Raw genomic sequence first — 72,089 nt, 5'->3', positions numbered from 1 at the left:
ACTCATTAAAATATGACATGCTAAAGAGTTGATGTTGGACAAGGAAGACAACGTAATGAGTTATGTTTTCTTATTTCTGAGATGAAGTATGCTGTCATGGATCATCCAACATGTTGAGCTTGCCTTTCCCCCTCATGCTACACTACAGGAATCAGCTACTTTGCCGTCCGCCAAGGCGGACGGCAAAGGCATGAACGGCGGACGGCAAAGGCCTTTGCCGTCAGCCGCGGACGGCAAAAGGCTCCGGCAAAGTAGGCTTCGGTAAACAGCTACTTTGCCGTCTGCTACTGACGGCAAAGTCTTTGCCGTCTGCGGCGGACGGCAAAGAGAGCGGACGGCAATAATTGCGCTGTCAGTCCGTTAAGTGGCTAACGGCAGGCCTTTGCCGTCCGCCGCTGACGACAAAATTGCTAGGGTCTTTGCCGTCTGCTTTATGATGTCATCTACACGTCACTACATGGCAGGTTCTTTGCCGTCTGCCACTGATGGCAAAGTCTTTGCCGTCTGCCACTGTAGGCAAACTGACCAAATGGGTCAGCTCCCAGGAAGCACAGCTGGATGCCACGTGTCTTCTTTGCCGTCCGCGGCAGACGGCAAAGAGCCCGTTGTCATGGGTGGCAGACGGCAAAGAGCCTGCTTATTGGCTCTTTTATCTGTTTTTTATTAAATCCAACAATTTTCATCACAAATATATATGACATATATAGATATATTTCAAAAGGCCATTACAGAGCAAACATATAAGATATCCAACACATAACTTCATCGTTCAACATAGAGGCATCCAACCATATATATTACAATAGTTTCATCCAACGATACATGCATAGTTCAATGATACAAAAGAAACAGAGAAAGGGATAAGGAGCACTCCATCTATGCAAGCTTTCGTCAAGTGAATGAAATCTGCAAAATGAAAAATAAGAAAGTTAGAACAAGAAGAGTAGAACAAGAAGAAGAGTAGAACAAGCAGAAGACTAGAACAAGAAGAGTAGAACAAGAAGAAGAGTAGAACAAGAAGAGTATGTCATTTATGAGCTAACTTACGTGAAATGGATCATATATGAGCTAACTAAGTTGAAATGGGTCGTTTAAGAGCTAGCTAAGGTGAAATGGATCATTTATGAGGTAACTTAGTTGAAATGGGTCATTTATGAGCTAACTAAGGTCAAATGGATCGTTTTTGAGGTAACTAAGGTGAAATGGATCGATTTTTAGCTAACTTAGGTGAAATGGATCATTTATGAGCTAACTTAGTTGAAATGGATCGTTTTTGAGCTAACTTAGGTGAAATGGATCATTTATGAGCTAATTTAGTTGAAATGGATCTTTTTGAGCTAACTTAGGTGAAATGGATCATTTAAGAGCTAATTTAGGTGAAATGGATCGTTTTTTAGCTAACTTAGGTGAAATGGATCATTTATGAGCTAACTTAGTTGACATGGATCGTTTTTGAGCTAACTTAGGTGAAATGGATCATTTATGAGCTAATTTAGTTGAAATGGATCTTTTTGAGCTAACTTAGGTGAAATGGATCATTTAAGAGCTAATTTAGGTGAAATGGATCGTTTTTTAGCTAACTTGGTGAAATGGATCGTTTATGAGCTAAGTTAGTTGAAATGGGTCGTTTATGAGATAACCTAGGTAAGATTGGTCATTTTGGAGTTAACCTAGGTGAAATGGGTCATTTTAAAGCTAACGTAGGTAAAATGGATCATTTAGGAGCTAATCTAGGTAAAATGGGTCATTTTTGAGCTAACTTGGATGAACTGGATCATTTATAAGCTAACCTAGGTAAAATGGGTCATTTTAGAGCTAACTTAGGTAAAATGGATCGTCTATGAGCTAACTAAGCTAATTATGCAATTTTTGACATAAGTAAGCTAAGTACAGATCGTTTTAGAGCTAACTTAGGTAAAATGGATGGTTTTGGAGGTCAGTAAGCTTATTAAGTCATTTTGGAGGTGAAGAAGCTAAGTTTAGGTCATTATGGTAAGCATTGGAGGAAATAAAGCTAGGTCTAGGTCTTTATGCATGTGTTAAGCAAAACACTAGATAAACTTACCAAGATGTAGGAGGTGTAGGAGCAGGGTGGCTCGTGTCGGTAGCTGGAGAAGGATCGTGCGATGCTTGTTTGGAGTTACGCTGCACCAAAGATCATTTCCAATGTCTTGTTAGCATGATGACACTCAAATGTTAAGACTAGCAAGTAATGTCCATTCAAATAAAACTCACCGTGGTCCTAGGAGCAATCACTGGCATCGGCGGAGCGGTCTGACCTGTCTTCTCGCACACAGACTGCACATTTGGTTTTGACGACTCAGTCATACTAGTTAGTAATGAGACAAACACTACATGAATGTTTTGGCTAATCTGTAGAAGAAACTTACCACAAGGAGCTCGTACATGGCCCTTGCCTGCATGTCATTCCGTGCCCTCTCCTCCTCCAGCATCTTTGTCGTCCTCTCCTCCAACTCCCGCTGCCTCTCCGCCGCCTCCGCCAAAAGTTTCTCCGTTCTATCTCTCTCACTCTGTATAGCAGCCTGCAACACCACTCACATGACCATTTGTAATCATCGATGGAAGCGCACACAATGTAATGGAGAAAGATAAATGAGTACGTATCACTAACCTTGATGGCGCGTTGCACTGGCCGTTCACGAGGCCTTATCTCAGGAGCGGAGCTCGACTGGCGCGCCTTGATCTCCGGGAGAGTGCTAGGACAACGGATAAGTCCATCTCCAATGGCTATGGAGCCATGGGACCTCCCGCCACCAGATATCATCAACAGCTCTGGATCAATGGGACCCTGGCTCGGGTTAAAGTCCTCCCCTTTCCTCGCCTTCCCCTCATCTCTATATCTCACGAGCTTGTTGTGGGAGGAGATGTTGGTGAAGTTGTTTGCATCATCGAGGTCAGACTGAGAGAAAGCCTTGACTTTCTTGAAAGAGGCAGTGTGGGCCATGGCATACAGGTCGTACACCTCTGGCACCTTATCCGCCTTATTGTAGCGTGCCTGAAAGAGAGAAACAATGAAAATTAGTAATTAAAGGGCTCAATCTAGCATGATGAATGAATTGCATGAATCATGAAGCAAACCACATACCCAGTTGCGCCCGAACTGATATAAGTTGGAGCTGCCTTGATGGTGTGGCACACCTTCCATTTGGGCACGTTTGTCCTTGGCCTCGTTGTGGAGGGCTAGCCATCGTTGTGAGCACCACTCATCGACCAACACCTCCCAACAATCCATCCGATCCGCACACCATCTCGGAGGCGCCTAAGTTAGCAAATAGAAACTTGAGCGCTACGGCTAAGAATTACTAAATGAAGGAACTTAAGTAGAGAAGGCCTTAAGAATTACCTTCATGTACTGCTCCTTACTCAGGAACTTATCGCGGCACGCCGGCTTGGTCTTCTTGATACCACGCAAGGCGTAGTAGTCTCGAACAGCCTGCACCCGAGCCTCGTGCCGTAAGTTCTGGAGTAGGCGCTTGCAGACGTTCTCGATAACATGTGCCGCGTCCTCCTCGTATCCCTCCTCACACCTGTAGAATGTCTGCAATCAAATGAGACAATATTGATTAGTACAATTAATAACTAGCTAGTTGAAGATTTTTAAATGTGTAAAGGAGAAATTACCCAGAACTTTTTGATCACCATGTCTGCCCTCGTGTTGCACACGACACCGTCGATAATCTCATCCGGCGGGGCCGGGGCAGCCACGTAGTGCTCCCAGCTCAATCCAAGCTCTGGAAGCCGACCCTCACCAGGCAACGTGACAAACCCCGGGAAGTTTTGCCGGCAAAGAACTCCAAGGACGGAGTTGGGCCCGCGGACACTATGATGGTGGTCCCAACCCCTGCAACATGACAAGGCCAACGCATTAGTTATTTGAAAAAACGTGAATGCACAAGGTACAAAAATATTAAATGCACTTACGTACCTCTCCCCATCAGGGAAAATCAACCACCTCTGCTCGCGGGTCACCGGCACGGACGGGAGCCGTGTAGCACCACGCTGGTAGACGGTGCCCCCCTTCCTCCTCAAGATCAGTCGGCTCCCCGCCATCATTAGCATGGCCACTCGGCTCCTCGGGCTGATCCGGCCAGGTACCCCATCCGGGCGTGTGCTCCTCCGGGGTCACGTGGGCCGAACTCTCGTGGGCCGAAGGCCAGTCGACCCGAGGCTCGTGGGCCCAAGACCCGTGGACCGGAGGCTCGTGGACCGGAGTCCGTGTAGCCTCCTCCTCGGACGAGTCCACCCTAGCAGTCACGTGCTCAGGTGAAATGGCTGGGGGTGGCGGCGAGGAAGGCGCCGTAGCAGTCACCCTACCTCCTCTCCCACGACCACGTGCCCCACCTCCTCTCTTCCTACCTCGTCCCCTGCTGGGCACCGCGGTCGACGAAGAAGGGCCCGGCGGTGTGGCCATACTGTCCAGCAACGCTCGGCGAAGAGGTGCGTCTGGAATGGAAGACCTCAGACCACGCTCCCGACCAGCGCCCACCATCTTTCAACACCTGCCATGAAAAACAGTAAACGAAATTAGTACAACATAAAAAAAGACCGACATGAATAATAATATGTGTATCACTTAAGTGTATCATCATCAAGTACAACATAAAAAAATGTAATACCTGACACTACTAATAATCTCGATCAGTATCATCAATAAATGCATAATCATCATCATCACTATAATCAATGACGGGCTCATAGGGTTCATTGGCATCAACATGTGCAAGGCCACCTTGACGTAATCGGTCAAGCATTGACAGGTCATCCGCAGCAGTAACCTCTTCTTGTTCCGGCTCTTCTTGTTCCTCCTCTGGGGTGATGTCGGATTCATTGTCGATGTCTACTTCAATGTTTTGGGGTGAAGTATAGCGGTTCTTGAAACGCTTTTTGGAAAGACGTGTCTCTTGGAACAATTCTCCTTCATATGTGTCTGGGTTAATGTGAGGTTCATAATCCTCTTCCTTTGGGGGAGAAAGTCTAGCACGTGGCGGCACTTCATAAACGACATCCCAACCTTTCAGATTTGGATTAGTTTGGCAGGCCCACGGTAGATAGAATACTTGGTTTAGTTTGGCAGGAGGTCTTTGAAGTAAGGCAGATCCCATAAGCATGTTTTGTGAGTCCACGCATGCTTAGTATTATACCCCTTGAAGTACCCTGGACGTTGTGGATCTGGCTCGAGAGCGTTTAACTGATCCAGGGTCTGTTGGCCTGTCAATGCAGTTGGTGCAGAGTTTTTGACAACTCTACCCCTGATGAAGTTCTTCTTGTCTTTCCTGAACTTATGGCGAGGATCCAGGAACTGTCTATGCATGTCGAAGCAAGAAAACTTGCGACCGGCCTGAAGCCAACGAAACTCAAGAGCTCCCTTGCATGTGGGGCACGGGAACCTTCCATGCACACACCAGCCAACGAATAGCGCATACGCCGGCAAGTTATGTGTCGAGTACATGTACCAGACACGCATTATGAAGTTCCGTTTGCTAAAGGCGTCGTATGTCTTGAACCCATTATCCCAGGCTTCTTGCAATTCGTCCTTAAGCGGCTGCATGTACACATTCATATTTTTGCCCGGATAGTTGGGTCCTGGAATTATCAACGTTAGGAAAATGTTCTTTGTTTGCATAATCTGTCCGGGGGGGAGATTGAGTGGAAAGACAAATACGGGCCAACAACTGTATTGGGCTGCCGTCATACCAAACACACTGAACCCATCCGTGCTGATGCCGACTCGAGGATGCCTCGGATCTGCCGCTTTGTCAGCATGTAATTCATCAAACTTTTTCCACGCAACACCATCCGATGTGTGTACCATCATCAGATTCCCATCTGCATCTAGTTCGGTTCTTTTGCCTGTTTTGTGCCATGTCATCTGTCTGGCCGTCTCTTCGACCATGAAAAGACGTTGAAGTCTTGGTACGATTGGCATATACCGAAGAACACTAACGGGGATTTTGGTCTGTGTCTTCTCACCCATACCGTTGTCTACCACAATATGCCTGGAAGACTTGCAAATGGGACAATAGTTCAAGTCCGCATAGTCAAACCTAAATAAGGCACATCCTTTCTCACAGGCATGTATCTTCTCATAGGGCATCTTCAGTGCACGGAGGATTTTGTCCGACTGGTACAGGTTTGCAGGCATTACATGGCCTTTGGGTAGAAAGCGTCCAAATACTGTCATAATTGCGTCATAGCATTCTCTGCCCAAGTTGAACTGAGCCTTCAGAGCCATTACTTGTGAGATGGCATCCAACTGACAAAGCTCAGTGTGCTCGTGGAGCGGACGTTTCGAAGACTCCAACATTTCATTGAAGGCCTTTGCAGATTCCTCCATCTCCTCGTCCGAATCCCGAGCATCATCATAGCCTTGCACCATGTTTTCCATCCCGGTACCATGCTCGTCGGTGCGACGACGATCCACCTCAGCTCGGTCACGTTGGGCAGACTCACCATGAAATGTCCACACCGTATAATCGGGCGTAAAACCACTCTTCTGCAGGTGTTTGCCCATTTCAGCCTCTGTCTTCTTTTCCCAATTGCCGCACCGGAAACAGGGGCACCAGGTTTTCTTTTGGCCATTTGCAAATGCGGCTTGCACAAACCCCTTAGTTTTTGTGAACCATTCAGCGCTCCATTTGTTCTGACCAGTGTGACCGGTATACATCCAAGCACGGTCACTCATCTTGACTTTCAGAGCTACTGGACACACAACAATTATATATGTAATTCACCATGTATATATTCATCAGTTGATCTACTTTGTCAATTTTATTACGTCCATGCAACCTACACTCTAATAGGTAATGATAGGTCCTAATCCCACCCGTGTCTGTGTAGATTGGGTTTATTTTCCCATGCTATGCTCCGGATCCGACGCAAAATTTCGGCAGCACCTCCCCGCTGTTCTCCTGATACACGTCTCTGCAATAAACAGAGAGGATGTGTACCCGGAGAACAACAGGGGAGGCACTGACGAAATATATGCGTCGGATCCGGAGCAAAGCATATGGAAAAACGAACCCAATCTACACATACTCGGGCTGTCCATGGATAGCGTTGGACAATTCGAAAGAATCAAGGTTATAAATATGCAAATGCATGCATATTTATAACTATGACGCTTTCGAACGGGAGACACATATTGGTTACGCATACTGATGATTCAAGACACATATATAGCTAGCTATCAAGTTTCATCGGAATAGATCAAATAATTAATGGGGGAGGAGGACTTGTCATTTGTGCTCACCCACGAACGAAGGGGCAGAGCTCGTCAAACGCACGGCGAGGTCATCAAACACCAAACCTCGCAGCGATGAAACAACTGCACATTTAAAACTACACGATCAACACAATTATATATGATGTTTTTCATAACAAAATCGAAAAATATATGACCTAACTAATAATTCATAAATATATGACCCGTCGGCCTCTGGAAGGCCAAAGAACACCTTTTCGGGAGGCGTCGGTGGTCGGGGTGTCCTGTCGGTGTCGGGGTGCCGTGTCGGGGTCGGGGTGCTGTTTCGGGGTCGGGGGGTCGGGGTGTCGTGTCGATGTCGGGGTAGTGCCGTGTCGGTGTCGGGGTGTTGTTTCGGGGTCGGGGTGTGGTGTCGGGTCAGGCTCGGGGTCGGGGTGTCGGGTCAGGCTCGGGGGGTCGGGGTGTCGGGGTCGGGGTCGGGGTGTCGGGTCAGGCTTGGGGGGTCGGGGTGTCGGGGTCGGGGTCGGGGTGTCGGGGTCGGGGTCGGGGTCGGGGTGTCGGGGTCGGGGTCTCGGGGTCGGGGTCGGGGTCGGGGTCTCGGGGTCGGGGTGTCGTGTCGGGGTGCCGGGTCGGGGTCTGGGTACCGTGTCGGGTCGGGGTCGGGGTCGGGGTCTCGGGGTCGGGGTGTCGTGTCGGGGTGCCGGGTCGAGGTCTGGGTACCGTGTCGGGTCGGGGTCGGGGTGTCGGGGTCGGGGTCGGGGTGTCGGGTCAGGCTTGGGGGGTCGGGGTGTCGGGGTCGGGGTCGGGGTGTCGGGGTCGGGGTCGGGGTCGGGGTCGGGGTCGGAGTCGGGGTGTCGGGGTCGGGGTCTCGGGGTCGGGGTGTCGTGTCAGGGTGCCGAGTCGGGGTCAGGGTACCGTGTCGGGTCGGGTTTTTTTCCTTTTCTTCTTCTTCCTCTTTTTCCTTTTCTTCCTTTTTTTCCTTCTTCTTCTTCTTCTTCCTCCTTTCCTTTTTCCTCTTCTTCTTCTCCTCCTCTCCTCTTTTTTCTTCTTCTTCCTCCTTTCCTTTTTCCTCTTCTTCTTCTCCTCCTCTCCTCTTTTTTCTTCTTCTTCTTCCTCTTCTTCTTTTTTCTTCTCCTCCTCCTCCTCTTCTTCTTCTTCTTCTCCTGATCTCTTCTTTTTCTCTTTTTCTTCTTTCCTAAAACTAAACTAAACCTAAAACTAAAACTAAAAAAACAGAAAAAGAAAAAAAACTAAATCTAAACCTAAAACTAAACTAAAACTAAACCTATAAACCTAAAAACTAATCCTAAAACTAAAACTAAATCTAAATTAAACATAAACCTAAACCTAAAACTAAAAAAACAGAAAAAAGAAAAAAAAGGAAGAAGCTCACCTGCGGGGTGGAGGAGGGGGGCGGTGCGGCCTGGGGCGGCGGAGGAGGGGGCGGGGCGGCCTGGGGCGGCGGCGCCGGGCCCGGCCGGGGCGGCGGGGCGCGGAGGTGCCGGCGCCCAGACGGCAGGCCGGCGGGGGCGGCGGGGGCGACGGGGCGGGGGGCGGCGGGGGCGACGGGGCAGGGGGCGGCGGGGCGGCGGCGGGGGGCGCTGGGGCGCTGGGGCGGCGGCAGGGCGTGGTGCGACGGGGTGGCGAGAGGTGGGAGAGAAAGAGAGAGAGAGGGGTGTGGGGCGCGGCCCCATTAACGTTACGTGGGGCCTCCCTCTTTGCCGTCCGCGGCACTTTGCCGTCCGCCTTCTTTCTCTTTGCCGTCCGCTAGCGGATGGCAAAGAGGGGGCCCGTTAGGGTTTTTTTTTGCAGTTCGTCAGTGGGGCCCCTCCCTCTTTGCCGTCCGCTAGCGGACGGCAAAGAACTGGCTGATGGCAAACTTGGTCTTTGCCATCAGCCAGTTCTTTGCCGTCTGCTTTTTGGAACCTGATGGCAAAGAGCTTCTTTGCCGTCCGCTAGCAGACGGCAAAGAACTGGCAGATGGCAAACTAGCTGATTCCAGTAGTGCTAGCCAAATTCTCAGCACCAAGTAGAGATACTACTTGTGCTTCTAAATACCCTTAAACCAGTTTTGCCATGAGAGTCCACCATATCTACCTATGGACTGAGTAAGATCCTTCAAGTAAGTTATCATCGGTGCAAAGCAATAAAAATTGCTCTAAATATGTATGATTAGTGTGGAGAAATAAGCTTTATATGATCTTGTGATGTGGAAGTAATAAAAGCGACGAACTGCATAATAAAGGTTCATATCATAAGGGGCAATATAAAGTGACGTTCTTTCGCATTAAGATTTTGTGCATCCAACCATAAAAGCGTATGGCAACCTCTGCTTCCCTCTACGAAGGGCCTATCTTTTATTATTATCTTCTACCTTATGCAAGAGTCATGGTGATCTTCACCTTTCCTTTTTACATTTTATCCTTTGGCAAGCACGGTGTGTTGGAAAGATCCTGATTGATATATCTAATTGGATGTAGGGGGGCATGAGTTATTATTGTTGACATTACCCTCGAGGTAAAAGGTTGTAGGGAGAAACTATGAGCCCCTATTTTTCTCTGTGTCCGATTAAAACTCCGTAACCACAAGTATTGCGTGAGTGTTAGCAATTATGAAAGACTAGATGATAGTTGAGTATGTAGACTTGCTTTTTAGCTCTGACATAGACTCTTTCTGATGTTATGATAAATTGCAATTGACTGAGGTTATAGTTTGTTGGTTCTCAATAAGGTTTCTGATTCGTACTTTTGCAATGTGAATAGATTATCACTTGAACATAAGTAATCATATGACAATATCTATATATGTTGCTGTTATGAGAATAATCATGATGCCTTCATGTTCGTATTTTATTTTTATCGACGCCTCTACCTCTAAACATGGGGACATATTTATTGTTATCGGCTTTCGCTTGAGGACAAGCGAGGTCTAAGCTTGGGGGAGTTGATACGTCCATTTTGCATCATGTTTTTATATCGATTTGCATTATGGGCTGTTATTTCACATTATGTCACAATACTTATGGCTATTCTCTCTTATTTTACAAGGTTTACATAAGGAGGAAGAATGCCGGCAGCTGAAATTCTGGGCTGGAGAAGGAGCAAATATTAGAGGCCTATTCTGCACAACTCCAAAAGTCCTGAAACTCCACGAAACACCTTATAATAAATAATGAAAAATCCTCGCCAAAGATGAAGACCAGGGGGCCCACATCCTGCTCATGAGGGTGGTCCCCCCTGGTGGCTCTCCGATGACCATCTTCTGCTATATGAAGTCTTTCGTCGAGAAAAAAATAAGAGGCAACCTTTCGGGACGAAACTCCGCCGCCACGAGGCGGAACCTTGGCGGATCCAATCTAGAGCTCTGGCAGAGCTATTCTGCCGGGAACTTCCCTCCCAGAGGGGGAAATCATCGCCATCGTCATCACCAACGCTCCTCTCATTAGGAGAGGGCAATCTCCATCAACATCTTCATCAGCACCATCTCATCTCAAAACCCTAGTTCATCTCTTGTATCCAATTCTTGTCTCCAAGTCCGGGATTGGTGCTAGTAGGTTGCTAGTAGTGTTAATTACTCCTTATAGTTGATGCTAGTTGGTTTAATTGGTGGAAGATCATATGTTCAGATCCTATATGCATATTAATACCCCTCTGATTATGAACATGTTTATGCTTTGTGAGTAGTTACTTTAGTTCCTGAGGACAAGGGAGAAGTATTGCTATTAGTAGTCATGTGAATTTGATATTTGTTCGATATTTTGATGAGATGTATGTTGTCTAGCCTCTAGTGGTGTTATGTGAACGTCGACTACATAACACTTCACCATTATTTAGGCCTAAAGGAAGGCATTGGGAAGTAATAAGTAGATGATGGGTTGCTAGAGTGACAGAAGCTTAAACCCTACTTTATGCGTTGCTTCGTAAGTGGCTGATTTGGATCCATATGTTTCATGCTATGGTTAGGTTTACCTTAATACTTTTGTTGTAGTTACGGATGCTTGCAATAGAGGTTAATCATAAGTGGGATGCTTGTTCAAGTAAGAACAGCAACCAAGCACCGGTCCACCCACATATCAAATTATCAAAGTACCGAACGCGAATCATATGAATGTGATGAAAACTAGCTTGACGATATTCCCATGTGTCTTCGGAAGCGCTTTTCCTTATATAAGAGTTTGTCCAGGCTTGTCCTTTGCTACCAAAAGGATTGGGCCACCTTGCTGCACTTTATTTACTTTTGTTACTTGTTGCTCGTTACAAATTATCCTATCACAAAACTATTTGTTACCACTTATTTCAGTACTTGCAGAGAATACCTTACTGGAAACCGCTTATCATTTCCTTCTGCTTCTCGTTGAGTTCTACACTCTTACTTATCGAAAGGACTATGATAGATCCCCTATACTTGTGGGTCATCAAGACTCTTTTCTGGCGCCGTTGCCGGAGAGTGAAGCGCTTTTGGTAGATGGAATTTGGTAAGGAAAAATTTATATAGTGTGCTGAAATTTATTGTCACTTGTTACTATGGAAAGTAATTCTCTGAGGGGCTTGTTCGAGGTATCTTCACTTCGACCAGTAGAGCAAAGAGTTGCTCCTTAACCTACTGAACCTACTGAAAATGAATATGAAATTGAAAATGCTTGCTTTGAAGTTCCTTCGGGTATAATGAAAAAACTGCTAGCTAATTCTTTTTTTTTGGAGATGGAACAAAATATCCTGATGAACATCTAATATATGTGGATGAAGTTTATGGATTATTTAAGCTTGCATGTGTACCTGAAGATGTTGTTAAGAAGAAGGTCAAATATCGCTCTCTGCAACAACTGAATATTTTAAAGTCAGCTCCACGACCGACCACCCTCTGTATCCATCACGATAACCTGCAAAATGTAATAATAATCAGACCCAACTCAACAAGATGGCTTTCAACAATGTCTTGGGGTAAGCAAATTAATGGATGCACAACAAAGAATCGGCAAATGTGTATATCTTGAAAAAGAGTAATCCAACAGAAAACCTACCCAAAGAAGGGGATGGTGCTCCACGACCATATTAGCTAATTCAGGACGGACCTTTTGTCCAGCTTCAACTAGAATGCTAATAAGATCCTTGGCAAATCTGGCGTCAGCAGCAGTGAAAAGGGTGTAAGCTGTTCCTGTTGCTCCAGCTCTGCCAGTTTGAAAGAACCCAATCTCTTTCAGTTTGGCTCTTGTCACCATGGATAGACAGAGCAGACCACGCGTACATTCGACACCGTGATCTGATATCCATAAATATTAAATTCAGCTCCCATCCATTATATCCTCCATTAGATTGGCCAGCCTTAATTATATCACAATAATCAAGTATTAAGGCGCTGATTTTGCATTTTGAGTACATATTACGTAATGGAAGATGTAGGTACCTGTTATACTTCTTATTCTCAGATAATATCTCTACATACTGACAAATAGCATGATTAGCTTTCAGATTTTCAGAACCAATTATAACCTGCACATGCCGAATTAAAATTTACAGAAATGCAACACACATAGTAGTATAGTAGTAGTATGTAAGAATCCGCTAGCACAACGAATTGTGGGTACTATGTCCACCTTGAATGGGTTAAAAAGGGAAGTCCTTACTAGCAGCTCAACTTCTTGACATCATTTTTTAAGACTTACCGAGTTTCAGTGAAGCCAATACTAATATTGACGGGTAATTGAAAATAACTATGTGGTGGATAAATGATTAGAGAACCTCATCATAATAACTAAATTTATAGCAAAAATGACAAGATGCAAGTCAAAAAGGCACACATCAGATGGAGAAGATCAGAGTATCGATCTGCACGTACATCTAAGTGAGTAACTTATTCAGGCGAAATTGCAGCAACTGTGACCAACCAAACAGATAAGATAGCAATCCCTTTGCCCTTTTACGAGTTCAGGAAAAAAAGGGAAAATGGTGGATGCAACACAAGGAAGTTTTTGTTACCTTGCATTCATTAGCCTTTGATGATTGGAATGGTTCCTTTCAACTTGCGGCACTGCCTCATTAGCTCCTGGCTGTCGCCACCATCTTGGTATCTAACACTCGCAGGGTATGTTAGGCAGTGATCTCAAAGCAGGGCAGAACATCACTGGGCAGTGATTCCAGAGCAGCAGTCAGAGATCAGTAATAAAAATTCAGAGAACATGGGGGGCCCGTCATTGTGCAGTGATTTCAGGGCATGATAACAAATGATATCTAAAGGTTGCAGTGAACTTCGGAGAAATACATGCAGGAAAAAAAAATTCAGATTGGAGGCATCAGCTGCTCTAGCCCTTGTTTCTCTTTTCTTGCTATCTGTCTGTATATGTGTTTGGGGTGTTATAAGAAACCCAGTACTTTACCTTGTTGGCGGTGTTTCTTCTAATAAAATCAGGGGAAACTCTTCTGTCAGTAAAAAGAAAAACAAAAAAAACATGCAGCATGGTCAGGTCAAATACTACATCACTTCATTTTAAGTCGACCAAGTTTGCTTCTACTATCAAAGCATATAAATAAACTTGGAAAAATAGGGATGATATACAGCTTCCATCCTCAGAGACATTTTCGGGAGAGTAGGGCGGAACAGCCTCACTAGCTCATTTCAAGTTGGAGTGGTTCATTTCAAGTTGCGGCACTGCCTCACTAGCTAGCTCCTCACTGTTGCCAAACTAGACATCTAACACTGGCAGTGATTTCAAGCAAGAACAGTCCTAGACAGCTAAATTTTTCAAAGAACCTTGGGCAGTATAGAATATAATCAATACAAACTACTCCCTCCGTTCCTAAATATAAGTCTTTTTAGAGATTCCAAATATGGACTACATATCATATGGAGCAAAATGAGTGAATTTACACACACTAAAATATGTCTATATACTACATGTGTATGTAATTCGTGTTGAAATCTCTACAAAGACAAAACAAGCAAAACAAACCTTATGGCACTGCTTTGATATAGATGTGGTCATGGAAACTAGCAGAGAAACATTAATTCATTTTATGGATCCAGCTGACAGCAGTTTGATCTTTGTAAATCAAAAGACGAGAAATTTTAAGAAGCAGTCACATGAAGAATCAGTAAGGGCAAAACTGACTATGGAAACAATCTAAGTGGTCTAACAAAATCACATTGCCAAACAACAACACATAACAATGTATAAAACCCAGCAGGCACAGAGAAACTCATAGACAAACAAATATCAGACAACTCTGGAATAGCATACTTGAGTCAAGATTGATGATGATAATAATTCTAATAGTTGATACATGCCATTGCCATTTGGCTCAAGGATTAGGCGCCTCTGAACTTGATAATACCAATATCACACACACACACACAGATAGGTGGATTGCTAACATAGATGTCCTCTACTAGTTTTAGACAGATAGATAGATGGCACTGGTTGGTAAACCTCCTTCATCCCAGTCGTTAAATTACAATCTCACGCGGAAACAAGCTCATCAACCACGGCGCCAGCCTCCTCCTCCTGCCTGGGGTGGACCGAGTAGTCCCTCCACTTCAACCAGGGATTGTCAGCCTTGAACTTCTCGGCATGGGCGTTGTACTCAGACCTGATCCTGGCCAGGAACGTCTCGGCATCTTCGTCGTCCGAGTCGACCTCTTCGTCCGAGTCGCAGTCCGAGTACTCCACATCCACCCACGTCGGCTTGGTCAGCACCAACTTGACCTGCACCGCCTCCTGGGCCTTGACGGTGACCGGCGCCTCCTCCTCGTCCTCCACCGCCATGGCCTTGACGGTGACCTCGCCGCCGTCCTCCACCGCCTTCCTCTTGGAGCCGCACCCCGCCTTGACGATCGACGACGCCTCCTCCGCCCTGGCCCTGACGAGCTCCTCCGCCTGGAGCGATGGGATGAAGGGAACGCCCTCGAAGCCGGCGGCCGTCGGCGTCTTCTGGACGAACATCACGCCGGATCTCTCCTCTCCTGGTCGGTTAGGGTTTCCTGGATTGGGGATTTCTCTCGCTCGCTGGATTGGATCTCAGGGAAAACACGACGAGGAGGCCGCGGCTGGCGTATAATATATGTCCAGGCCAACAACCCTAACCAACCTCGGGTCGGACTCGGCCTCTTCCATCATACGAGTTCATTGGGCTGGGCTGGGCTTTGCTGGGCCCCACCACATCTTTCTTTCTTTCTTCCTACTACTACAACTAGAAAGAAAATATCTCCTCCAAAAGAAGTATAAAGAAAAAACAAAATCTTCATGAATGTTCATGATTTTGAAATAAATATTTCCAAAAAATGTTCGTCAATTCAAAATAATGTTCCCAAATATCCACGAACAAAAAACACATGATTTTTTCAAAAAATAAGGATTTTAAAAATTACCATGAATTTAAAATAATGTTCCCAATTTTCTAAAATATATTCCTGAATTAAAAACATATAAATTTTGAAAAATGTTCACTATTTTGAAAAAAAATTGTGAATCCAAAAAAATGTTCACAAAATTATTCACGAATTAAAGACACACGAATATTCAAAAGGTTCATGATTTTGTAAAATATATTTGTGAATCCAGAAAAATGTTCACAAATTTTAAAAAACATAAATGAGCTTCAAAAAATATTCATGAATTCTAAAATGAAAATAAATAGATCATGAGAAAGCTTTTAAAATCAGCAAAGAAATATCAGGGGGAAAATGCTGGAGGGATGGTTGTATTTTTTTAGAACGAAGACGCCAGATGCGTCCGGCTTTAAATTAATAAAGCCCCAACGACAGAGTAACACCAATAAGTCTTACAACACCCAAAAGCCACATCGGCCCACGACAAAGTTCAGACGGAGCTTAAGAAGCTACTTTCGCATTACAAGGCTTAGCCCGTACGGAGCGTGCAGGCTCGTCAAGCACTCAAAAGAGACCACCGTAGTCACGGCTCCTTAGCTGACGCGTACACTTGCAGGATTCGTTGTTGAGCGATCTTGATCAAATCAGCATCCTTGCGCCTTCCCAACGGACTCCACTGCTGCAAAAGGAGATTGCATTTGAAGATGATATTAGGCGGATGCGTTGGGAAAGTACCCTCAATCGTGAGTTTATTCCTAGTTAGCCACAAGGACCAAAGATGTAACGCCCTCGATGCGGCTATATCCCCCACGTGTCGAAGCACGACTTAGAGGCATAACCATATTAAAAGCAATGTCGCAAGTGAGGTAATATTCACACAACCCAAGTAATACAATAGGGGAAAAAGATACATAGTTGGCTTACAATCGCCACTTCACACAAGTACATGAATAAAGCATTACATCATCCAAATACAATCAAGGTCCGACTACGGAACCAAAATAAAAGAAGAACCCCAAATGCGACACGGTCCCCGATCGATCCCAACTGGACTCCACTACTGATCAACTAGAACGAAACAACACAAAGGACAAGATCTTCATCGAGCTCCTCTTGAACTTGGTTGCGTCATCTGCATGGACTCATCGGCACCTGCAAGATGGTTTTGGAAGTATCTGTGAGCCACGGGGACTCAGGAATCTCGCACCCTCGCCATCAAGACTATTTAAGCTTAAGGGTAAGGTAAAGGTATGATGTGGAACTGCAGCAAGCGACTAGCATATATGGTGGCTAACATACGCAAATGAGAGCGAGAAGAGAAGGCAAAGCGCGATCGAGAAACTATGATCAAGAAGTGATCCTAGAATAACCTACGTCAAGCATAACTCCAACACCGTGTTCACTTCCCGGACTCCGCCGGAAAGAGACCATCACGGTAACACACGCGGTTGATGTATTTTAATTAAGGTCAACTTCAGGTTTTCTACGATCGGACATTAACAAATTCCCATCTGCCCATAACCGCGGGCACGGCTTTCGAAAGTTCAAATCCCTGCAGGGGTGTCCCAACTTAGCCCATCACAAGCTCTCACGGTCAACGAAGGATATTCCTTCTAGCGGGAAGACCCGATCAGACTCGGAATCCCGGTTACAAGACATTTCGACAAGGTAAAACTAAACCAGCAACACCGCCCGAATGTGCCGACAAATCCCGATAGGAGCTGCACATATCTCTTTCTCAGGGCACACCGGATTGTCTAAACTTCCGGTAGGTCAGCCCAGAGTTGCCCCTGGTGGCCACCGACGGCTGACAAGTTGGACCAACACTCAGAGGAGCACTGGCCCGGGGGTTTAAAATAATGATGACCCTTGGGCGCGCGACCCCCAAGGGAAAAGAAAAGGCTGGGTGGCGAATGGTAAAACCAATGTTGGGCATTGCTGGAAGAGTTTTACTCAAGGCGAACTGTCAAGGGGTTCCCATTATTACCCAACCGCGTAAGGAACGCAAAATCCGGGAACATAACACCGATATGACGGAAACTAGGGCGGCAAGAGTGGAACAAAACACCAGGCATAAGGTCGAGCCTTCCACCCTTGACCAAGTATATAGGTGCATTAATTAAATAAGATATATAGTGATATCCCAACAAGTAAACATGTTCCAACAAGGAACAACATCTCCATGTTCCAACAAGGAACAAACTTCAATCTTCACCTGCAACTAACAACGCTATAAGAGGGGCTGAGCAAAGCGGTAACATAGCCAAACAACGGTTTGCTAGGACAAGGTGGGTTAGAGGCTTGGTTCAACAATATGGGAGGCATGATAAGCAAGTGGTAGGTATCGCAGCATAGGCATAGCAAAAGAGCGAGCAACTAGCAAGCAAAGATAGAAGTGATTTCGAGGGTATGATCATCTTGCCTGAGATCCCGCAAGGAAGAAGAACGAGTCCATGATGTAGACAAACGGACGTAGACGAACGGGTCCTCACAAACGCGACGTTACCGGAACCAACCCGAAGAAGCAAACACCGGAAAGAAGCACACAACATAGTAAACAACCAACACATGAACATGGTATGATATGCGGGGTGCGGTATGCGATGCATATGCATGATTTGATAAGGAATGATGGAACCTGGCCTTAACTTGGAAATACAAGTGTGCCACTGGGAAGGTGAGATGAAATCGCTTGAAAACGATATAAAGATCACCGGAATCGGAGTTACGGTTTGGAAATGGCAAGCAATTCAAATATGGCACCGATCTGCGATATACAGCAAGTAGCCATCTAAATGTATGAAGAAGAACATGCTACAGCACACAAACATGGCAACAAAATACATGACAGGGATCCATTCATGATGCTTAACAAAAGATGAACATTGAGCTACGGCTAATTCATCCATTGACAGGTTCAAACAAGCATGGCAAAAAACTACATGCTACAGGACCTGAAGATGGCAAAGTAAAGCATGGCATGGAGCTACTCAAAGAGCTTAACAAAAGTCCCTTAGTGACCTTGAGCCAAAAGGGATCAGAAAATACATTTTCAAGCATGTGAATATGGCAAAAACATAATCAGATCACAGACTTAGTGAAAACTGAAGCATGCTGAAACAGATATCAAGTAGGCATGTTTACGAGCTCGATACACTCACTACAGAGCAAGTCATGATAATCCAAGCATACACCCATCAAGAATACACAAAATTCAAGCTAGACATGGCAAGAACAATAACATATCATGCACGGATCAACTACAACATCCTTGGCAAAATCGCTAACAAGTAGACAATCTGCCCAAATTCACGCAATGACAAAAGTAGAGCTCGATTGACTCAAGTTAGGGTGCTCCATAATTGCAAACAAAGACATGGATGGATAGAGCACTATAAGATTAACAAAACATCCTTATTGATCATCCTCAAAAGAGGCACGGATCACTAGGAAACAACATGAACATATGGCAATATGAGATAAACAGGTCAAGAACTTAGTGGAATGTTAAGTCCCTGAAATCAGCATTACCAAGTGCCTCACTTTGCAAGCTTGTGCTAGTCACCACACACATCATAAAAATACATGGGTTGCACCTCTGGATAGATGGCAAAACATATAACAAAACACATGTAGAGCTCATGGGCATATCATGCACACAATAATCATGGCAAAAATGACAAATAGCTATTTGGTGCAGCCGATCTGACAATTAACTCAAATAGCACTCTTCTAACAACATTTCGGGCATCAAGATGAACTCAAATGAAAATGATGCAATGAGATGAAATGATGTGCTCTCTGAGACGAACATTTTGATATGCTATATGCGCGAAACGGAGTTACGGATGCAAAGTTACGACATGATAAAGATGGGCATATGAAACTTAGTGAAATTTTACCCTGCGGGAAAAGTCAACGTGGGATGATGTGGTGCGGGACGGCGCGGATCCGGGACGGAGGACGCCGTTTGGTTCGTCTCCCGGTGGATCTCATCCACCGGGGCAGATCTGGCCGGGACGGGCTCCGGCGAGCTCGAACGCCGACGACGAAGGGGAGGCGGCGCGGGAGGCCGTAGGTGGCCGGACGGCGGCGGAGATGGCGGGCAGCAACCGGGCGAAGGCGGCGGCGCACACGGCGGGGCCGGCGACGCATGGCGGCGGCGCATGACGAGACAGGCGGCGGGAGGCGGCAAAGATGGCGGCGACCGGGCGGCAGCGCCGGTGGCGAAGAGTGGCGGCAGGGCGGAGCTGCAATGGCGCGGCGGCGGAGGTACGCGCCGGCGAGAGGCGAGGTGGCGGGTGCGGGCACACGCCTGCGGGCGGCGGCGGCGGCGACCGGGCCCGCGCGGGCCGGATCTGGGCCCCGCGGGCCGCGTGGTGGAGAGGGAGGCGGCCGGTTGAGGTGGCGCTTGCCGATTGGCGCGGGAGGCGGCGGTGGGTGACGTGGCACAGCGCCATTGGGCGGGAGGACGTGGCCGGCGGGGCGGACATTGTCCGGCGCGGTGAGGACGCGTCCGGCGGCGCGAGCGAAGGAATTTTTAGGATTTCGTCCGCGAATTTGGAAGGGTTGCACATATTTATAGGTAGAGGGAGCTACGAGAGTCCAAATGAGGTGCGGTTTTCGGCCACGCGATCGTGATCGAACGCTCTAGATGATGGAGAGGGTTTTGGTGGGTTTTGGGCAAAATTGGAGGGGTGTTGGGCTGCAACACACACGAGGCCTTTTCGGTCCCTCGGTTAACCGTTGGAGCATCAAACGAAGTCCAAATGGTACGAAACTTGATAGGCGGTCTACCGGTAGTAAACCAAGGCTGCTTGGCAAGTCTCGGTCCAATCCGGAAATGTTTAATCCCCACACACGATAAGAAGGTAGAAATGACCACCGGAGGAGAACGGAGTGCCGGAATGCAAAACGGACAACGGGGAAAATGCTTGGATGCATGAGACGAACACGTATGCAAATGAAATGCACATGATGACATGATATGCAATGCATGACACGCAAGCAATGACAAAGCAACGACAGCGAATAACTGGACGACACCTGGCACATCGGTCTCGGGGCGTTACAACACTCCACCACTACGAGAGGATCTCGTCCCGAGATCTAGAATGGCACCGGGGGACAATGGAAAAGAAAGAGAAGAGGTAAAACTAAGTTGCTTCTTTGACAAACGAGTGAAACCAAAGAACCTTGAGAAGGTTGCACAAAATGAAAGAAAGAAAGCAACGGAGAAGAACAAAGTTGAAAACACTCCGTTAAGAAAGAGGAATAAGAAAGAACCGATTCGGGTGGCACTTCGGATGAGAAGAGATGAAGACTTGATAAAATGAGAGAACTTGAGCAAAAGGGACACAACACTCTGGTTAAGAAGATAAGCATGAAAAGAACATGATCTCGACAAAGCGAGAAGATGGGTTGAGGAGAGCAACATCACAATGCCTTCGGAACGGAGGAATAGAAGATAGATAATTGAAATAGGAGAAATGATGATAAAATGCCAACTTCTGCCAAAAAGAGCTTGAGAAGGCATGCTTAGGAGAAGGGTCGAACGGAGTTGTTGAAAAAAAACCTCCAACGAAAAGAATAAGGTTGATATGGTCTTATGGAATACATCTCAAATTATGAGGTGACAACCTGCCACTCACAGGAAAAGAATTGGATTGATATGAACGAGGAGACGAGAAACTTATTTCACCGGGAGGAGAAATGAAGAACTTGGGTCATTTATAAGCACCATAACTAGCAACAATCCTTAGGGAAGGCTATAGGTGAAACATGACACAAGATAACTCCAACTAAGAGATTGGTGGATTTAAAATACCTCATTCTTAACAACATGTGAATCATGAAACATGAACTCAAATTATCAAGAATGACATAATACCACCTCCAATGATACGGAAGAAAGAATTGCACTCCGGATAGCAAGATGAAGAATGCTTGAGCTCCTTAGAAAATAATCTCGATGAAAACTTCGAGAAGGAATTAAATCCTTGATGAATCCATCATGTAGAACCTTCATGAAGAACTCCGGTAATAAAAGAATGATCCAAAATAATTGAATGATGAAAAGAATAAGATTTAAGCCTCGCAATGATTTAGATAGAGAACTCCGTGATAATATAATTGAAAGAGGTTGGAACTCCGGGCAAAAAGAGAAGATGAAACAAATGAAACCGAGAGTTTGAAGGGCCTCCGGAATAAGAATTAATCATTTGGATGAAACAAGAATAAGAATTACATTATGATTATCCTTCACCAATTAAATTGATGACAATCAATGGATTTGGCATACTACTTATTCTCGTAGAAAGGATTAAAATAGATAATGCGCAAACTTGAAGAGGCCTTCGATGATCCACCGGTAGGATTTGAAGGAACGGAAGTATGGTAACGTAAGAAGAGGAATCTTGAAGAAACCACCGTAAGAATTGAAAAAGAACGAATAAAACATGAAGAAACACCGGGAAGGATTAGCAAATAAACGAAGATGCTTGAGAGAATTTAGATCCATGAGAACGAAGAGATCACGAACTGATTATAGATCACTTGGACGATGCACCGGTAAGATTTAGAGAAAGAGAGCTGAAAGGTGAGAATGAACAAATCTTAGATGATGGACTCCGGATAACAAACTGAGAAGACTCTTGAATTTCTCTGGATAAGTGAAAAGAATTCTCACGATCAAAACAATTACGAGAGGAAGGCAACAATCTCAAATGAAGAATCTTGAAGAGAATGGAGCAAGGTTGAAAGAAGAATCTTCTTCGGTCTTCCAAACTGAGAATGCCGACGAGAAATACCACCAAATTGTAGAGATACTTCGGGACGAAAATTAGAAAGGTTGAACCAACGATGAGAAGAAAATAAAGATCTTGGAGAAAGGCATGTGACTGATGATAAATCATTCTTACGTCAAACTTTAGAAAAGAATTTGAGAATAACTCCGGAAAGATTAGAAGAGTCAGGTAAGATCCTGGAAAAAGACCTGTGGGTTAGGGCCCACTCAAAAGAACACCGTTGAAAAGATTTAAAAGAGAGATTGCACCGGTTGAATTAAAAGGCTTGAATGATATAACATCCTCGAAAGACCTTGAACGACTGCAGAGTGGAAACACAAATCTTCTGAGCTATCTTCGTCACTCCGGAACAAATGAATAGCGAGAAGTGAAAGATTATGAGGTGCACCGGCATGAGAAGGTATTTTCAACGAGGAAAGGATATAATTGGCAAAGCTTGAGTTGAATTCATCGGATAAAAGAGAACGAAGAATGATGAACTAGAAGCTCCGTTAGCATCTTCCTGAGAATCACCGGATAAGAACATTGACGGAAAAGAATGGAGAGACTTCACATCAATAAGCTGGACACTTGATCAAGAAATCTGAATCCTTGAAGAAAAAGGGTGGGAGGGCGGGAAAACAAAGACAACTTGAAGAAGGATGAAACAAACAACGTTGATGAAAAACTGAGATTGGATCTTGCGGATGTTGAAATGATCGGATCCACTAGAAGAGAAGCACACCGGTTGAAAAGGATTGACATGACAAACTCAATGATCGAGAAGGATTAGTATTCACATAGGAATATGAGAACACCATTTGGGGGAAGGTATGGAATCAACATTTGACATTGAAGCAACTCGAATACCACAGCTTAAAAACAAAACAAAGGATTGGCTTGCAGAATAAGCCGGAACAAACATATGATAGAGATTTCGTCCGAAGTTTTCGTGGTGGGGCCTACACGGGCTCGATCGTACAGTACCATCATGTACAAGGTAGTGCACATGACATACGAAGCGTCGCCGAGTCGGCATAGCCAAGGACTCTTTAAGACACAATGAGACCACTGTAAAACCAACCGTGAATATGCGGACCACTAGACGTCAAACCCCAATTTCATATCATACATCTATCGGAAAGATATCCTAAGAGCTACTTGAATTCCCACTAATAAACTCCCAAAATTTTCCGGTTATGCAATCAGGTGTTGGGGATACAGGGGAAGCATAATATCTCACCCAAAACTAGCAAATCCTACATCCAGCTGTATCCATCCTTCAACACATAACCAAGAAACCTTCGGAAATCATCTACCTCAACCTTCAAAAAGCATCCGTTATACAAGTTATGGCAATACTCCTGAACTCCCGCCCCAGTACTGGGTGGCGTCGAGGTTATCTCACCAACGAACTGCATAAAAGAGATTTTCGATGTCGGCGTACTAAACTCAGGTATTCCAGAACTGCAACGATAAAATTGTGACGACAACACCTCGGAGCACAACTCCCCGGGACACTGCCACAACTCCTAAATGACAGGAGGCACCAAGAACAATGTTCTCGTCACAAATCCATCGGAACGATTCCAAGATACCCGCGTGAACCTAAATTTTTTTTTGTGAAATTTGAGAAGAGAAGAGTCAAACTCTACGTCAGGATGCCTTACCAGAGCGATGAGGAGACTGGGAAGTAAAAAGAATTCCTAAACTCTCCGATATATAATTCCTAAATGACTCAAAACATTTTTTTCTAGACACAACTCGGCTGCTAAAAACGATCAATCAGTGGGGGCTCCTAAGGTCGGGGAAGGCTCTGATTACCAACTTGTAACGCCCTCGATGCGGCTATATCTCCCACGTGTCGAAGCACGACTTAGAGGCATAACCGCATTGAAAGCAATGTTGCAAGTGAGGTAATCTTCACACAACCCAAGTAATACAATAGGGGAAAAAGATACATAGTTGGCTTACAATCGCCACTTCACACAATTATATGAATAAAGCATTACATCATCCAAATACAATCAAGGTCCGACTACGGAACCAAAATAAAAGAAGAACCCCAAATGCGACACGGTCCCCGATCGACCCCAACTGGACTCCACTACTGATCAACTAGAACGAAACAACACAAAGGACAAGATCTTCATCGAGCTCCTCCTGAGCTTGGTTGCGTCATCTGCATGGACTCATCGGCACCTGCAAGCTGGTTTTGGAAGTATCTGTGAGCCATGGGGACTCAGCAATCTCGCACCCTCGCCATCAAGACTATTTAAGCTTAAGGGTAAGGTAAAGGTATGATGTGGAACTGCAGCAAGCGACTAGCATATATGGTGGCTAACATACGCAAATGAGAGCGAGAAGAGAAGGCAAAGCGCGATCGAGAAACTATGATCAAGAAGTGATCCTAGAACAACCTACGTCAAGCATAACTCCAACACCGTGTTCACTTCCCGGACTCCGCCGGAAAGAGACAATCACGGTAACACACGCGGTTGATGTATTTTAATTAAGGTCAACTTCAGGTTTTCTACGACCGGACATTAACAAATTCCCATCTGCCCATAACCGCGGGCACGGCTTTCGAAAGTTCAAATCCCTGCAGGGGTGTCCCAACTTAGCCCATCACAAGCTCTCACGGTCAACGAAGGATATTCCTTCTAGCGGGAAGACCCGATCAGACTCGGAATCCCGGTTACAAGACATTTCGACAAGGTAAAACTAAACCAGCAACACCGCCCGAATGTGCCGACAAATCCCGATAGGAGCTGCACATATCTCTTTCTCAGGGCACACCGGATTGTCTAAACTTCCGGTAGGTCAGCCCAGAGTTGCCCCTGGTGGCATGATATGCAATGCATGACACGCAAGCAATGACAAAGCAACAACAACGAATAACTGGACGACACCTGGCACATCGGTCTCGGGGCATTACAAAAGAAGTGCCCGAACACAACTCCACACGACCCGTTTCGTTGGGCCTTGCAACGCGTCTAAAATGTGAATAAGCTCGGCTGCCGAGCGAGGGTCCCACAGGACCCCAGCCACCGACCACACTGCGCTCCACGCAAACCGCGCTAAGGGGCACCGAAAGAAAATGTGGTTCGCATCCTCTGGGTCCCCACACAACACACATGGACCATTGGCCGGACCATTGTGTTTGGCCACGTTCAGGGAGGTGGGCAACTTATCACGGAACATTTGCCAAAGAAATAGTTTGATCTTCAGTGGCAACCGCGCTTTCCATAACCCTGCAACCACAAGCTGCGACGGCCCCGGGCACAGCTTTCGGTATAGAGAGTTAACCGAGAACTTCCCCGAACTGGTGAGCGCCCAGCTCATCGAGTCCGGTTGGTCCGAAAGGTCCACCCGATCGATCAGTTGCCGCAGGGCCACTAGGCTAGCCTGCTCTTGCCCCAGGAGTTCACGTTTGAATTGAACCTCCGGAGGAGCTGATCGCAGCGCATCAGCCACCGACATGCCTGGATCCACAGCGATGTCGTACAGGTCACGGAATTCCTCCCACAAGGGGCGGGTTCCTATCCAAAGATCTGTCCAGAAACGCGCTGATCGACCATCTCCTGTCGAGAATTTAGCCCCCAAGGCAAAGGCCGACTTGATCGTCTGGAGATCATTCCAAAAAGGCGAGCCCCTTGCCATACCCTCAAACAAATTCCCATTCGGGAAGTACTTGGCCCTAAGGAGATCAACCCACAGACCGGACGCCCCCTGGACAATTTTCCAGATCCACTTACACATCATAGCGATGTTAAGCAGTCTCGAGTTGGTGATCCCAAGGCCCCCCAAGTCCTTGGGTCGGCACACCCAGGCCCATTTAACCATATGGTATTTACGGTTCGGGCTAGTTTCTTCCCAAAAGAACTTAGTGTGGGGTGTGTCAAACTTTGCATGCACCCCTTCTGCAAGCAAAAACAGGCCCATAGCAAACATTGGCAAGGAAGAGAGGCTTGAGTTCGTGAGAACTAGCCTGGCCGCTTTTGAAAGGAATTTACCCCTCCAAGGGCACACCCTACCCCTCACCTTAGCACATAGAGGTTCCCAATCCTCTATCGTAGGCCTTTTGGTGTCAACTGGGAGGCCGAGGTATGTCAGCGGGAATTTGCCCACCTTGCAATTGAGCAAATCGGCTATGCGCCTACCCTCCTCCGGCTCAACCCCCATCGTGAGCACCCCGCATTTGTGAAAATTTATTTTGAGCCCTGACATGAGCTCAAAACAGATAAGAATCGCCTTGACCGACGCAATGCTGTGGTGGTCTGGGCGAAACAGAAGCAGCGTGTCATCTGCATATTGTAGATGCGTCACTCCCCCTGGAATGAGGTGGCCTACCAACCCTTGGATGTGGCCAGCCGCGGCCGCTTTCCGAAGCATCGCGGACAGAGCATCTATCACAAAATTGAACAGGAGTGGGGACATCGGGTCACCCTTCTTGAGTCCGCGTTTGTTCCGGAAGAAATGTACAGAGAGGGAAGCCCATTTCCCACTCCGGCGACATGAACACCCTGTCCAGCACTGATCGCACTGGATCAAGTTGTTTGTTAGTCCATGCGAATCTGGCGCCCGACCTGGCCACCTCCCTTAGGGCCATGGAAGCAATGGCGGAGTTAAACATAGCCACCCTAGGCCAGTTTATGTTGCTGTTATTCTTATCGGCTCCCGATCTGATAAGGTTGAAATCTCCACCCACCAGAACGGGGAGCGCGGCAGCGGTCACAGTGGTGACTTTGGCCTGGAGTTCCGCCAAGAACTTCGCCGAACGAGAGTGATCGGCCGGTCCATAGACTTGTATGACTACTAACTCGTGAAGCGAGGCACGAATGCAAAAATGTGCCGCGATGAAAAACAAGCCTACATCCCAGGCGATAATCTCGTATTGGGCTCGGCTCGAGGGATGGTTGTATAATCAAACCTTCCCAAAACCGATGGGAGAAAGAATAGTGGGCCCGTCTACAAATGCCTAGGAGGGTATGCATGTGGCCGCTATCCAGAGACCGACGTGCGGAATAGGAAATCCCACCGACTCTCTACCAGGACTTTCGCAAAAAACAGGCTACAACTTGCAAACTTAAGTTGTCAAGTGTAAAAAACCACTTGGTTCCACCACTAAGTGCAACATTCGACTTTGTTCCAGTGCCACCATCTCCTCCGCGGAAAAATATCTGGTGCATCGGAGCTTGTAGTGCAACCGGTGCACCAAACTCACATTGTGTTTTTAAAATGTTCAAAACATTCTAAATAAATTTAGCACACTCACACAACATCAATGTAGGTTGTCACAAAATTTCAAGTCAAAATTCGAAACATAACCCAAAAAACAAAAATTTAATGATCTAAACGCTCTTATATTTCTTTACGGAGGGAGTACATAATATAACTTGGACTTTAGATTTGACCCATTATCACACTGATGTCAAATTTTTCATTTTTATATCTCAAAAAATATTTCAAATTTTTATATGAAATTTTATAAACATCATACATTAATGTTGCGTTAACGTGCTAGATTTTCTGGGGTTAGATTCCATGTGCGTGTTTGATAGCTCAGATAGAGCTTAATTTTTGTAGCAAAATGGTTTACCATCCGCACCGGCACCTGTCAAAAGTTTTATTCATGTGCTATATGTGAGTTATTTTTGCATTAGTATTCAATTTCTCTCTATATTGTCCTCTTAGAGTCCAGCCCAAGGTTTCTGCTTTTTGTGTCGCATGTCGCTTTGGAAGGCTGAAAGTGATTTATCCTTTACGTACACTATACCTTGTGCCATCTTTATGTGCATATTATTATGCCACTCTTATATATTTTAAGAGAATAGTCAAGAATGTCACACTTACTACAATTTTCCTAGTTTGCACAAAATTGCATGCTTGTATTTTTCTTATTTGCCTTATTGATAAAAGAGACCGCCCCTTAAAATGGATACCTGGAAGTGCCACCAGTGTTGAAACCTCTCCTTGAAGAGTTTTTTTGCGAACGCACAAAGAATTAGAAGAAGAGAACTAGAAGTACAGAGAGTCTGGCGGCTTGCCGTGGTTACAACCATCCCGACAGCAGCATATGGTGGGCAGCCATTAACACCAGGGGGCACCCAACAATGCCCTACGTGCTAGAAGGTTCTATCTCCTGATGTCCGACAACCCCCTCGCACCAGAAAGCTTCCATAGCTCAACCTCCCCTCAGTACTGATGTGACGACAAAGCTCTCGAGCAACAACCGCTGGCCGCTTGAAGATGCAACCATTACACTCCTTCCATAGCATCTAGACGATGAGGAGGGAAAGCGAATCGAAACCCTTCCTCCGCTCCTTCGGGAGTAAATGAGACTGGCTACCCACCACTCCATGGTAGTTGCATCCATGGTGGGCACCAACTGACCGAGGACGCAACGCGAGAGGGTAGAATGCCACACCCTCCTAGCAAATACACAGCCCAATGCTAGGTGGTCTGCAGTCTCAGCCTCCTTCTCGCATAACGGGCACATGACGGGGGTCTGCAGGCTGTGCTCAAGGCGTCTGGCCGCCGTCCAAATCGGACGCCTCATCGCTAGCCAGAAGTGAAGCTTGCACTTGGCCGGAGCCCAAGACTTCCAAAGGGCCCGACTGCACGGGAACCTATCGAGGCTAGCAAAGAACACCTGGTAAGCCGAGCTCGCAGAATATACCTCAGTCGGTGTCCAGTTCCAAATTATGCGATCCGGAATCTCAAAGAGGAGATGCACCTCGAGAAGCAAATCCGTGAGCATCAGGAATTGCGTTAGCACTGTAACCGTCAACACCCCTGTGATGTCCCTGATCCAAGCACGGTCCGCCAAGGCCTCATGAACTGTTCGCGAGTGCCACACACCGTTGTTCACCGCTAGGAATAGCTTCGAGGCCTTGAACTGAATGGAATGCCCGCGGAGCCAAATGTCCATCTAGAAAAGAGCCTTCTTACCATCCCCCAGCATCACCTTGATGGATGAGTCAAAAACAGCCTGCACGTCAGGCTCCACGGCCGACTGCAGGCTCACCCAACAGCAATCGAATGTGCGCTGCATGCATAGCCAGTGCCGGGAATGCATAGCCCAATAGCTTGAGGTTCAGGATGTCCAATCCGCCAAACTCGAACGGCTTCACACTTGCTCCCAAGCCACCAGACATTGGCCACCGCTGACGATGTCAGTCCCTTCCAAAAGAAGGCACGAATTCTCTTCTCAAACCCATCGATCAGCCACATGGGCAGCTGCATAGCGATGGAGTGATACACGGGGATGGATGTAAATACCGACTTGACTAGCACGAGGCGACCAACCGCGGTGATCCAACGAGCAATCCATGGCTGCAGCCGATTGTATACCCTGTCCAATATTGTATGCAGGCACGCCTTGGGAGTTATCGGTGCTTTGGTTATTTGTTGTTTTTACATCCAAGCTAGCGGTGCAGCTAGGTGCTAAACCTTTCAAATTGAGGTAATAACACTAGCGGTGTCTGAACTTGCCATCGATGTTCACTTTGATGCCTAAACTTGAAAAATACACCGGACTAGTTCTATAACTTGGCGGTATGGTTTAAATATGGTTTAAATGACGTCCAGATACGTATGTACAAGACTAGATATTTCAGCATGGCACGGCCACACCGGATCCACTTGCAGTGCCGAGACAGACTGACATGAAAAGAGTGCGCCTAGATGACCATCAGATCCCACCTGTCAGTGCACAACCGAAATAAATAAAAATGTCCCACATGTCAGTGCACAATCGAAATAAATAAAAATGTAGCACATCTGGGATTTGAACCGGCGAACTGTGCGCAGCGAAGGACCTGCGCAAACCACTTCACCAGGAAAAGTTAGCAGATTTGTACGCATTGCTAACCTTTTTTAGCTAATTCGACTGCAATGCCAATTTTCCACATGCTAGTTATTTTTTTTTTTAGAAAAAATATATAAACTATAGTCACAATATTAAATAAAAAGTTGATTACCACTCAAAAAATGTTAATCCAACTTTAAATATTCAAGAAATTAAAATAATGCAAAATAATTAATAAAATGCTTTCATATTTTTTGCAAGGATTAACATATATGTTAAAATAATTTTGCAATTTTTAAAAGTTATACTTTTTCGAAATGTTAATATAATTTTCAAAATCTTCATGTTAAAAAAAATATCACGAGGTCTTTTTTTAAAAAAATAGTTCTTTTTGCTTTTCTATGTGACCCTTCGACGTGTGAGTCTCTTTTTCGGTTTTATTAATTCTAAAACTTATGGAAATTATTGTATTAGTAATAAAAATGAAGCTAGAATCTTATTGTCTTAGAAATAATATGCACAAAAAATATTCTAAAACATATTAATGTAATTTTATCAAATATTTACGTATTATTAAAAAATTCATGTAATTAAAATGTTTTTTACTAGACAAATGTATGTATAGTTTAATTTATTTTAATTTAAATATAAGAATGTATAAAATCCTGGGGGAACACTAGGCCATTGTTTCTTTTTTTCACACATATTTTAAAATTTATTTTTATTCGAAAATATATCTTTTGAAAAACACATATACTTTATTAAAACACGTGCACACTTTTTACACCTAGAAATACATTTTCTAAAAGCATGAACACTTCACATACTACCTGAATATGTTGTAATTTCTAAAATAAGAAAAACAACTAACATGTGGAAAACGGGTGCAGAAACTGCAGCCCATTTAACTCCACGATTGTGTTGGATATATAAAATGTTGTAGTGCGTATAAGATAATAAACTTACATGGCGCAATTGGTTGGCACATGGCGCAATTGGTCAACAATACATATGTATCTAGACGTGATTTGAACCGTACTTGAACCATACTGTCAAGTTATAAAACCAGTTTGGTGTATTTTTAAAGTTCAGGCACCAAAGTGAACATCGATGGCAAGTTTAGGCATCACTAGTGTTATTACCTCTTTCAAATTTGGTAAAGGGTATGCTGCTATTCACCATACTATTAGCATTACCTTTGATCATTATATATGGTGCCTCTTGTGTCAGGAAGCAAGCAGATAGCAGACACGTCCGTAGACAAAAAATGTACATGAGGGCGGCCGCTAGATCTGACTGGTATCGGTCTATTTTGGCTTGCCTGTGTTTGCTGGCGGCAAGGAAGGTGGTGGCCCCGCGCAGCATTGGCATGCTTGTTGCGTTAGGGGTGCGCGGACTAGTCGAGGTTCTCGCTGGCCTTTGCCGGGTGCGAGGGAGTGGTGGTTGGGCTAATCCGGGTGAATGCCTGGCCGATGCTTGTTGGCCGGTAGGGATGGCGCCTGTGGGCGTCGTTGTGCTCCTTGGAGGCGTCATCGGGGGAGATCTGCGCATCCTTAACTCCTGGATCAAGATCTTCAGGTGAAAACCAAGATCCTGCTGCAGGGTCTGGCGGCGGTGGCGTCTTCAACATCGTTTCCCCTCTTTAGGGTGCTATCTTGAAGATCTTGGTTCCATTGCTGCGTCCTGCGGGCTGGGCGTGCACGACATTGTGGCCTGGTGTCCGTCCGGCAATGTGGGTGGTTGGAGTTGCGACTATGCGGCAACAACGATGTTGGCGAGCAGAGCTGGGTCGCAGCTTCTCCTTATGGTGTCGACAGTCAGGTGCGCCAATGTGTACACCTATGCTAGTTTCGTGTTGTGTCAGAGAAGTCGGAGCTGAGGTCGGCTGGGTCACTATGGCACCGATGACTCCATGAGGGTGGTTTTCAGCTGGCGGTGTTCTCCGAGTGTTGCATTGGACTAGGCCGATGTGAGTCTTGCAACTTTCTCCTGTGAAGCTCTTCAGTAAAATTGGAGTTGCCATGTTCTCGACGCTTCGGTCGACTATTTGGCGTTTGTGGCTAGGTCGTCCGAGTGTGCCCCGTGGTGGGTTCTAATCTAGATTTTCGTCCATTTTTCCTCTAATTAACTAGGCAAACTTTTTTCTTCTCAATCAATAAAAATGAAAAATCTTTTGTCTTGCCCCCCCCTCCACCCCCAAGGATATGAAAAATCTTTTGTCTTGGCCCCCCTCCCCCAAGATAGGCATTCAAAAAGCATCTTTTTTTTGCGAGTGACATTCAAAAGCATCTTGCTACATTAGAAAAAGATAAGGTAGATGTTTGCGAACGGCGCGCCGGCCGAACGCTCGGCCGGTCACGCGTCCACGCGGTCAAAGGGCCGCACGCAGACATCTCTCATATCCTTCTCCTTCATTTTTTTCTTTTTTTGTTGGTCATCTCTCTCTCCTTCTCTGCTTCGTTCTCAGGCCCCGTCGTTACCATCGCCGCCTGCAGGCCTCTGGGACTTCGCGGCCATGGGAATCAGCCGATCCAGCTGCCCTCGGCCGGATCTGCTCGGATCCGCGTCATCGGAGCTCTGCCTGCCTCGTCGGACCTGACCACGTCTAAGCTGCAACCGACCACGCGCGGAGCTGCAACCATTGAACCTTTTTTCTCCCGGAATGGCACCGCGGAGACGATGGCCATGGGCGGGTGTCGGAGCTCGGTGGAGCAGTAGCAAGTAGATGTGGAAAATGGTTGTAGCAAATTCCGACGCCGGTTTTAGCAAAACCAACTATGGTTGCAGCAAAACGACGTCAACATCGTCGCGAGGTTCACAGCTAAGACAACAAGTTTGAAGCTTTTTTCAATACCGGTTGTAGCTTTTTCGTTTGTTGTCCATGGCTTACGGCTTCATAGTTGAAGCTTTTTTCATTGTCGGATGGAGCTTTTTTCATCGCCAGATGAAGCTTTTTTGTCACCAGTTGTAACTTTTCTTTGGTCGTTCATAGTTTTCCGTCATACGAGTTGAAACTTTTTCATAGCTGGTTGAAGCTTTTTTGGTCACCGATTGTAGCTTTTTTGGTCATAGGTTGCAGCACTGGGCATCTCCCTGGGCACTCGATTTTTTTGTTGCAAGCGGGGGATGAGCGCCGGCGAGCACACCGGTGAGCACGGCAGTGAGCTCCAGTCGTTGCCATCGGAGCTACAATGGTTGCCACGGAAACTACAACTGCATGGGTGGGTTGTAGCATGAACGAAGCCGGTGACGAGGACGGCCGCCGAGGGCTGGGACCGGCGACCAGGGCGGCCGGCGAAGACGGGCGGCGATCAGAGACGGGAAGGGCAGGCAAGGGGGCGGCGACGAGGGAAAACGCGTGCGGCCGCCGAGACGGGGTTCCTTTTCCTGTCCGCGCTCGCGAGAGGAAGAAGACGACATGATTGGATAAAGATCCAACGGATCGGGTCGGGCCGATCTGACGGCTAGGGTTGGACCGGCCGAAGCGTTCGGCCGATGCGCCGGCGCCTAGCATCGCCCAAAAGATAATACATACAAATATTACGTCACAATACACTTTCTTTCAGTTTGAATTTAAAACATATATATACACTACACCATAGCACTACATCCCCAACAGACAAATTGGTCGGGAATACAGGTTCCCCTAACAAACAGTCGGATGGGAAAGAGTATTGCCGACCGACACTGTCTGTTGGGGAAAGTCCAGACGGGAAAACCCTTTCCCGACCGACTGCTTGTCAGCTATGGCATATCTTTCCCGACAAACAATCTGTTGAGCCTGCCATGGGCCTTTCCCGACCAACAGTCCGTTGGGGCTGCCATGGGCCTTTCCCGACCAACAGTCCGTTGGGGCTGCCATGGGCCTTTCCCTACCGACTATCAGATTGCGAATTATTTCCCAACCAACGTTCAGTTGGGCCTGGAATTAACCTTTCCCGACCAACTGTCTGACGGGGTTTGTTGTTTTAGCGACCAACAACCGTTAGCCCTCCCATTGTTAGATTTCACATTACCAATAGAATGTCAATCAAGTTACATAATTCATAATAGTATAAGGTGCATGTCATCCAACAATATTAAACTAGAATCAAACAATAATAACACACATTCATTATTTTTTTCACACACACACACACACACACACACACATATATATATATATATATATATAGTTAATCTGTTATGAACTGATGACCATCAAAGTTTCCTATAAACCAATGTAAGTAATTAAATAAAGGAAACGTTATGGTTCATTGTCTGAGAGCAAAAAATCCTTGTTTTGTTTTCTAGAATTTGTCTAAAAGGCACATTGTCTGCCTTGGCTCCTACTAGTGGGGAAGCAACTACATGCCCATCCTCATAGCCTTCGAAAAAGATCCTTGCATCGTTCTCATACTTGACATCAAAGCTTTCATTCTTCATCTTGGAGGACATCCTCCAGCTTGAAAATCTGCAAGTCAAAATCCACAGTTAATATTCTGCACCACAAATGGAGAACATTGTATTTTCTATAAGCTTCCTTCAATATCATTTCATATGAAAGCAACTGAAGAGAATTCATTATCACTAACGAGAAAAGGGGAAGCCCTTCTACAAATTTTAGAAGAGCATGTACCTTTTGCTCCCCTCTTTTGTGTTTCCTGTAAACTTCTTTTGCTATATCCTGACATACAATTTATCCTGGTCTATTGCCCATGGGGGATAACTTGCCATTCCTACATAAGTGAAAGGAGCAAGAAATCAGACGATTAAGAACAGATAGCTGCGAAGGCATTTGCTAAGCATCTGCAACATGATAAATGATAATAGTACACATGGCCATCCAAAACGCCAGTAGTAGTAAGTTTCCATCATTAGTTTTTTTAAGGTTTCCGTCAAGCAAAGAGTTTCCCTGTGCCATAAAAAGATACATATGAATTTATGTACCACTTGTTATAATAATCAACAAACAGCAGCAACTTGATGTCTCCATATGTCTGTGCTTCATTCCAGAGCTCCTCGTTCACCACCTCATTTTTATGATTTTATCAAAGGCAGCAAAAGAGGCACATAAGTATTGACCATGAAGTGAGGAGCTGTAATTCTAGAATAAACAGAACACAAGAAGAGTTTTGACAAAATTTTGAAGAGTGTTGTCTTGTGACAAGGTGTAACCAAGTACATAGTGAATGAAAATGCAATCAAAACAGGAAGAAGGATCTTCAATAAGGTGGTCACTACCCACACATGATACCCCAGTTCTACGAACCACTATTCTACGTTTAAGAACCACTATTCTACGTTTAAAATTATTTGCTGTAGAGATTAACCCAATAAAAAGATAAAGGAATTTATCCATGGGGACAGGTGGAACCTTCAATATTTCCAAATCAGTGACATGCTCAAAGTCCTCTGTTGTAGGCAAGCCATTTGCTACCACAGACAACAATTTAATATCTCCTTCGATCATTACTTCACCAACAAACCCAGGCTATAAATCCAAGTAAAAAAGCAAGGTGAGATCTTCCCGATGTCGTTGCCACCATGGATGACTAGCTCCTGGTCATTGAAAGTTAATTGGGTGGAGATGAGTGTCAAACAATAAAATTTTAATAATCAACAACCAGAAGAGGTACATCGCTATATAGCTTCACAGGCTATCCATGTTATCAGGTCCTGTCGAAAAGGAATTTCCTATTGAGGCATGGTATAGAGGCACTAGTTTGGTTCAAATGTTTTACTGTCTTCCATTTCAAGTATGGCAATATTTTTCCGGAAACATAGGCAACCATTGGACTAATGTGAGAATGTAAAGGGACTTACCAGTTGGTTGATAAGTGTTGCCAGAATATCTTGCAGCTCTGTCAAAAATAAAGGGCCAAAGGTGAAATTGCAGTTATGTCAAGTCAAAGAATGTAGTACAACTCTCAAAGAACAAATATGGTACAACTAGAATTTACCAGTTTGGTTTTCAACTACTTTTATTGCATATATAAATAAAGTTAAATTGCAGTGACTAAGACTGTGGAGTTTGGGGCAAGGCGGACATATTCAACTTTGATATTGAATATTGACAAGGAGTTCAAGTGGATATCATATTATGCCATGTACATTAATAATATTTACATACCCATCAAACTTAAAAGTAGATGTACAAATAAAATTCAGATCACTGCCTGCGAAAGCAGTTTGGCATATCTTAAAGATATTTATGTTGCTCCAGAAAAATAAGGCTACTCGACGAAACAATTAAGCCATGAAGATTCTAAAGCAAGAGTTACTTTTCAACGGTGGTGTTCCAGTGACTACCCATGTGTTGTGATGGATGTTTGCACTGGGAGAAATCAAGAATCACCAATGTTAGAAGAAATGTTTAAGTGGATCCTCAATTCTATAGAAGTAATGGTATAACATGTCAACATTTCACATTTCGAATTCTGAAATTGGATAACTAAGTCATCCTTGACAATGTTGACCTCTTCGATACCAAGAATGGTGTTCATTACTACCATTTTCAAGGTCGTGATCTTGCCATCAGTGGTCGTGGTCTTGTGAATGGCCTTCTTCTTCCTGTCATCGGTGGAAAACTAAGTACAATAACAAGAGGAGAAATGCTTCATATATTTGTACTCTTAAGCTGACACACGTCCACTAAATGGCATTCAATGACAGATCAATCTTGAAATGTGACACCAATATGTTTAGATGGTGATCAATATGCTTAGTGATCCCGCTTCAAGTTGGGCATTTCTACAGAGGATAGCAGCAATGATTCACAGGGCACAAATTATTAATTTTGAGGAAACATTTTAGGTCTGAAACAAAGGATTCACACAAGTTACATAGATATATGTAGAATAGACAACATGCTGAAAGCAGGAAACGCTACTGCTCGCTCATAGAAAAATCAATCCATGAATCAAAGTAGTGCTAGTTTTTTTACACAAAATTGCGCGCTGGGCCGATGTGGTGCATGACTCCGTCGCCGGGGGTTGAAATCTGTACACTGCAGGTAGAGAGGGGAGGAGGGAGAAAACTAATGGGCAGTGCTTATCTAGCTATTTAATTTAGTTTTCAAGGACTACACTTTACATAATCGAACCATTTCTTTGCCTAACATGTGGATCACAGGAAACAAAATAGGTGCTACAGGAATTGAACTTCACAGGAAACAATGATGTTTTAGCAGGAATTCATGAAATCAATATCAAACATGGTCTAACAGTATAAGAAAATACCTTTTGGAAATCCACACATCATTCGGATCCCGCTGGTTAGTAGGTTTGGCTGCCTTCTTTTGTCAGGCACTGCTATAAATGTTCACCAACAATATTATACAGGTTGTATCATACATTGTCCATACAAAAATAACTTGAAAAAACAAAATCTGAAATATACAAGTTGAACATAAGGCTTCTCATCAAGGAAAAGCAAGAGATTATGCAAGGAATATATTTTTGTAGATGTCAGGTTCAGTACTTTTATCATGGTAAGGCTGGTTTCATAATCCAATTCCATCTACATTAACATGTAAGTGCTGTAGAAAACACGACAGAGTTCAGAATCAGATTTCAGATTATGGCCAGCTTATTTTACAAAACTATTTTGTATCCCCTCTCAAATGCTACATGTGGGTACTTTACTTCAAACAAATAATGTTTTCTGGGTGCCCGTTGGCAAGGACAAAGGATATTTGTATTGAATAAGATTTATACATATAAATGTTTGATTATGGATTTTTTTTGCCCACAAATCTGAAGTTGTCCAACAGAAGCACAACGGGAATATCAGAAATAGGTTTGCAATGATTGAAGAGCATAGACACAAATAGTCCACTCAAGAACTAATTTGAGAAATACGTACACTCTGAACTCACTTTGGTCTCGCGAATGGTACAAAGAAGGCATGTCTTTTGACATCCGCACATAAGAAGGTCATCGGGACTCGGGGCAGAACGTCAAATGGATGGTCTCTGAAGAAGAACCCACTGGCACTGATGTTTCCGATCTGTGAGATGAATTTGGTTGTCAGTTGAGAGAGAGAGAGAGAGAGAGAGAGAGAGAGAGAGAGAGAGAGAGAGATGCCTCACCGGGATGTTCGCACGGACATAAATCTCCGCCGCCGGCAACCTGGAGGGGGCAACGGCGGGGAGCAGGGCCGCGTGGGGGGCACTGGTAGGCAGGACGACGTGGGGCCGGCAGTGGAGGAGCAAGATAGCGTGGGAAGTGCTTCTCCACGTCCGACATAGTCTTCCCCGGGATCTGCCCGGCACCCAGGATGACGAAGAGGCCGGAGTTCTTGGTGACGGGGTGGGGATGGAGCACCTTGGTGGTGGAGAGGGTTCGATCTCGGGGGGGGTGGGTGCTGTGGGGGCGGCAGGAGGGTTTGAGGGCGACGGCGCGGTGCAGCGGCCGACCGGAGAGAGCAGTGAGCGTCGCGATGTTGGGGGCGGCGTGAGCGGCGGCTAGTAGTGGGGAATTAGGGATTTCACGGTACTGGGAAGGAAAGAGCAGCGACGTTCGCGGGCTGGGCCAAAACTTGGCGCTAAATTTTTTCGTCGCGCGCTTGGCCCATTTAGCCACATGCGGTCGGTCGGCGTTATTTACCGACCCATAGTTCAAAGGGTATGCAAGAATTGCCGACCGACTGCTCGATGGCATTTGTGCATGCATTCCCGACCGACTGTTGATCGGCGTATGAAAGCTTTCCCAACCAACAGTCCGATGAGGGCTTTCTCAACCAACGATTGGTCGGTAATTGATAACTTTCCCAACACACATCGGTAGGGCATAACGTACCGTGGTGTAGTGATAAGGTGGTACTAATTTGGGGAACCACGTCCCTAAATTTTCATGCGTACATGATCTATTGTCCGCACTACTACCTGGGCCTTGCCCTGAGATGTCTCACATGGCTGAAGCGTTGCCACTTGGGCCTCAGCCCGTCCGGCGATCCGCTGCACAGTAATTTTGCAACAAAAAAAACCTGTGGTTTCTGTTATTCAACCCGCACTCCAGATTGCTTCTCGTACGCTACGTTCAATTTTTCTGATATACGTTCGTTGCTCAGATGGGCCAGGCTAGGCCCGCTGCACAAATTTATATTTCTATTTTATCAACTAGAATAGTACCACCGTGCTCCTTTAAACGAAATCCTACCGACTTATATATGTTCGTCAGTTGCAAGAATCAAGCAAGCCAAGACACCAGGATGAGATATACGGGTCATCTTTACCCAGGCGTCCTCCCCTCGAAGGGCACCAGCGGCGGCCTGCGTGGCCAACGCGGCGGATCCGACTGCTCCGGCGTGGATCCAGGGCGGACGTATCGAGACAGAGACGCGCCATCCTCTTCCATGGGCGGGCTCCCTGGAGAAAACTGCTGCAGTGGCTGCTGGTCGGGCCTGGGGTCCAGGGGAACGAGAGGAAGAGGAGTGGGTGGTGGGTTTTTTTTTTGAGACAATGATGCTCGATCTATCTTTTTTTTAGTTGTGATGCTCGATCTATCTGATCGGGAGAGAGAGGTGTGCCTAGGGCATGGGCCGCGGCTTCTATGGCGAAAGGGAAGGAGCTGGGGCGGCCTGGTAGAAAAAAAAGTCTTTCCTTCATTTTCTATTTTTCAAACAAGAAAACAAAAAGAATTTATTTCAAGGGGAACCAAGATGAGATTTGGCAAATCAAAGCACCACAACTTCAAAGAGTTATTTGAAGAATATCACATGAATTTAAAATATTTGGAATCAAAAGGAAATTCAATTGCAAGTCTGGTTATGGGTGATTCCAAAATTAATGGAATGTTTTATTCTAGCTCGCTAATAATATTGGGAGGATATGTTCATGGATTATAAAGAGAACCACAATGAATTCCCTCATTTTAAATAGATCAAAGATCTATGCAGTTTATTTATTTGTGTTTTAATGGCACGATGATATGATGATGCAACAATAAAATAAAACAAAGAATATAATAGCAAATAAGCATAGAGTACAGGAATATATTTTCATACAAATTTATTGACATATATCTGCCGCGATCATGGTGGAAGAAATATAGACGACCACACGGGTGGGGGTTAAAATATAGGACATTGACCTGTGTATGGATGGGGGGAGGTGGTCTTAGCAATGCTTATTGAGGCTAGGTGGTGTGATAACTTTTTGTCCCGTTGCAACGCACGGGCATTTTTGCTAGTATTACCAATGCTTTTTATTTTTCCTTCTTCCTTGCTTCAAAACTACTAGAATTCAAGTACCATGTGTTTTATGGATTACGTCCTGACGGTTTCATCTCACATGGACTTTTCTAGCTGAGAATAACTTGACAAGTAGACCAGCATCTTAGCATATGCCTCAGCCCTATGGGTCTGTATCGAACCTTTCTACTTTTATTCTCGTTCTTTTTCTGCGAACCTCTTTGAACCTGGATTTGTGCTTGTAAGGGCTCCAGCGTGCTAAAGCCGGGCAATATGCCTCCTCTCTAAAAAAAACATATGCAAAGAATAACTAATCGGTTCTCGCAATATTTTTTAACTAATCGGAACATATATATAGCTCATAAAAGATTAGCAGGACTACATCAGCGTCCTAGGTTTTCAACTTTTTTTTTTGAAAGGAAGCCTCTTCGCACTTTATTGCAAATTTGAGAGTGTTACATCATTCAGTACATGAGGTAATAGAAAATTAGGCAGAACATCATCCCACCAAATCATTTGTTTTGAGTCATAAGCATTTCTCGCTAAAACATGTGCCAACTTATTTGCTTCCCTGGGGCAATGATGGAACTGAATCGACGATATCTCATGTGCAAGTTGGAAAGCATCATATAAAATAGCAGTATATGATGCCAGTATCTCTGAACCTCCATTGCAAGCGGTAACGAGCTCTAAACAGTCTGACTCCACGGTGATTTTTGAGCATCCAATATCAGGTACTAGTCCAAGACCAAGGTAAAGTGCCATTGCTTCTGCAGACGCAACACTTGAGGCATAACTGAAAATCTCTGCAGCACCGACAACTGCTTCCCCACGACTGTTACGCACAACAGCAGCCATTGATCCTATACCATCTTCAAAGAAAGATGCATCAGTATTTAACTTGTAAGTACCAATAAGTGGTTTCTCCCAGCCTACTCTTCTCGCCTGCTGCTGAGGACTTCTCTGCATAGTCTTCTTGGATACCGAAAGCTGAGCTAAGAGACCATTTGACGTTCTCGCCTTTCCTTGCTTCTCTCCTTTCCCACCATATGTACCATGAGGCCACAACCACTGTTTCTTGCAAGCCTAGCTGTCCTAACACCGGCGACTTCCTGTGTGGCCATCGTAGGATTTCTTCCAAAACTACAGAGCCTGAAAGATCCACTGCCAAAGCTTGATCAATAACTGTATTAAGGCCAAGTGCCTTCCAAACTTGCCGAGCGCGTGTACAAGTAAACAGCAAATGGCGAATATCTTCAGGCCCAGAACGACAAATAGGACATTCTGCTGAGACTTTAATATGCCTAGAAGCGAGAACTGCCATACCAGGAACAACACCTTTAAGAGCTCGCCAGATGAAGATTTTTATCTTACTAGGGACTTCCAACTTCCACACAGCCGACCAAACAGGATTAACATTTGAGGTCCCTTCATTACTAAGAATTTTTGAACCAAATTGGTGTTCCCATTCTGAGTAGTAGGCTGACCGAACAGAAAATGAGTGTGATTTGGTCTTATGCCATGCTACAAAATCCTCGTTTAGATGCACTGATAAAGGAATTCTCAAAATTCTTTCTGCATCAATTGGAAAGAAAATAATCCTGATAAGTTCCACATCCCAAGCTCCTGTATTAGGATCAATCAACTCATTCACCGTTCTTAATAACACGTTCCCTTTTCTTGTGTGGATCATCCTTGTTGGACTCGAAGGTATCCAATGGTTCTTTCAAATATTTATTTTCTCACCGGAACCAACTCTCCAAATGTGGCCTCTCCTGAACGTTTGCAGACCAGCGACGATACTCTGCCACGTAAAAGATGATCCCTTTTTTGGCCCTGCCTTTAAAATATTTTCATCAGGAAAGTATTTTGCTCTCAAGACAGTAGCACAAAGAGTGTCCGGATGACGCCCCTCTAATATAATACTCGTATGTGGACTATTCACGACAACAAAATTATCGGCTAATCTAGTTCTCCGGATGCACGGGTTAACCCGCTGAGTACGCTATTAATATGAACCAAACCAAACCGTGTCCCAAGAATACGTGTTTAGTGTCCCGAAACGAAAAAGCACGTTTAGTCGTATCCATCAAGTACCTGAAAACCTCTTGGCCTATCATCCAAACAGAGTGCTCTCCCACAATTCAATCTCCGATCAGCAGATCCACCGGCGCGGCAAGGGCGGCGCATCATCGATCTTCCGAGCTCGGACTGCGGCACGGCGGAGGCGCGAGTTCATTGCGGCTCGGCTACCGGGCGTCGCCTCGCCGAGTCAGCCGGGATCGACGGCCGGGGGACTAAACTAATTCCTCCGATCAAAGTTATTAATCAGTTCACCATCCCCAGTCGTTTCATCGCAGCACGCATAATAATCAGATGATGTGATTAATTAGTCCCACATCGCCATTTCGGACGGAAATTGCGCGCTATAAATGCGCCCCATTCGCAGGAACCCTCGCCGGGTCTGGTAGCGCAGGCCTGTAACTCCGGCTTCTTTGGAGGGTAGAGTTGGCGAGGGAAAGGCTCGGCTCGGGCGTCGCGGGCAACGGCGGCGGAGCTGAGCTCGGGTTGTGGTTGTGTGTGTGCTGCCGAGCTTTGAGCCCATGGTCAGGCACGCACGCACGTCCTGCTTCACGCAGGACGCGTGGTCTCTGAGCCCGGCAGACGCGGTACGGGACTGTACCCCCCGCGACGGGCATATGCATATATGCATGCACGACCGGCAGCCGCCGGCGGCGAGCCCATATAGTTATCTAGCTGGGCTTTCTCCCGTTGTGGGGGAGCCTTGGGTTCGTTCGCGCGCACTCCGACCACCACCCCTCTCGCCAACTCTTTTGGAGTAGTTTTTGCATGGCCTGCATTGCGTTCTGACATCTATGCAGAAGACACGAGTCGTCAAGCTATGTGGTTAAATCAGAAATTTGTGTACGCCCGAACGTAGGATAGTCACCTGTCGAGGCTTGCTGTGGTTGAAGCTTCGATGTGGAGTGTGGTCGTACTCCCGTTTCATCGGTCTTAGATTTCCACTCCGAAAATGGACCATGATACTCTAGCAAAGAACCACACGTGAATCAATGTATTAAATAGCGGGCTATGAAAAATAGCGGCGAACCTCTAAATCAGCTATAGCAGGCTAAAGCGGGCTATTTATGAAGGCGACCATTTAGCGGCACCCTGTTGAAAAGGCTATAGCGGCCGGCTATTTAAAACTATGTGTGGACGTCGTTCTTGCATTTACAGTCTGTTAGAAATTCCTCTACTAACTTTTTTTTTGAGGGGAATTCCTCTACCCCCCCCCCCTCCCAACCACCGCCGCACGGCGTGATTTCGCCTGCGATGCCAAAGTGAACCCACCCAAGCTGCCTCCCCAACCCATTCCACGGCATGAGCCACCAGTTCCATGCGATTTCGCCTTCATTAGTAAATCCTAGGCGCGATATTGTTGTCCGCCCGCTTGAACTTTATTTTCTTTCTCTACCACAGTCGGAAACTCCAGCAACAGTATAGGCCTTTGTTCTCCCCTTCCGTCTCAGCTACTTGTATCAACGGGGTAGAAAACTTGTATGGAACAAACTTCTTAATTCATGTACGTGAAGTAAATCTTTCTTAAGTAGAGTAGCAGTCTAGTCATGTGGATTGTTGTTGCCATATGGATGGTTTTGCGCAAAATGGTTGGGCACAAGGTTTTGATTACCACGGTAACCACGGATCTCGGTACCCCATGAGAAATTGTCTTACTGAGCAAAAAGAAAAAGACGACGTTTTTGAATTTGTATGAACTTTGGCTGAATTCTCATTCAAAATTCTTCCGCAAGAAAAAAAGAATCCCCATTCGAAATTCATATAGAAAAATCAGCAGGTAATCGTCATCTGTTTTCAGTTACCGCGGTGACTGGAAATCTCGTTGCCCCTTGAGTTTTTTTCATCTGGAATCCAAAACCTAGGTTGGGAAGAGAACCTATATTCTCTCCGTGTTAACTCCAAAAATTTGTGAATATTCCTTTAAGAAAATCATGGATGATAATCTTAACATGGCATGTCGTTTTGCAAAAGAAAAAATTGTGTAAGATATGATCACTTATGTCCTACATGAAAGAAGACAAATTAACACACACGGAGGTGTGAAGATTTTTATTTATAGGTACTCCCTCCGTTCACTTTTGTAAGTCGTTTCGGACAATTCAGAATAGGTTGTTTTGCACATTGTCTGAAATGTTTTCAAGGTCTTATAAAAGTGTACAGAGGGAGTACAAATTTTGTCTTTTATATGCATAGTGCATCTTATCATAATTTTGCACCAACTTTTACAAGTCTACTTGTTATCTCATACTGGATATTAGAAAGAAGTTCCAAGAATTGATCCAGTTAATAAGAGGGAAACCTCCGAAAACCCCACACACCCGACTAGGAATCAGGGCACATCATTCGAGCAAGATACAAAGGGTGCCTAGGCCCAAGTCCATCGACACGACCTCATACCTAACCAAGATCTACTCCTTGCTTACCATCCACCACCAGCAAAAAAAAAGTTAAAAAGTTGGACCACTGACCATTTTGGCGGAGCTCTAAGTTCACCCATTTCTCGACAAGTTTGTATCTCTCTCCAAAATAATGCCCTCGGACTGGCCTAACCGTTGATTCACACGGTTCAAACGAGATTTGCTTGTATACAAATTGGATCTCAATTAAAACAAACAAAAAGGATTGTCTAGCCTGGGTTTTTTTTTAAGGATGCTTGGTTGGTTGTTGGGTACACCTCTCAACAATGAGGTTGTGGGTTTGTTTTTTTTTGAGCATAGGTTGTGGGTTCAACTCCCCACATATTGCATAGAATGAACAAGTGTCATAGGGAAAGACGCAGGGTAAAGGGAGAAAAATCGGGCAGTTTGATGAGTGTGGACATATAATTTCAGCACAAAATTAGGACCCTGCTTTGAATTTAGCCCTAGGGCCTTCAAATATCAGGGCCGGCCCTGCTGGTTCTAACAATGAACTATTATAATATAATCCGAGTCTTTCGAGAAAAATATTTGCAGGTACGTCTCTGGCCTCTCAAACTTGTCAAAAGAGTCCACACATTAGCCCAAAACAATACTTGGTTTGGCGCAAGAAACAATCCGTAGACAACTCACGCGACGCACGCGGAACCCCAGCCCCTCCCGCATCGACGCTGCCGGCGATCCACCCCTGCACTGCGTCGCCCACCGAGACGCGCTCCTGCAGTCCTGCCCCGTACTCGATCCAGGCAGAGGTAGCACCGCGCCCGCTCCAACAACCTCGCCGCCTGCTCGACTGATTCCGCTCTCAGAATCATGGCGATCTAACTCCCAAATTCTGCCCTAGCTTCTTGCGTCGGCCTAAGATCCATGGCGGTCCCCACCTTGTCCTTCAACCCCTCCACCCTGGTTGGCTCAGACGCCGCCGGCTGCACCACCGGCACCGCACGCGCCGGGCTCCCCGAGTGGGCTCTACTGTGCAGGGTGGGACGTAACTCACGCCGCCGGAACGCGACCACCGCCAGGAGCCGCACGAGCGAGGGCCTGGCCGTGGAGGTATCCTTCTGGCTCGTCGACCCGCCGGGCGTCTCCTACTTCTCCGTCCGCTGCCCCGGCTACCAAAAGTTCACTTCCTCGCTCATCTGTGTCGAGGATGCCTTCGTCCTCTTCAGCGTCGCACCCTGGGGGTCCACCCAGCACTACTTCGTCTACACAGCCCGCGGCCGCGGCCGCGGCCCCACCGTTACTCAGCCATCGCTGCGACTGCTCCCGCATCCCGGTCCTGCCTTCAACGGCTGGCAGACGATTTTCGGCCTCCTGCCCCGCGGTGGCGAGCACTACGTCGTGGCCTTCGTCGACCGCAAGGTCCGCAACTGGACCCTCGACGGCGATTTCTGGCGCTTTGACACCTACGTCTTCTCGTCCGAAACGGGGGCATGGAGGAGCAGCCACGCGTCCTTGGTGCACCTATCGGTCTCTGACAAGCGATTGTGCGACCAACACACCTTCTCCAAGCAGATCATGGTTGGAGAAGGCTCGATGGGCTGGGTTGACTCTGACCATGGCATTCTCCTTCTCCACAACCTGTTCGACGACGGACGTCCTATCATGGATTTAATCCCATTGCCCCATTGCGCCTCCCGGTATTTCTTCGACGTCGCCTGCTGTGACGACGGTCTCATCAAGCTCGTCGAGATCAAACACGATGGCCCTGGTGGGCATCATCTCTCGACCAGCGGGGAAGGCTGGAGAGCACCGTGTGGAACAGAAGGGTCTCTTGGGATGGCTGGCAGAAGCGATGTACCGTCCACGTTGATGACATTTCGGTTGATCAGAGCTACTTTGCTTTGCTGCCTGATCAGCTGCGGGATGAAGAGACGCAAGAGCTGACGCTGAAGAAACTGATTTTCCATGGCCCGATTCTGGGCGTGCACGATAATGATGTTCTTTGCATGATGGGCAAGGTGAATGATGAAGACGACAATGCCTGGGCCATCACCATCGACATGGAACATGGGATGGTGGAAGCATTAGCCCAGTTTCCTGCCAAACGGAACGACGTCCTCAGGACAATGTACTGTTCGTGCATCTTCCCTAAGTACCTCAACGTAGCCCAAGGTGGTTCTTTGCCCTTCTTTCCCCCTGCGCGAAAGAAGAGGAAGAAGAGAACGAGGAGTAGTAGGAGGAAGAAGAAGCAGCAGCCGCAAGTCTTAGATCGCCGGCAGGGATTGTTGTATTTGCTCTGCATTGTTGGCTGCATACTGATAGTGATCGTTGTGAGAGAGTTACGTAGTTTCTATTTGTTGTAAACAACATAATCCGCCGCTTTTAAAAAGCTCAGATGGAGCTTACTTTTTGCAGGCCAAAAGAGTTTCAGGGCCTTTTTGTAGTTGTGCATATTATGCACATACCATCCGCACAGGCACGTGTCAAACATTTTTAATCATATTCTTGATGCAAGTTATTTTGGCAATCTAAGGATTGTGCTGCTTTTTTTATGTCGCATGTCACTAGGAAGATTGAACCCTACCATATGCCATCTTTGTATGCATATTGTTTTGCCAATCTTACATTTTAAGAGAATTGGTCAAGAATACATGTGTTCTGTGGTCCAAATGCGATAAGGTAGATTCAGCGACAATCATACTAGTATCATATTACTTCTGTCCTTTGTATATGCAAGCTAGCAGCTAGATGCTAAACCTTGACATTCTTCAAATTTGGTCAAATGGATGCTGCTATTCACCATACTACCAGTATTGCCTTTGATGATTATACATGGTCATTGTGCCTCTTGTGTCAAAGATTTTAGTCCTTCAAATTGGTATACACTTCTCTGCAACCTGTCTCAGAGATGAACATTTAAAAAAAAAAGACCCCGAGAAGCGCGGAATCCAAAAGCAATTGCAGTTCATATGTATGATGCAGCAGCAGTTGAGTGCAACAATTGTAGGCGAAGTGAGCACTCTACTAGAAGTAGTATTCAGAGATACAAACTTGGAACATCACAAAAAATATTTATTCTACACTAGAGGTGGTAGAGACTTTAAAAATTTCCTCTACTAACCTACTCCCAACCGCGCTCCGCCGCGGCGCCGCCCGTGTGATTTCGCTTCCGGCACCACAGTGAAGCTAACCTTCTGTGCTTATTTTTCAAAGCTATATTCACGGTGTGAAAAGCCAGCTCTGCTTGGTAAATGAGACTAAACTTCTAGAGTTTTGTTAATTATCTGGTGATTTTGTTTTTGCGCACAGTAGTATGTACAGATTATTTAAAAACAAAAAATAAGTAGCTTGGCAAATGCCAAATATCTAACTGCTATTAAACGCCTAAACCAATCAAGATTATCATAGTATTGTAAGAAATGAACCTTTCGGTTCAGATAGTTTAGAAAATTCAGAGTTAGATGTATCATATCTAAGAGCTTGTTAGCAACAAATGCAATAAATAAATAGGGACCACGTATAGCTATACAAGTATCATATATTTTGATATACTGAGTTAGTTGTGTAGTACGGATCTCAAAGCAACATTAGATGATAAGGATAAGAGGTGTCTGGAAACCTGAGCTAAAAAAATCCATTCATAGTTAATCCAGATTTCACTGCCTTCTTGTTTTGAAGTAATTCAGCTACATGCAGGGTAAAAACTTGCACTTATACACCTGATTTTTTTGTTTTTTGTTTCAAAACTAGAGTTAGCGACGTGTTTAAATTTGGATTATACCCTGACGGTTTCATCTGACATGAACGCAGTATTAACTGAAAATAACCTTCCAAGTGACAACTGATCTACAGAAAAGCTATATATATATATATACATATAAATTGTTACCTGATGATTTGTTTTCGAGTGCGGTAGTATGTACAGAGTACTTATAAGAACAAAAAAACAAGTAGCTTACCAAACGCCAAATATCTACAGTAACTGCTACTAAACGCCTAAACCAATCAATATTATCATAGTATTGTTAGAAATAAACCTTGTGGTTCAGTTAGTTCAGAAAATTCAGAGTTAGATGTTGTTTTCTCTTCAGTTAGTATCATATCTAAGAGCTTGATTGCAACAGATGCCACTAAATGAATAAATAGGCACCACGTATAGCTATACCAGTATCATATATATAGTGGGAAACATCCATTGTATTGTAAAGTTCGATTATCATATTATCATAGTATCATATCTAAGAAGGAGAATGTGTCACGAATGAAGAAACAAGTAGACTAAACACTCAAGTGGAACTCACTGGAACAGTAGGAAACTGGTCGTCTCCTTCAGTGATTTATTCAATTGAAATTTTGCTAGTTCTATAATTTTGTGTGATATTTTGAATAAGATAGTTGAGAAATTTAAAAGCCTATAATCTTCTTTGCCTTGCTTGCTTCCTCTCTCAACATGATGAGTTCTTCCCGCCTGCTCATGTCGCGGTCACCCTGAGGGGGAAGCTTCAACTTTCAGTATCTTATTTCGATCGGCACCTGGATGATCTTCCAGATCAGCATTATTACCTTCATCGTCGAATGCTAAATCGTAACTTCTGCGGTTGTTCCCGCCTCCGTGAGTGTTTTGATCTTTGACAACATAATTGGTGCCTTTGTTTTCCTCCTCAACGCCTTGATCACAATCTCGGGGCAGGTGATCTGGGGCACCACACTTGAGGAGGCACCCATCATCTTTATCGGCATTTAGTTTGCTTTGCCTGAACCGACCCCACAGCTTTGGGACATTTTGTGCAAAATCAACCTGGATCCTCCTGTCATGAATCAGGCTATTCTCCATCTTAAAATATGCACGCTCACAGTCCTCCTTTGTCTCAAACTCGATAAAAGCATAGCATAAGCTATCTCCGGTCTTGCACTCACGAATTATTTCAGCCGATGTCACAGTTCCGAAACGAGAAAAGATTGTATGCAGATCCTCATCTTGTGTAATTGGGTTAAGTTTAGAAACATACAAGACATTGTCTGGCTGTTCGACTCCTGGAATGCCTCCGCCGCAGTGATCACAGCTAACGATCACAACATTATTAGAGAGTGCATCTTCAGAGCAGTCCACTGTTTCATCGAAAGGGACCTGTGAGCGCTCTTCTGCAGTCTCATCACGTGGCTTTCCTACAGGAGAATTCCCAGGGATGAGTTCTGCAAGCCGAGGAGGATCGTCGAAAGGATCGTCCAAGACATATGTATGTTTAATCCTTATGTCCATGAATGGTCTCCCTTTATCATCAAGGCATGATTCATTTATCTTTGCCAGCGTATCAAAACTTTCACCCTCAGCAATCATCCCAAACACAGTGTGTTTACCATCAAGACCGTCCACGCCGTCCCGCAAGGTGAAGTAGAACTGCGAGCCACCTGCCATGGCGACGGTGCCAGCGTTTGAATGCCTCAGGTCCGGACGGATCTCGTCATCGAAAAACCGATCTTGATCGCCATGAAGGATCTTGTACACAGAATGACCTCCGGTGCCGGTCCCGGTTGGGTCCCCGGTCTGTGCCAGGAAATCCCTCTCCACCTTGTGGAAGAGGCAGCCGTTGTAGTACTTGATCTTGCAGAGCTTGAGGAAGTTCTTGGTGGTGATGGGGCACTCCTCCGTGTGCAGATCCACATCGATGTCGCCCACACTCGTAACGATTAGAACCGACATCCCGGTGATCCCCGCTGTATGCACTTCTCCGCGCCGGCGCCGCCGCCTCCAACCCCGATCTGCGTCCTGCGGTCGATCCCCACTCGGGAACAAATTTTCTGCGGTCGATCCCCTCCTCCGTCTTCCTCTATTTTTTTAGGGTATATAAACCCTTTCCTAAACTTATAATCTTTATTTACTAGTACTTGTGCACGTAAATAATGTGTGAGGACTAGTTCGTGGTGTACTAGCAGCAGTCCTAATGGAGTTCGAGTCTAACTAGGCTAGGTTAAGTACCGATCAATGCGGCCGTGTGATTATGTTAGGGAAGTTATAGGGCTAGAGTCCTGTTTGGATTTATTGTCTTTCCGATTCCGGTTTGTAATCTCAGTCAAGTATGAGTAGATGCGTGCATTCGTCGATTTTGATGTGATCAATCTGTGGGCGAGTTCCAACAGAAATGTACCACTCCGGCAGAAACTGATAGTTGGCTACTTTTACCCCCGAACTTCCTAGCACCTATAGTTTGATGGATGATTGTAATCAGATGTTAATTTATTAATAAAGCTCCCATAGTCCAATGAAAAAACTAGACTCGCATACACAGCCACCTCCATAACTGACATGTTTCCATTTTCCCCAACATGTTGATGTACAAAAACATGAGCAAAGACAATGGGGATGGCGACGATTAGGGCATCTCCAGCCGCACCCCGAACAGGCCCCCCCAGGCCACTTTTTCGGCGCCGGCGCCGAAAAAACGGTCCAGTCGCGCCCCCAGGACGCCGAAAATCACCGGTTCGGACCTTTTTTCCGTCCGGCGGTCACAGGCCGAACCCGGCACGCTGGGAAGCCGTTGGGGGCTCCGGCGCTAGGGAAAAGCACGCCTGGCCCACACCGCCAGGGGAAAAGTCAAGGTTTTCTTCCCCCGACTCGCCTCGCACCCCCCGCGCCCTCGGCCACCACTAGCTATATCCCGGCGACGGCCGCCGCCCTACTCCGCTGGATAGCCATTCCCCGCCAGAAAATAGCAGCACTTCGCCGCGGCAGCCCCTCCCACAGCAGCTGGGCGTTTCCGGCCGCGGAGGCGCGGTTTAACGGCGGGTACACGCCCACCGAGCGCAAGGTGTTCGGCGTTTTGCCTGCCTCGGCGATGGACTCGGATGAGGAGGAAGAGCTCGCCGCGCTGCTGGAGGAGGAAGCCGCGGCCGACGTCCAGGAAGAAGAGCATCTCATGGTGCTCGCCGCCCTCGCCCAGCTGCTGGCGAGCAGTGAAAAGCCGCGGCGAGGTGGCTCGGCGCCGGGGCGGGTGAAAGCAAAGAACCGGCATTGTCTGCAAGGCTACTGCATGCTCTACTCCGACTACTTCGCCGATGCTCCACTTCATGGCGAGAGAAACATTTCGGCGCCGTTATCGGATGAGCCGAAAGCTCTTCCTCAGGATTGTGAATTCCATCCGGGAGTTCGACAACTACTTCAAGTGCAAGATGGATTGCACTGGCGCTCTTGGATTCACCTCCATCCAGAAGTGCACGACAGCGATGAGGATGCTTGCATATGGAGCTCCAAGTGATTCACTCGACGACTATGGGCGCATGGCCGAGTCCACCAGCATAGAGTGTTTCTACAAGTTCTGTCGGGCAGTGGTGGCAGTGTTTGGGCCACAATACTTGAGAACACCCAATGCGGAAGACACTGCTCGGATCCTAGCCCAGAATGCAGCAAGAGGATTTCCTGGGATGCTTGGAAGCATCGACTGCATGCATTGGAAATGGAAGAACTGCCCATTTGGTTGGCAGGGGATGTACAAAGGCGCCAAAGGCGGTTGCAGTGTGGTGCTTGAGGCGGTACCCACACAGGACCTCTGGATTTGGCACTCCTTCTTTGGCATGCCAGGAACTCACAATGACATCAACGTGCTGCAGTGCTCTTCTGTTTTTGCCAAGCTCATTGAGGGCCATTCTCCTCTGGTGAACTTCGAGATCAATGGACACCAATACAATAAGGGGTACTATCTAGCTGACGGCATCTATCCGAGATGGTCGACATTTGTGAAGACGATCTCAAACCCTGTGCCAGGAGGCAAGAACGCCTGGTTTGCGAAAGTTCAGGAGGCTTGCCGGAAGGATGTCGAGCGGGCATTTGGTGTGCTCCAATCTCGATTCGCTGTTGTTCGGTACCCCGCTCAGACCTGGTCGAAAGATCAAATGTGGGAGATCATGACTTGCTGTGTCATCTTGCACAACATGATCATTGAGAGCGAGCAAGAAGACCCAGTGATTGACACTGAACCATACTACAGGCAGGGTCCTCTAGCCGAAGTTGATCACCAGCTACCGGCAACTTGGACTGCCTATCTCAGTATGCGTCAGGAGATCCGAGACCCACAGGTGCATCATCAACTGCAGAAAGATCTGATTGAGCACCTATGGAGGCTCAAGGGGGACGCCTCGTGATGAAATACGAGTTTTTATTTGTTGAACAATATAATTTGTATTGAATTATTTGTTGTTGTAGTATTTTGTTGAAGTATTTAATTTTTCTGTGATGAAATATGTGATAAGAAATAATTGTGTTGATAATTGAACGCCGAGACACGGCGAAACCACGCCGAATATGGGCCTATTCTCGCCCATATGGGCCGTTTATTCGCCGAAATTGGGCTGCAAAGTGGGCCAATTTCGGCGCCTGGGGGCGACGACTGGGCGCAAACCCGCCCCCAGCGCCGAGTGCATCGTCGGCTCGCCCCCAGGGGGCGATTTTTATGCGTCCTGGGGAAGGGGGGGGCAACGGCTGGAGATGCCCTTATGAATTAAAACTTCTTAAAAGCTCCCATTAAGGCCTTCATTTTGAAGATCCTCTTTCATTATGTCCATTTTGTCATATGTAGATTGCAATGGTGTTTCAAAGGTCCATACACGACACTGAGCTTCACTCACAGTGCGCCGACGAAGAGTGCAAGTGGAAGACGTCGTCGATATCTCCAAGGATGTATGTGTAACTTTTGAAATATATAAAGCTGTCCTTGTAACGGTTGGTTGACTTGAATATAGGGCTTTTGAGCTCTTCAAATAAAAAAACAAGGTGTTCCCCATGCAGGAGGTGGCCCCCATATTTGTCAACAAATATGACGCTCAGGGGCGGACCTAGACTGAAAATTACCCGGTGTCTACATAGAAGAACACACGCCTACATGTCAAACAATCAATGACCTACACACTAAATCAGTGGATTATATTAAGCAAGTGCAAATTGGATCCGGTGCCAGTGACACCGGCTAGCTGTACGTAGCTCCGCCCCTGATGACGCTATTGGAGCAATTACAGACCCTCGTAAAGTCAATGCCTCTTACCACACTAGATTTCAGAATCGCTATAGGAATCGAGTAGATGCGCTGTCGTAAAGAGCTAGCTGAAGAAATTGACTTCTTTATGGCCTGATATTTAGCGTGCACGATGATGATCTTCTTTACATGATGAACAAGGTGAATGACGAAGACGACGATGGTTGGGCCGTCGTTATCGACATGAAACACGCGATGGTGGAGGCACTCTCCAAGTTTTCTATCGATGGGAACCACTTACTCAATACAATGTGCTGCTCTTGCGTCTTCCCCAAGTATCTGAACATGGACCAAGGTGGTTCTTCCTTCTTTCTCCCTGATGATGACTCTCGAGGGAATCTGTGGAAGAAGAGGAAGAAGAGAATGGGGAGTAATAGGATGAGGAAGAAGTAGTTTGCCGCAGGTCTTGGATCGCCGACACGGATTGATGTGTTTGCTTTGCTTTTTTTGGCCGCATGCTGATCAGTGGCGGAGCTTTTCTTTAGGGCCAACCTGGGCCATGTCCCCCCCCCCCCCCCCCCCACACACACACAGCTAGTGTAGTTTTATTACATTATTAGGACATAATTAGACAGAAATGGTGGAGTTCCGCCCAATCTTTGAGTGAATGGCCCCTCCTACCTGGGTTAGCCCCTCCTATAATTCCAATCAAGCTCTGCCACTGATATTGATAGGGATCAACGTGAGAGTGCTGCATTGATTCTCTTGGATGTAGACAACATAATCCATCGTCTTTTAAAAGTTCATATGTAAACAGAGTAATCTATCGTTCTTCAAGAGCTCAGATCAAGCTTAATTTTTGTAGGCCAAAAGGGTTTTTGACCCTTCTTGTGTTTGTACATATTATTATGCATATACCATCCGCAAAAGCACACACCAAATTTTTTAGTCATATGCTAGATGTGAGTTATTATTGCATTAGTTTTCATCTTCTCTCTACATTAGCGTCTTAGAATCCAGTCTAGTTAAAGGCCGAGCTTTTTAGTTATGGTGCATGTCACTTGAAGGATTGAAAATGAACCATATTCGCAAAAAAAAAAGATTGAAAACGAATCCTTTATTTCTTTTCTTTTTTGCGGGAAAACCTCTATTTACATGCTAATTTTTCTATGCACGTCAACTACTCCCTCCGTTCCTAAATATTTGTCTTTTTAGAGATTTCAAATGGACTACCACATACGGATGTATACAGACATATTTTAGAGTGTAGTTCACTCATTTTGCTCCATATGTAGTCACTTGTTGAAATCTCTAGAAAGACAAATATTTTGAAACGGAGGGAGTACAAAATATTAAGTTACATTTATTTACATGTAATCCACTATCTAATCTTTCTAAGCATGCAAGCATGCCTCATCAGCACCTATGTATGTCAATTATAATTACACCTTTTGCATTAATTTAGCGATGCAATCGTGCCACATTAGCAAGCCATATATGTCGTCCATATATAAGTTATATTTTTTAATCAATTTCTATATTGTCATATGTGGTATATGTATTGGATAATTGAAGCATATCTACACAGTTAACGATTTGCATTTTGTTGGCACAATTTAAATTGACAATATCTTTTTTCTGCATTAGTTTAGTTGTTTTTTCTAGCACATACTAATACAGTTGTTTTAACAAGGTTCCCGCAGCAACTAGCGAGGCATTGTTAGTTATCTTTAACGTACACTAACACATGCCATCTTTGTGTGCATATTGTTTTGCCAATCTCATATTTTAAGAGAATTCATCAAGAGTATCATACATAGAACAATTATCCTTGTTCGTTAAGCAAAAAGATGTTCACAGATTCTTTTTTTAAATGTTGTGATGTCAAAAGGCATGAAAATAGTTCATGAATGGAAAAAAAAGATTTATGGATTTCAAACTACGTTCATGAATTTTAATAAAAGTTCGCAAATTAGAAAAAAAAATACAGACTATACAAATATTCTCAACTTTAAAAACATTCACGAATTTAAAGAAATCTCATGAATTTGAAAAAATATTTGTGGGTTATAAAAATACTCACGAATATGAACAAATATGTGGACAGGTAGTGGTCCTAGTTAGAGACGAAGACGAACACCCACCCCTCAATCCAGGTTTGTCAGGCTCCTGATCATCACAATGAAAGGTTAACCAAACCGTATCCAAAGAATACGTTTTCGCTGACCTGAAGCGTAAGCTTATGTTGAATCGTATCCGTCACCTCTTGGCCTATATATCCAACCAAACAGAACGCACACCCCGAATTCAATCCCCCGATCAGCAGCAGATCCACCGGCGGCAAGGGCGGCGTACCATCGATCGATCGTCGGAGCTCGAAGCCGCGCGGCGGCGGAGGCGGGCGTCTCCCGTCGCGTTCACGAAGGTTCGGCTCCCGCAGGCGCCGCCTCGCTGAGTCAGGCGGCCGGGGTTCCTGGAGTTAGCTGCTAAAATAATCCCCCGTCGTTAATCGCAGCACGCATCAGTAGAGTGATTAATTAGTCCCACCTCGCCATTCCGGGCGGAACTCGCGCCCTTTAAATGCGCCCCTTTCGCCGGATCACTCGCCGAGTCTGGTGGCGCAGACCTGTGACTCCGAGCTTCTACGGAGGGTATTGTTGGCGGGGGAAAAGAGCTCGGCTCGCGTGAGCGTTCGCCGGCAACGGTGGCGGAGCCGAGCTTTGGGTTGGTTGGTTGTGTGCTGTTGCGCCTTGACTTGAGCCTGGGAGGGCAATGTAGTGGCGCTGAAGTGCGCCGGGCATCAATGCCGGCTGGCAGGTGGCCACGGAAGTGGCCGTCGCCGGCGAGCCCGCTGCTAAACCCCTAACCTCGCCCCCCGTCTCGCCCCTGTGGGGGGGTACTGGGTTCGTCGGCGCGCACACACTCCTCCACCCCTACCCCGCCAACTCTTTTTGTAGTTTTGCCCCGGCATTGCCTTCTCAGTTCTCACATCTATGCTCTGCTTGGTAAACACTGTAGCAGCTTGTTTAATAAGAACAAAAAGAAAAGTAGCGTGCCAAACGTCAAATATCTAACTGCTGCCAACGCCAAACCAATCAAGATTATCATAGTATTGTCAGAAAGAAACCTTGCGGTTCAGTTAGTTTCAGTTCGTTCAGAAAGTTCAGAGTTGGTTGTCGTTTTCTCTTCAGTTAGTATTGTACCTAAGAGCTTGATAGCAACATATGCCAAAAACAAAATAAGTAAATAGGCAACACCTATAGCTATCTAATCTAAGGAAGTAAAATGTAATAGGATTACAGGAATATTTAACATAGTATCTTATCTAAGGAGTAAAATCTAACAGCATTAAAGGAATGAAGAAACATGCAGACTGAACACTCAAGTGGAACTCACAGGAACAGTAGGAAATCGATCGTCTACTTCAGTAAAATTTTCAATTAAACTTTTGCTAGTTCTGTCATTCTGTGTGATATTTTGAATATCATAGTTGAGAAAATTAAAAGGTGAAAATGAGTTGGTGATTCAGTTGTATGTTATTGCATATTTTTCTGGATTTCGCTTTCTTGTATCTGTATACGTATATTATGCGCATACCATCCGCACCAGCACCTGTTTCCTACTGTTTTGCCTTACCATCTAAAATCTATGTGTTCTGTGATCCAAATGCGATAAGTTAGATTCAGCGACAACCATATTATCATATTACTTCAATCCTTAGTATATGATTTGCAAGCTAGCAGTGCAAACGCATAGATGCTAAACCTTGACGTCCTTGAAATTTGGTAAAATGGATGCTGCTATTGACCATACTACTAATATTACCTTTGATGCTGTGTTGATGATTCTATTCCTCCAAATTGGTATGACTTCTCTACGACCTGTCTCAGAGAACAACATTTACAGGAAGACAGTTTGGGATCCAAAAGCAATTACAGTTCATATGTATATGATGCACCAGCAGTTCAGTGTGACTTTTGTAGGCCAAGTGACCACTGTAAGTGCAGTGCGTGATCCATTCATGTTACAAACACATGTCGCTCCATTCGCAGCGAATGCACCTCATCAACACTACCATAGATTGCTTCCATATGCTTGAACCGGGATTTGCTACTCGTTGTCACTTACGACAGATGATGTTGCTTTCGGAGGCAATGGATTTAGCCACCTGCCGATGAAAAGCTGCTAGCATGACACAACAGACGACGCTTCCCTGCATCTAGAAAGAGAGGAACAAATCCTATGCTCCGCAGAAGGGAGAACAGTCCATCCATAGCAGGTATTGACAGCCACCCATGGTGACCAGATCCAGAGGGAAACGCCTCAATCAACAGAAAAACTCCACTGGTGGTCGTTCCTGTACAAATACAGGTAGAAAGAGATCAGTCCATAGAAAAGATATGGATGATAAGTGGCATTCATAGTTCATCCAGATTTCACTTCTTGTTTCGAAATAATTCAGCTACATTCAGAATGCACATATACACTTGTTTTTTCCTTCTTTGCTTCAAAACTAGAATTAGCGATGCGTTTAAATTTGGATTACATCCTGACTCTTTCATCTGGAATGAACTCAATACTAACTGAAAATAATGCAAGGAAGACCTAATCGATCATATATTGAGAGCAGATTACCGAAAAAGGGTTTCCCCCGCTTTATATTATAAAGCAAACATCACCGAGTACATCCGAGATACCGAACAACGCACACACTGCACACACCCAAGGCAAGATACAAAGGTGCCAGGCATAAGCACACCGCCCCACCGACTACCAATAGAGAGGTGAACCGGACCAAAACGAAGCCAGGCCTCCAAAGCGGTGCCTCCAAGAAGGATACGACCATGGATAGCCGCCACAGCCCGATCAGTGAAGATCAGGTTTTCACCCAGAGAGGACGACAAGAGTGTGAACACTGCGACGGAGCCTTCAGGAAGGGTACGGCGGCAACGCCCACCGCCACCGTCGGCCAGTTAAAGGACTGGACAAGTGGTGTACCCCGGCACTCACACCCTACTGATGAACCTTAACTCCGTCAACCGCCCGCAACCACGCCACCCATGCGGCCATGGTTGCCTGCCCGCACCTGAGACACACGCTCCGCCCACAAACGTCACGCCTCCCGCCGCCAGAGCCGCCGCCATGCAACTAGACAACCCCGGGACCTACACAAAGGCCCCAGCTTTGGACCAACCGATGGCCCTCGACCGACGGAACCACCCGCAGACGCTCCGCTCGTAAACCTGCGCCAACCTGCTCGCGGCCGGGGAAAGGGGGAGAAAGGGGAGCGGACGAATCCAGACCGGCAAACCGTGCCAGCGATAGGTGACACAACTGCATCGAGGCCACCCATCCCTCCAACCAAGCTCCCCGCCGTACACGAGGAAAGGGGGAGAAGGAGGAGCGGACGCATCCAGACCTGCAAACCGTGCCGGCGACAGGTGGCGCGAGCACATCGAGGCCACCTATCCCCCTTACCAAGCTCCCCCGCGAGCACCCCCATGTCACCCCACCATGGTAGCTGACACACATCTCCACAAGGCCATCGGCAACCGCGAGCCCGCCGACGAGGGAGACCAACCGCTCGCCGCCATGACCGCCCGCACCGGCCGCTCGCCGCCCAGCCCGTCGCGCCACCGTCACGCGCAGCGCCATCACCACGCCTGCCGCGTCGCCTCGCCCTGTGACAGCGAGGCACCCCGATCCAGCCGTGTCGGCCCGCGCCAAGGCCGGTGGGAGGGGGAACAAGGAGGCCTCGCCCTCTGGCGGCGGCGAGGGACGAGGAGGGGGCGGGGAAGGGAGTTGGCGGCAGCGGGGTAGGGTTCCTCCCGTCACCTCGCGGGGGGCGAGCGGGAGGGAGGGGTTTTTTTCGGGTCTGTTTGATATACTTGTTGAATCCCCAAGTGTTTTCCTCCTTGAGAGCAGATTAGCAGGACAACATCAACATCCTAGGTTTTTACATTGATTAAAACGGGATGAAGCCCCTCTAAAATAATATTTAGAATTGGAAGATGTGCCTATAGTAGTAGTATTCAAAGATACATCAGTGTGCGACTTGCGGTAAACGTCTTGCCTATCCTGGCCGACGTGTTTCATGTTATATAGATGGGTTGCAAGCCCGGATATGCGTACAAGTTGTTGTAGAGATACATCTTGGAGGAGAAGAAATACAAGAGATAAAAGAAGATAAAGATTACATGAGTATCTTGTCTAACTACTCCTCATGCGGTTAGCCAAGGTCTCCTCTCCTTGCATGCAAGGTATACACGTGAAGATTATATCACGTTTAACACCATCCCTTAATCACAACTTCATCAAGTTGAGATTATGCTTGAAGTCCTCAAAACTTCTTGTGGGTAAAGCTTTGGTAAAGCCACCAGCAACTTGGTCTTGAGAGTGAATAAATCGAATATCCAGAAGTTTGTTTGCAACTCTTTCTCGAACAAAGTGAAAATCTATCTCAATGTGTTTAGTTCTGGCATGAAAAACTGGATTTGCTGACAAGTAGGTAGCACCTAGATTATCACACCATAAACATGGAGCTCTAGTGCTTTTCATACCTAGTTCCTTTAGGATTGACTGCACCCATATGATTTCTGCTGTTGCATTTGCCAATGCCTTATATTCTGCCTCTGTACTGGATCTTGAAGCTGTAGCTTGCTTCCTTGCAGTCCAAGATATTAAATTAGGTCCAAAGATATTATCATTTGCCAATTACCCCGCCAACTCTTTTTGTAGTTTTGCCCCGGCATTCTCTATGCTATGCTGAAGAAACCCATCTCAAAGAAAGTAATTCAGAGATGAGACGGGACAAACTCTCTGGTCAGAAATTTATATACGGGTAGCACTAGCACATTCATTGCGCAAAACTTGTCTCAAGGCTTTTTCACCTCAAAGTAGCTTGGTCTCAGCTATGGTTGAAGCTTCAGTTTGATCTGACTTGAATTTTTACTCTTGAAATGAGCCATGATATGCTGAGACATCTCTGATTTTCTTATGTGTGCAAATGAGATTGTGAGAACGAGATGGATCAAACGCGCCCGAGAGAGAAGAACAAACTTCAAGTAAGTATATATCAGAACTTTTGAGTCAAGAGCTCTAGCAAAGAACCACATGTGGACGTCGTTCTTGCGCACTTGCAGATTTTTAAAAATTGCTTTACTAATATTAACCTAGTACACATCGGCAACCTTCTGTGCTTATTTGTAAAAGCCTGCTCTGCTTGGTAAATCACTAAGCTTCTATAGTTTTTGTTATCCAATTATTTTATTTTATTTTCGAGCACTGTAGTATGTACAGCTTGTTTAATAAGTACAAAAAGAAAAGTAGCTTGCCAAACGGCAAATATCTTACTGCTGCCAACGCCTACACCAGTCAAGATTTATCATACAGTATTGTTAGAAATAAACACCTGCGGTTCAGTTAGTTTCAGTTAGTTCAGAAAGTTCAGACTTGGGTGTCGTTTTCTCTTCAGTGAGTATCGTATCTAAGAGCTTGATAGCAGCATATGCCAAAAAGAATAAGTAAATAGGCAACAGGTATAGCTATCTAATCTAAGGAGTAAAATGTAACAGGATTACAGGAATTAACGTAGTATCGAATCTAAGGAGTAAAATGTAGCAGGATTACATGAAGGAAGAAACATGCAGACTGAACACTCAAGTGGAACTCACCGGGAACAGTAGGATATCGGTCATCTACTTCAGTAAATTTTTCAATTGAACTTTTGCTAGTTCTGTCATTCTGTGTGATATTTTCAATATCATAGTTGAGAAATTTAAAAGGTTAAATGAGTTGGTGATTCAGTTGTATGTTATTGCATATATTTCTAGATTTCGCAATCTCGATTGACCATTTTGTACCAAAATGAGTGATGTCAATGCTCTTTTCTTTTGTGTCTTATATAGATGGCTCAAACCGATGATCACTAAATGGTGATGTAGGAAGTGAGCCCTCATAGGGCCACTCACGGCACAATTGTGTATCGGCTGAATTTTCTGGTTCACAACCATCTTCACGGGAACATTTTTCTGGTGCACAACAATCTGCTGCGGCTGAGCGTGAGGTTGTTGATTTAGAGAAGGATGTAAGACATGTAAGGGAAGGAAGGAGATGGCACCATGATCAGAGATGTGGTACAATTTCATCAAGATTAATGATGAAAATGATGTGGTAAAGGCTGCCAAATGCAAATATTGCAATCGTGATATGAAGGCGGACACGAAGCACCATGGTACGCCATCCTTGATCAGACACTTGAATGTGTGCAAGCGCAACCCTCACAAATACAACAAAGATCCAAAGCAGGACATATTCCAAGCAACTCAAGGGGAAGGCGTCCGGACTTGGAGGTTTGATCTTGACGCGCTTAGGGAAGCTTTTGCAGAGATGGTCATAGAAGGTGAGTTGCGCTTTGCTTTTTTTTAGAAGACGGGCTTTAGAAAATTTATGTCCAAACCCTGCCCATGTTTCAAACCGCCATCTAGAAGAACCTGTACCAGAGACACTGCGGGACTGTTCTTCCAACAGAAGTCTAAGCTCAAGAAATTCTTCAAGGATTCTTGTCAGCTAGTTTGCCTAACAACAGATTGTTCGACTTCTCAGCAGCAAGATGGATATATGACTGTGATACAAGTTTTATTGATGAATATTGGAGTCTACAGAAGAAAACCATTGGTTTTTTCTTTGTGAAGGGGCGAGATGCTTGCCTGATTGGGGTTTGGAGGGATTAGTGACTGAAATTGTTGATAATACAAGTGCCAATGTCGGTGGTATTGTTTATTTGTGGTTACACGTTGCTAACCTTATTGTGCAAGATGGCATAACAGAAGTGGACATATCTATGAAGTGTTGTAGAGCTGTTGTTAGGTATATTGGTAATGGTGGTTCAAGAACTGACAAGTTTAAGGAGATTGCTGAGGAAGAAAAGGTGGATGGCAGGGCATTTCTGAAGCTTGATGTCCCAACCAGAAGAAACTCAACATTTTGTCATGTTCAAATATGCAAATAATTATGAGTAGGTGCTCACAGGGTTAGATGAAGAGGATATTACTTACATTAGTGATATTTGTAAAGAGATTGATTCCTTGGTTGCCCCAAAGAAAGATTGGGAGAATGCAAAGAAGTTCGAATGATTTTTGGAGCATTTTTAAGATCTCACTGTTTTGTCGCTTCTACTCTTCATGTCATAAATGTATGATTCACCACGACATCTGTACGTGTCCCCTGATTCTCATCAGCACCCGTGCAACAGCAATGCCTCAAAAAAGGAAAAATCCCGTGGAACAGCAGAAGCTAAAAGCCTAAAAATATAGCAAATTAAAAACAAAAAATTCCGTCGCCGGAACTTGAACCCGGGTCTCTCGGATGAGAGCCGAGTATCCTAACCACCTAGACTACGACGGAATGATGATGGAAATACAACAATTCCTCTCACAATCAGAGAGTACCTAAAGCTCAGTTACTAGTTGTGCTGGACTGTAAAGTTGTGGTTCGATTATGGGATCAATGATAATTTCAGGGATCTTTCTATCTGTGTTAGTCCATTCGACGTACACACATGTCAATGTTCTATTGTCATATATTCAACAATGTCAGGGGCACATATCTTTTCTCTCCCTTTTCTTTCAAATCGGGGGTTACAATATTACATCAGCTCCTTCCTTCTGAGTTCAGACTTCAGACCAAAGATCTTAAAGGTGGATGATGAGCTAGTGCTACATTGCTGGTGGCTTACTGCCGTACCCGGAGCACCTGGTACACCATGCTAAAACCAAACTGACGGGCACCATCATAAGGCAGATGTCAGTGTATTGTGCAATGCAGATCTCTCAGAAGGAGTTTTCATTCCCGGAAGAGATGTGATCACCGCCGGCACCTTTGTGCTCCCATACGACGACACGCTCGATCGGAGCGCATTCTCCATCACAATAGCTATATGCAGTGGCGGAGGCAGGGGTGCTGGCACGGGCCAGGGCCCCCCTATGCTCTCATAAATACCACTATATGTGCTCTTAATCCTCCATTTCTTAAACAAAATTAGCAAGATTTAGATGATTTGGCCCTGTCTAACATTATATAACATGTTTGGCCCCTCTGTATTGAGTTTCTGCCTCCGGCACTGGCTATATGTAGTTGACTGAAGTTGTAATTTGGGTAAGTCAATTTTATGACACAAGAAATGGTTGAAGAAAAAGCTAAAGGACGAAGAAATAAGGACGGCCGTTGGATTTTAATCTAATGACCCAAAAAATTAACTTGCCCAAAATAATTTTTTAGGCGACTCACATGTAGCCGGTCCCTTCTCTGTTGGCGGTGACAGAGAGAGACGTGCCGAAGCTAAAAAAAAGTTCTGCACACAAAGCCCGTCAAGTATGACATCTTAGGGTAATGTACCGATTTTTCAAAATTCAAGTGTCACAATTTTTATCTTTTATTTTGAGAAAAACTTTTGATCTATTCATCAACTGTCAAGCCTCGCTGGCCTCTAGTTTAGATGCCGGCAGTCCCGGCACCTACACCCGTTAACCTTCTAGCTCGCCTCTGCCGTCTGCGGCTTATTCCTAGCCGAGGCCTTGCCGGTGTCCCCGGGCCTCGCTTTGTTCACCCGGCACCCTAGGTACCCGGTCGTGCCTCCATCCAACTTTCATCTTTGTTCCCAAACAAAATCGAATGACCAGGTGTCCTACTCAGGAAGGCGAGACGGCGGCGGCTCCCTGAAGACGGAATAAAGGTCTTCCCGCCTAGCCTCCGTTTCGGCAGTGCGTCTAGTATCGTTGGTGGGCGTGTGGAGGTGTGTCTCCAGCAGATCTATCTTTGGTGGATTTGCTCGGATCTCGTCGTTGTTCGTCTACATTCGTGTGTCTTCGGTTTGGATCCTTCCGATCTACGTTATTTTTCATCGGTGGCGGTTGCTGTTCTGGGGTGCTGGTCCTATGGGGCCTTAGCACGACGACTTTCCGACTGTCTACTACAACAAATTGTGCCCGGCTCCGGCGATGAAGGGGCGATGACGGAGGCGCGCCTTCAGCTCGCCTCGATGCTTGTAGTTGTTGCTAGGTGGTCTACGGATCTGGTTGTAATTTTTATTTCTGGTGTTTGTTGTACTGTCATGATTAAAGATGAATAGATTGGAAGTTTTTCCGCAAAAAATTGAATGACCAGAATTTGAAATTCAGGCAGCTTACTTTCCAACAAAACAAAACTGTGATTTATTGGACCACCACGTCGATTGTAAAGTACGGCAACTATCCATCCTTTTATTTTCTCTTATATTTTCATCATCACCATCAAGTAAAAGCGCCAAGATTCGAATTCCGAAGGGAGCAGGCTGCCGTACATCAGCATCGCCGATCGTCGTCGAGGCACCAACATCGGTAGTCGGGCTTGGACATCGCGAGGAGCTCCTCCGGCGACATGCGCTCCAGCTCTCGCTGCCTCCACGCCGGGAATGCCTTGGCCGTGGACTCATCATCGTCGTCCTTGGGCCAGCCGTGCAGGTGCAGGTGGCTCATGGCGCGTATCCTCTTGTACAGGCGCATGGCGGCCACGCAGTCGTCGTAAGGGTGATGGTGTCCGCCGGGCTGTATGTCATACCCCAGGCAGCTCCGCGTGAGATACCGGAGCGAGTTGCTCATGAGCCTGGCGCTGGTCTTCATCAGCGGCGGGTACGCGGCCGTGTCCCGCTTGAGGTGCGCCGGGTAGTCCATGCCCAGCGCGTCGAGGTCGTGCTCCAGCCCGTGGCCCACGAGGAGCCGGGCGGCGCCGCGGGAGGAGTAGGAGTAGGACTCCTCGCCGTTGAGGAGGATGTCCTGCACTCGCCTCATCGCCTGCTTCACCGTGGGCGCGTCGCGGAGGTGCTCGGGGCGGATGCCCGTGGTCTCGTACCGGTAGTGCGTCACCGGGATGAGCGGCTTCACGAAGCTCTCGTAGAGGATGGTCTCGTGCTCGTCGACGACGCAGACGCGCGCACACACGTCCAGCGTGCCGTCGCTCCCGCCGCCCACCATCTTGCACCCGAGTGCCACCGCGCCGCGGCCGCCTCGCGCGCCCACCCTCGACATGCTTCGGGTGAGGCTCTGCACCGACGAAGGATGGGGCGCCCCGGAGAGCTTGCAGGTCGGGCGGTGGGCACGTACGGCGGCGGAGGCGGGGAAGACGGCGAGGCAGAGCGGGCAGCCGTGGGCTTGGAAGGCGGCGGAACAGGCGGGCTTGGAGGGCAGGGAGGCGCCGAAGCCGAGGTGGTCGCGGAGGGCGTCGAGGGAGCGGCAGTGCTTGCCGCAGACGCCGCAGCGGGGCTCGTGGAGGGAGTGGTGCGACGTCCGCATGTGCTCCACCAGGTGCTCCATCCGGTTGAACTGGCGGTAGCACGCCGCGCACCGGTGACGGCTGCACGCACGTACGTACACACCCAAGAACTCCTCATTAGCAAGAAGAAAACGTATATGTGTTGTACGTGTGGTCGTGTACTGAAAACGTATATTTGTTGTACGTGTGTTGAGAAAACGTATAGATACCGTACGTACAAGAGAAAACGAAACAGTGGAAATGTGCAATCTCAAGGACGCCAGGTTCAATCTCATCATTTAAAATGTGCGTGTAGGAAGGCACAAAATGTGCGTGTAGAAAATTGGTGGCATGATCTGACAAAGTTTGCATGCACTGAAAAATGGCCAGAGGAGAATATGGAGCAGTGGCCAAGGGAGTGCACCTGTGAGCATCTGAAGAGCTGTCCATGGCCGACAGTGAGTCACTTAAGCTAGCAAGCAAGTGCAGAGACGCAGCAAACGGTAGTCGTTCTGCTTGGTTGGTTGGATTGTAAGAAACCGACGGCTATTTAAGTACACATCGATTCCTGACAGCGGCGCCAATGGAGAGTTGCTTCTTTGCGGCATCAACCATATTATGATGTAAGTAGCATATTCATGCAATGTTCGGGAGATGCGATTGCATGTTGTTGAGAGCAGGAAGAAATAACATAGACACGATTGTCCGCAAGAAAAGAAAAGGGGATGATGCGATACCCTGGTCAAAATATCCGGTTTGAAAAAGCAAGAACAACCGGATGGATAGAAAGATGAGATTGGATTGGGATTCCGGCCGGAGATCGGCCGACGTGCACACGCCTGGCGGGTAGGTATAGCCGCTGCGGCATCGGGCGGACGATCATCGTCGTCGCCTTAAGTTGGCTCCGTCTTTTGGCGGTGGCGGAGCGCCAAGCGATGGGATCTGCGTGGATATCCTGAGAACATACCATCTCTAGATGAGCTTTTGGGTTGGGAGATGTCTTCATCTCATTCTCCGGGTCCTGGTCCTGGGCATCTGTTTTGCTGCCTCTGTGACTGAAAATCCATGTGGAAATAGAATCCAAAAATCATGATTTTCCAACACACTTCATGAGAAACCATGCATTTACCATCTTGTGAGTAAACTGAACCGAAACTTTCTATTTGGAGAGAAAAATGAACTCATACTTAACTGAACAAAAATAACATAGCCAGACAGTACCAACCACAGATGCAGCCACATCTACTAGTACTGCAGAACATGCAACGTGAAAGTCAATGCTGCATTGTAGTAAACCCCAAAGATAATAAAACTGATGAAGAAAGTTATGCTTCATACACGCGAACAAAAGAGAAATCAAATGTTTCTGTTTCAAGCCGACAGCATGTCCAGCGAGACTTTACTTTGTCCTTCCAATTCATTATTTTCTTTACCAGGTCTCAGTCCTCAGATATCGTGCAAAAATAGCTATTAAACAGCGAACTTTTTTTTTTTTTGCCAATCAAACAGCGAGAACTGGTTCCAAAAGCTGAGAAACAAAACAATCCCAACAACAAGAAAAACTTGTTCTAGTCCTAGCCCATGAGTTTTCCACAAATCCAAATGTTTAATGATTTGATCCTCGAACAACACTCAATATGACCAACTGAATCCAAAGGACAGCCAAGCAGAAGCATTAGAGTTAAAAAGCAAAAGAACTAGAAGAAATGGTTCAGTATAGGCTTCCTTCAGAGCTTACACACACAAAATGTCAATCAACAACAGTTGATGGAGCAACCTGAAGTTCAGGGGTTCATATAGGCTTGCTTCAGAGCCTTGTGAAATAGTTCAGTACACAAAGTCTGAACCACAGACTGCATTAAACAGCGGTACCAAAGTCAGCTGGAATTGCTAGTACCAAAATTGGGTCCTTTACATCAGTTTTAGCCACTGGCTTTACTAGAGAAGATGTTCAAACCATTCACCATCATAACCTGCTTGTCTCATCAGAATCCTTGTGCAGAACATGTAATTGTGATTGAGAAGCAGAAGTTCACCGCCTATCAAAGACTCCAATGTTATCTTGACATCGCCTCTTTGGAAGACCAAGCCAGCACTTGCATATTTGGCCTCATATAGCTCCCAGGTTTTCTTAGCATCAGACAAGGTACAAGCAAATGGACTAAACTCCTTTAGATCTTCCAAAAGGGCATCAAGGAAAGGGATCTCGACATGAAACTGATAGATATGAAATGAACAATCCCACAGCTTGGAATAATCATGGAGTAGTTCGCAAAGAACAGCTATTGGATTCAGTCAAAGAAGCAATTTCATAGGCACCCTTAAAATAAACAAATTCTTCAATTTGTTCAATATCATAGTAACTATAAACATCCTTGGCATAAGAAGATAATATTTCATTATCATTAAACTCACATTGATAGGAAAGGTGTTTTTTAGGGTCTTCATAACTACAAGTAAAATCATATATTTCGCATAAATTCCAAGTATAGCATTGCAAACAATTAATGTGATAACTTAAGAGTTTTCTTTTTTGAGACACGCGGGGTCGCACAAAATAAACATGTTCATCTAATGATTTTCCCTCAACTAAACTAGTTAGGTTTTCAGTAGGAGCACAAAGGGATCGAAGATGATCCAAATAGAAAGCTTCAACAGTATGATAGATTTTGGATAGTTCTACAACCATTAGGTTAACAAGTACATTTTTTTGGGTATTTTACGTTTCCTGCCCATAACTAAAGATAGAAAACAAGAGCACAAAATAAAAACTACTTAGAGATAAAGCCAACAAGCGCACACGAGAATATTCACCCCACGCTACTGCTTCCTGGCAACGGCGCCAGAAAAAGGTCTTGATAACCCACAAGTATAAGGTATCAATTATAGCCTTTCTCGATAAGTATGAGTGTCGAACCCAATGAGGAGCTAAAAGTAGAATTACTATTTTCTTCAAGTTCTATCGACCGCCGATACAACTCTACGCACACTTAATGTTCGTTTTACCTAGAACAAGGATGAAACTATTTTGCGGGAATAAAACTAGAATTACATTGCAAGAAGAAAATTAGGAGTACTTTGCAGGATATAAAAGTTAGTTGTTTAGTAGAGAGCTTTTTGTAACACAAAGAGAAAGATTGTCCATGGGCGATTGGATATAACACAATGGATACTTATCATATGCAATGAGGGAGATGCATACCCTAACACACTTTCCGTACTTGGATCATATGCACTTATAATTGGAATTCTAGCAAGCATCCGCAACTACTAAATATCATTAAGATAAAACCCGGCCATAACATTAAGCAACAAGTCCTCTTTACTCTCATACGCAACAATCCCCTTACTCGAGTATAAGCTTCTGTCACTCTGGCTACGCACTATAAGTGAATGATGAACGTATTACAAAATCGTACAACGATAATCCCACACGCTTGCGCGAGACGGAGGGAACCATAGGACAACACCAATTTAACATACAACTTATATCAATCATACCATACGACAAAAGAAATCTACTCAAACATTGTAGGATTGCCACACATCATTGGATAATAACATATAACATTAAGCACGATGTTCAAGTAGAGATTACAACGCGAAGAAGAGGTGTCACACCGCTGCATAGAGGGGGAGAGAGTTGGTGATGACGGGGGCGAAGTTGTTGGTGTAGATCGCCGTCATGATGGTTCTCATGACGGCACTCCGGCGCCACCGGAAGAGAGGGCGAGAGAGCCCCCCTCCTTATTCTTCTTGCTTGGCCTCCCTCCTAGCCTAGATGGGAGGAGAGTTTCCCCTCTGGTCCATAGCCGCCATGGATCCCAAAGTGCAGGAGCCCCTCCGAGATTGGATCTCTGTAACACCCCGGATGTAACTTTCCCAATTTGTACTCCAACTCTTGCTGTTCTCGGCGTTAAGTTATATTTATTTCTCGGGTTCGGGTCTTTGTCTCCGTGTGTTGTTTTCGTTTTCATGCATCTCATATCATGTCATCATGTGCATTGCATTCGCATACGTGTTCATCTCATGCATTCGAGCATTTTCCCCATTGTCCGTTTTGCATTCCGGCGCTTCGTTCTCCTCAGTGGTCAATTCTAGCTTTCTTTCGTGTGTGGAGATTAAACATTTCCGGATTGGACCGAGACTTGTCAGGCGGCCTTGGTTTACTACCGGTAGACCGCCTGTCAAGTTTCGTATCATTTGGGCTTCGTTTGATACTCCAATGGTTAACCGAGGGACCGAAAGGGCCTCGTGTGTGTTGCAGCCCAACACCCCTCAAATTTGGCCAAAATCCACCAAACTCAGCTCCATCATCTAGAGCGTTCGATCACAATCGCGTGGCCGAAAACCGCACCTCATTTGGACTCTCCTAGCTCCACTCATGCCTATAAATAGTCCCCTCCATTTTCGGATCCCTCTCCCCCACGAAAACCCTAAAATTCCCTCGCGCCGGCCGGACGTGTCCGACCCGGCCGGACGAAATCGCCGCCGCCGCCTCAGCCTACCAGACGCCGCCACGTGGCGGGCGAACCACTTCCCCGCCAGCCGCTCCCGCCGGCCCGCCCAGGCCCGAGGCGGGCCCGCTCCCTCGCCTTTCCGGGCCAGTCCCAGCCGCCGCCTCGCGCCCGTCTTCCCCGATGCCGTGGAGCCGCGCCGCCGCACGCCACCTCGCCGGCGAGCCCCGCCATCGCTGGCCTCGCCTCGCGCCGCCACCTCCGGACGCCACCGCGCCACCGCCGCTCCACTCCGCACCGGCCGCCGCCTCCTCCCCGGATCCGGCGCCCCCAAGTTCCTCTCCGGCCTCCCCCCGCGGCAAGTCCATTTCCGACGAGCTCCAAGTCCGACAGCTACAGTAACCCCGGCGGCCTCGGTTCCCGTGCAAATCTGGATCTGAGATCTAGATCGGTTGACTTTCTCTCCCGAAACCCTAATTTTTTATGCCTACTTTGACCGGCTGTATCTCCGCATCCGTAGCTCCGTTTTGGGCATATAGTATATCAAAATGTTCGTCCCGACGAGTACATAATTTCATTCCATTGCATCATTTTCATTTGGGCTCATCTTGATGCCCAAAATGCTGTTAGAAGGAGGCTTCGTGAGTTAATTGTCAGATCTGCTAGTTCATCTTAGACTTTTGTCATTTTTGCCATGATTATTGTGTGCATGCTATGCCTGTGAGTCCTTCATATGTTTTGTTAAGGATTTTGTTTTCTTTCCAGAGGTGCAACCCATGCATTTTAGGATGTGTGTGGTGACTTGTGCAAGTTTGCAGAGCGAGGCACCCGGTAAATCTGTTTTCAGAGACTTAGTTGTTTTCACTAAGTCTGGGATTATTTAGTTCATGATGCCATATGTTCAGCTTGTTTCCTAGTGATCCCTGCCTCTTTTGAGGATGATCAGTAAGGGAGTTTCGTTAATCATGTTATGCTCTATCCATACATGTATTTGTTTGCAATTATGGAGCACTCTAGCTTGAGTCAATCGAGCTCTACTTTTGCTTCGCTGTGAATCTAGGCAGATCGTCAACTCGTTTGCGATTTTGCCGGTGCTATTGTAGTTGATCCGTGCATGCTATGCCATTGTTCTTGCCATGTATAGCTAGAATTTTGTGCCTTCTTAATGGATGTATGCTTGCCTTGCCATGACTTGCACCGTAGTGAGTGCATCGAGCTCGTCTACATGCCTTCGTGAGTTATATTTCAGCATGTCTCAGTTTTCACTAAGTCTGAAAACTGATTATGTTTTTGCTATGTTCGTGTGCCCGTTAGTATATTTTGTGATCCCTTTTGGCCCCAGGTCACTTTGGGACTTTTGTTAAGCTTGTTGAGTAGCTCTATGACATGTTCTTACTTGTCTTAATCAGGTCATGTATCTTGTTGTTTTGCTGCTCCGAAGAGGGCTTCGTGATCTTAAATTTCAGACAAGTGTTAATTTCACTAAGTCTGGAATCTGTTTTGCATTTGCGTTTTTGCCATGCTTGTTTGAACCTCATAATGGATGAATTGGCCGTAGCTCAGTGCTAGTCTTTTGTTAAGCATCTTGTGTGCATCCCTGCCATGTATTTTGTTGTCATGTTTGGTG

The 72,089-nt window shown here is 45.9% G+C and overlaps 1 protein-coding gene, 1 long non-coding RNA gene, 1 other non-coding gene and 2 pseudogenes across 7 annotated transcripts; 1 reads left to right on the top strand and 4 right to left on the bottom strand.

Annotated features, from left to right (window-relative positions):
• Positions 1-34,336: 34,336 nt before the first annotated feature.
• LOC125542613 (uncharacterized) lies at positions 34,337-38,626 on the bottom strand. 5 transcript variants are annotated; one of them, XR_015618059.1, is made up of 9 exons: positions 38,214-38,626; positions 38,001-38,131; positions 37,363-37,431; positions 36,601-36,694; positions 36,406-36,458; positions 35,948-35,985; positions 35,072-35,683; positions 34,761-34,860; positions 34,337-34,595 (listed from the first exon to the last, which is right to left on the bottom strand). It is a non-coding gene; the product is annotated as an uncharacterized LOC125542613 (long non-coding RNA). The 5 variants fall into 5 exon arrangements; XR_007297996.2 differs by lacking the exon at positions 36,406-36,458 and having other exon boundaries at positions 37,363-37,434; XR_007297998.2 differs by lacking the exon at positions 36,406-36,458.
• Positions 38,627-45,681: 7,055 nt separating this feature from the next.
• On the top strand, positions 45,682-47,120 carry LOC147978302 (uncharacterized; annotated as a pseudogene).
• A 1,926-nt stretch (positions 47,121-49,046) lies between these two features.
• LOC125546579 (peptidyl-prolyl cis-trans isomerase CYP59 pseudogene) lies at positions 49,047-50,530 on the bottom strand (annotated as a pseudogene).
• Positions 50,531-63,052: 12,522 nt separating this feature from the next.
• On the bottom strand, positions 63,053-63,125 carry TRNAE-CUC (transfer RNA glutamic acid (anticodon CUC)). The gene has a single exon. It is a non-coding gene; the product is annotated as a tRNA-Glu (tRNA).
• A 1,895-nt stretch (positions 63,126-65,020) lies between these two features.
• On the bottom strand, positions 65,021-66,255 carry LOC125547826 (RNA exonuclease 4-like). Its single transcript, XM_087516560.1, has one exon. The coding sequence runs from the start codon at positions 66,065-66,067 to the stop codon at positions 65,060-65,062; it is 1,008 nt and encodes a 335-aa protein (XP_087372686.1). The 5' UTR covers positions 66,068-66,255; the 3' UTR covers positions 65,021-65,059.
• Positions 66,256-72,089: the final 5,834 nt, after the last annotated feature.

This window comes from Triticum urartu, chromosome 3A (assembly GCF_056163025.1).
Source record: "Triticum urartu cultivar PI428250 chromosome 3A, HENAU_Tu73, whole genome shotgun sequence".
In the NCBI taxonomy this organism is placed as follows: domain Eukaryota; kingdom Viridiplantae; phylum Streptophyta; class Magnoliopsida; order Poales; family Poaceae; genus Triticum; species Triticum urartu.
The sequence above is the reverse complement of the archived record's forward strand: the minus strand, read 5'-3'. Positions and strand labels throughout refer to the sequence as shown.

Coding starts and splice junctions, on each gene's coding strand:
- LOC125547826 (XM_087516560.1), bottom strand. CDS start 66,067: ATGGAGCACCTGGTGGAGCACATGCGGACGTCGCACCACTCCCTCCAC.